General features: G+C 37.4%; 5 protein-coding genes across 13 annotated transcripts; 2 read left to right on the top strand and 3 right to left on the bottom strand.

Annotated features, from left to right (window-relative positions):
• Positions 1-1,410: 1,410 nt before the first annotated feature.
• Positions 1,411-6,132, bottom strand: LOC103440375 (bifunctional dihydrofolate reductase-thymidylate synthase-like). Of its 4 annotated transcripts, none has more exons than XM_070806851.1 (12): positions 5,720-6,132; positions 4,552-5,048; positions 4,069-4,468; positions 3,917-3,961; positions 3,650-3,715; positions 3,112-3,173; positions 2,955-3,029; positions 2,696-2,861; positions 2,494-2,617; positions 2,235-2,341; positions 1,803-2,108; positions 1,411-1,710 (listed from the first exon to the last, which is right to left on the bottom strand). In XM_070806851.1, the coding sequence occupies exons 2-11, from the start codon at positions 4,974-4,976 to the stop codon at positions 1,998-2,000; spliced, it is 1,581 nt and encodes a 526-aa protein (XP_070662952.1). In that variant the 5' UTR covers positions 4,977-5,048; positions 5,720-6,132; the 3' UTR covers positions 1,411-1,710; positions 1,803-1,997. The 4 variants fall into 4 exon arrangements, with proteins under 4 accessions (XP_070662952.1, XP_070662949.1, XP_070662953.1 ...); XM_070806848.1 differs by having other exon boundaries at positions 1,923-2,108; XM_070806852.1 differs by having other exon boundaries at positions 1,411-1,704; positions 1,923-2,108.
• A 19,242-nt stretch (positions 6,133-25,374) lies between these two features.
• Positions 25,375-30,025, bottom strand: LOC103440371 (diaminopimelate decarboxylase 1, chloroplastic-like). Its single transcript, XM_008379043.4, has 8 exons — positions 29,327-30,025; positions 29,047-29,221; positions 28,069-28,218; positions 27,505-27,666; positions 26,764-26,949; positions 26,167-26,289; positions 25,932-26,021; positions 25,375-25,833 (listed from the first exon to the last, which is right to left on the bottom strand). Exons 1-8 carry the CDS (start codon positions 29,992-29,994, stop codon positions 25,753-25,755), a joined length of 1,635 nt encoding a protein of 544 aa, XP_008377265.3. The 5' UTR covers positions 29,995-30,025; the 3' UTR covers positions 25,375-25,752.
• A 247-nt stretch (positions 30,026-30,272) lies between these two features.
• LOC103440372 (phosphatidylinositol/phosphatidylcholine transfer protein SFH1-like) lies at positions 30,273-38,822 on the top strand. 2 transcript variants are annotated; one of them, XM_008379045.4, is made up of 14 exons: positions 30,273-30,411; positions 34,817-35,045; positions 35,150-35,249; positions 35,352-35,618; positions 35,785-35,862; positions 35,985-36,086; positions 36,187-36,236; positions 36,341-36,440; positions 36,773-37,015; positions 37,162-37,239; positions 37,443-37,586; positions 37,709-37,792; positions 37,887-37,952; positions 38,063-38,822. In XM_008379045.4, exons 2-14 carry the CDS (start codon positions 34,852-34,854, stop codon positions 38,078-38,080), a joined length of 1,524 nt encoding a protein of 507 aa, XP_008377267.1. In that variant the 5' UTR covers positions 30,273-30,411; positions 34,817-34,851; the 3' UTR covers positions 38,081-38,822. The 2 variants fall into 2 exon arrangements, with proteins under 2 accessions (XP_008377267.1, XP_008377266.1); XM_008379044.4 differs by lacking the exon at positions 30,273-30,411 and adding an exon at positions 34,039-34,440.
• A 4,493-nt stretch (positions 38,823-43,315) lies between these two features.
• Positions 43,316-47,513, top strand: LOC103440373 (phosphatidylinositol/phosphatidylcholine transfer protein SFH3-like). Of its 2 annotated transcripts, XM_008379048.4 has the most exons (14): positions 43,316-43,554; positions 43,849-44,016; positions 44,097-44,346; positions 44,448-44,547; positions 44,639-44,905; positions 44,998-45,075; positions 45,187-45,288; positions 45,381-45,430; positions 45,695-45,794; positions 45,886-45,978; positions 46,103-46,192; positions 46,333-46,830; positions 46,975-47,055; positions 47,267-47,513. In XM_008379048.4, exons 2-14 carry the CDS (start codon positions 43,971-43,973, stop codon positions 47,282-47,284), a joined length of 1,773 nt encoding a protein of 590 aa, XP_008377270.1. In that variant the 5' UTR covers positions 43,316-43,554; positions 43,849-43,970; the 3' UTR covers positions 47,285-47,513. The 2 variants fall into 2 exon arrangements, with proteins under 2 accessions (XP_008377270.1, XP_008377269.1); XM_008379047.4 differs by lacking the exon at positions 43,316-43,554 and having other exon boundaries at positions 43,682-44,016.
• A 1,156-nt stretch (positions 47,514-48,669) lies between these two features.
• Positions 48,670-54,957, bottom strand: LOC103440374 (phosphatidylinositol/phosphatidylcholine transfer protein SFH8-like). 4 transcript variants are annotated; one of them, XM_070806846.1, is made up of 15 exons: positions 54,498-54,957; positions 54,326-54,399; positions 53,589-53,892; positions 52,537-52,636; positions 52,188-52,454; positions 52,010-52,087; positions 51,796-51,897; positions 51,638-51,687; positions 51,177-51,276; positions 50,966-51,064; positions 50,757-50,873; positions 50,144-50,276; positions 49,403-49,806; positions 49,004-49,078; positions 48,670-48,898 (listed from the first exon to the last, which is right to left on the bottom strand). In XM_070806846.1, exons 2-15 carry the CDS (start codon positions 54,357-54,359, stop codon positions 48,875-48,877), a joined length of 1,887 nt encoding a protein of 628 aa, XP_070662947.1. In that variant the 5' UTR covers positions 54,360-54,399; positions 54,498-54,957; the 3' UTR covers positions 48,670-48,874. The 4 variants fall into 4 exon arrangements, with proteins under 4 accessions (XP_070662947.1, XP_008377272.1, XP_008377273.1 ...); XM_008379050.4 differs by having other exon boundaries at positions 50,757-50,870; positions 54,498-54,905; XM_008379051.4 differs by having other exon boundaries at positions 49,403-49,794; positions 54,498-54,879.
• Between the last annotated feature and the right edge of the window lie 15,479 nt (positions 54,958-70,436).

Here is a 70,436-nt window from a genome sequence, read left to right as displayed (position 1 = left end):
ACGTTCTCAAAATATTCTGGAATGAACAAAAAGTTGATTGTAGGGATGAGGAGCTGAGCTAAGCACTACCCTTAGTGCTAAGGGCCTTCGCGTGAGCGTTATAACTTATCAAATCAACTGTTATTTGCACTTTACCCATGGTGGATAGGGTTTGCCTTTAGGGCTCAGGGTCAAACTCAATCACCCCATACAACCAATCACTTTAATGCTTTGCTTGGTTACAAGTCTACGCTACTAGACTCGTCAATAAAAGAGCCTAGTGCAAGTCCTTATAAGTTTTATGATATATTTCAGTAAGTTTCCGATGTGCGACTCTAGGTATGAGAGACGGAGATAACTTGTATGTATCTTAGAAGTAAAGAAAGGGATTGAATGTGAGTTGCAGGCATCAAACGCTTTGTTTCTACAGTACCAGTTCATAAATGGATTTTCTCTGGAGGTTCAGACAACGTTAAAGGAAGTAACCATGGTCGTCATTGCCTTTGGTCAATATAGTCCAAGACATGACATAAACTTTCTTTCATCAATTCCGAAACCCGCACAGCTCAACTTCCCCTTGCAATGCCCTGCTTAGTTACAAGCCTCTGCTGCGAAGATCGCTGAACCAAACATGGGCTCCATTATTTATGATACTAGTTGAGTCTTCTCAGCTCAGGTGACATTAGAGAGTTGCTTATCATGCTGATTCCGCAGACGAGAGCATACAGTTCACCATTCAACATGCACAGGCAAGTCGAGAAAAACGCATGTTCTGTAATTCCAAAGTAAGTTGAGGCCAACATTTTGAACCCGCACGGGGTTCGTAACATGTACGAGGAGCCTGAAACTGCACTGAAAGAACTCCAATTGGGTTTTCATTCTTAAGAAAAATAAGACAGCAAAGTAGCAAACGAGGGAGCCGAAAGTAACAAGGCTGAGAAGATGGGGCACCAAAAAATGAAGACCTCCAGTAACTTTTTAACTTTGAGGAAATCTGTAATCCACTACTTTCTTACCCTAATTTTTCTCTTTCGTCTGAGTAGCAGCCGGGGGTTTTATAGCAAACTTCAAATGTGTAGCAAAGTTCTTTCTCATATGTACCATACCAGGCCCTCCTAGTTAACCCAAGCAGTGAAAGGCGGGCCGAAAAATTGGTTTAGGATTAAGTTAGTTCAAGAGTTCGTTTTTGTGGTTCTACATTCCTGGAAAGTTGGAAACAGAATAAGAGACTGCTGACTTGCAAACAAATCACGTCCAAGTACATAGAGAACCCGGACACTGGCGGCCGATAAGTCAATAAAACTGTTTCTTGGCTATCAAACATTAGTACTGAACTAGTGCATTTAAACTAAAACGAGCCATCGACCAAACACAAAAAATTCTGAAACGAGCCAAACTTGAACACAATCCACCACGTATACCACGCCAAGATAAATCATGTGATCCCCAATTCCATTTTCTTATGAAAGTACAACAGTGTTCATAGAAATTAAGAAAGCAAAGTGATGGGCCTCTATCCATGTGACAAAGTGACAAAGCGCCAAAGCATGCTCAAAAATCAGAGAAGAAAAGAAGTACGAAAGTATCCTAAATCACCTTAGAACCACCCGAGTGTATGTGAAACTAAAGGATTCCCGATTACTACAAATGCAAAGCTTCAAGTATAGTCCTAATACCAGTTATTCATCTGTATTGAAACTCTACATCAACATGAACCTTCAAATCCTGCACCTGAAACACGACGTAAAGCTTCAGTCTCGCATAATGTCTAATTCGAGGAACAAGATAATCAAATTGTACAACTTAAGTTGGTTCAAACTTACATACAATTCCAACCGCATGCTATGTAAACCCATTTGAATTAGCAAGGTAATATCGAGGTATAGTCAGGCTTAGAGAATAAAAGACTCATCAGCATAAACAAAAAACAAAATGTAACTTGCCTTCAAATCTAACAGCAGCATCACCTACATATAAAAACTAGCGTCTGAGCTCTCTACTGAAAATTTGAGAGAGCCCTATACGGCCATTTTCATTTCTATCTTCTGATGAGGATCATAACCTATCAGTTTGAAATCAGCCGCCACAAACGAATCTATATTCTTTTTCTCAGGATTGATCTTCAAAATCTGCATTGAAATAGAGGTAAGCAGTTGCAAATAAACAATATATATAACAGGTAGAAATGCTTGAGGGGGTAATAAAGTCTGCTTCTGAAACCAAAACAATCATTTATGAAACATTGTCAAACTTACTGGAAAAGGCTTGGGCAGCTTTTCAAGCTGCTCCTTCAAAGGCCTGATGTGAGTGCGGTAAACATGAGCATCCCCTAAGGCATGAATGAAATCACCTGGAACAAGACCTGCACGAGATAAAAGCATATTATGGACAGACTCTAAAGACACAATATCAGATGCAAGGTTCTTAAATCCATCAGATAGCCAACGAAGGCAAAGGTGCCAGCTAAAAGAGTGCAAAGGTGCCAGCTAAAAGAGTATTCTTTAGAATGCATACCACAAACATGAGCAATCATGCATGTCAGAAGAGCATATGATGCAATGTTAAATGGAACACCAAGGCCGAGGTCAGCAGAACGCTGATACATTTGACATGATAACTCTCCGTTGGCTACATAGAACTGCAAGGAGAAAGAAGGATGTAATAAAACAAAAGAGATGTGATAATAAAATAAAAGCTAAACCACCTCAAGACAAACCTGAGCAAACATGTGACAAGGTGGGAGTGCCATCAATTTGAGATCAGAAGGATTCCATGCTGACAGTATAATCCGCCGATCATCTGGCTTATTTTTAATCTTGTCAATAACATCTAGCAACTGATCAAATCCTTGACCGGTATAGTCAGCATGCATGTCAGTATACCTGGATAATGGAACAGAAATAGGTAAACTTGAAGCTAGACTTCATTATGTAAACCAAAAATATAGAACTTAACCTAAACTGAAGTTCACAAACCTGGCACCAAAGTGTCGCCACTGGAACCCATATACTGGTCCCAAGTCGCCCTCTTCCTTGTCAGTTAAACCAACACTGAAGTGGCAGATACAAAAATCACTTAAAACTGCATGATACTTAGAACTCCTCACACACATTTGGGCAGTCTAATACTTGCCTGTCAAGGTAGTCTCTAGATGCATTTCCATCCCAAATGTGAATACCTTTCTCCTGAAGGACCTGCCAAGTAGTCAAATATCCGTATTAGATATACAAGGACGAGCCTGCTTCTTTAAACTTCTCTGTGGGGATGAGCAAATCAATGGGAATTATGTCGCCAAACTTGCTTTTGACAAACTAGAAAGGCAAGCATTATCCGTACTCATGGAAAGCTAAAATAAAAAATAGAAATTATGAGAACATATTTTTAATGCAAGAAGCTTCAAATGATCCCTTTCAACTTCTGTAAATTCATATAAATTGTACACATTTTCAAAACCACAGTCCTGAAAACATCAAAATCAGTCATCAGTTTTACCAATTTATTGTGGAGAAAAACACAATTTTCAGTATTCTCGACTTTGTACAGAAATCAACTTTCAACATGCTTGAAAATCAACTCACTCAATTGTAAGTCCCCATATTATGTAATGACAATGAAACAAGGAAAACATACATATGATTCAAAAGGTAAACGTTCAACAAAATCATAATACCTTGGCATTTGTTGAACCACTGATGAACCACAGAAGTTCTTCAACAACCCCTCGCCAAAATACTTTCTACGGACCAAATAGTCATAATGAGTGTCAGTTTATCAACTGAAATAGAAAAGAATCAAATATCTAATAATCTAACCACATGCCAAGAGAGTAAAATGGTATCTATTAAAGTTCAAGAAACCCTTATGTGGAAGAACAAATTTAGTAGCACATAGTAGGTTGAGAGAGAAACAGAAATCTTAAAAAGAAGAATATGCATGCCTTGGTTGTCAGAAGTGGAAAAGTTCTGCGCAGGTTAAACCGCATCTGTGGAGAAACAGAGAAAATGAGTAAACATCACTTATCCGTTTTAATCAAGCGACTGTTAAATGAAGCATAACGGGACTTTCTCAAAAATATTAGTTTGACATTACCTGGCAACCGAATTTTGACAAAGTACCAGTCCCTGTCCTGTCATCCTTAGAAGTGCCATCTGAGAGTACTTCTCGTACCAGCCTTAGATACATGTGCTCCTCATGTTTCTCAAAAATCATCTTTGGAAGAAAAGAGAAATTCTTCACCTCACATTTAATGGAGCCTGACTTACTATTAGAGATCAGATCATTGTTTTCACAAAGGGATTCAACTGCAGAACTCCTTACACGAACATAAGTTGTGAAGGAATGACGAATGCTATTTTCAACCTTGGGAAAGGATGAATACCACGGCTGAAACACAGAGGAATCAATTGCAGGGATAAAAGTGTCACATTCAATGTTTGTCTCTATTTCTGTAATGTGAATGGCTTCACAGCCAGGCGCATTGAGAGCTTCCCTGGATACAGAAATGTTAATAAAAAGAAAGGATAGAAAGAAGAAACATGATTTACAATACAGAACCAAACAACAATGTCACACCTTAATATCTGGCCACCTCCAATGAGAAACACTCTCTCAATTGACAGACAGTAAGGAGAAGCAGCTAACAATTCCAAAGCAGATGCCATGCTTCCGCATATCACAACATTCTCTGCAGTAGCAATATCAAAACTCCCAGAACGAGTCAGAACAACATTAAGGCGGCCAGGTAGAGGTTGATGCTCAGATGGAATGCTCTCCCATGTTTTTCTACCCATTATAATCGCATTCTTTTTCGCAGGATCTGATGTGGTCACAGTGACGTCCTTAAAGAACTTGAGATCAGAGGGCAGTCTCCAAGGTAGTTTCCCATCCTTTCCAATACCCATTTCTCGGGTCGCAGCCACAACAACTTGGTAAGTCCTCTGTGGATTGGGCTGGGTGTTACCATTTCCATTCGCACTCACCAACAATTCACCAGCCATAGTTGAACCCTTAGACCAAAACAGCCTAAAAGGAGAGCTGCACAGCCAATTTTTGTGCAAGCGCAGTAAACCCTACAATGTAACATGAATACATTACAAATTAACGAAGAAACAAAATACAAAAGTGCAGACGCGAGCATACAACACCCAAATGAGAAAACAACACAACATATGAGATCGGAACAAGTGCAAAAGAGTATCGGGTACATTGTATACGTTATCTATTTCAAACAATTCGGGCATCTACATGGAAACCCACCAAACCAAACATTTTGTTTAGCTATAAATCAACATATAAACAATTAACAGAGACATGAGTGTTGCAACACAGTTACCACTGCTATCGCCGACTTCGACATCAATCTGTGCAAGTCAGGCGGCGAATTCAGTTAAGATTTTTGTGGATTTAAAGGAGTTTTTATGCTATAACTATAAATTAATTAATTAAAATAAAAATAAAAAACAGAAACCTTTGCAATTTTAACATAAGGTAAAACTTGCATGCAAATGTGAAAAACAATTAGAGAAATCCTGATCAGACCTAAGAAAATAATGAGTCCAAAAAAACACAAATGCCATTAATTTCAAGCAATTCAAACCCTATGATGATAAGAAATATATGAGAAAATAATAGATCACAAAAATAAATAAATAAACAAACACTAAATTAAATTAAATACGAAAACTAATAAGATAAAATGTCTCCATAAAAAAAAAGGAATGGAATGCGACAAGCAACTGACCGATCCTAAAGCGAAGCGCGAAATCTTGCAGTGGTGGAAGCAGCCAAGAGCGGCGGCAATTTAGGGTTTGGGAGTGGAAGAAAGGAGTGAAAGAGCGAATTGGAGAGAAGGAAATAAACGAGGCGACTTTGGGGCTGAAACCACTTTCTTCGCTTTCAATCCTTTTCCTTCTTTTCTCTCTCTTGGAATGTACACAGACTGAGTGACAGGTTATACAGCACAGAAATCCAAAAGCGCAGTTGACGCGGAGTTCCGCCAGAAGACTGGTTGTGAAGAGATTTTCAAACGTGGCGGATACGCGGCGGTACAGCAGGTTATTATATTAAGTAGATGAATGGTTTTTTAAGTGTTTATCCTCTCCTTATATATTGCCTATGTGCCCATGTTTCGGCACTAAAAAATCTCTTTTGGTTGCGGTCGCATTAGTGCACGTAACAAATTAAAATAATAAATCTTTGGTAAGCTTGGGATATGAACAAAAATGAAATAGACTCGAAGATTGAAGTAATTCACTTTTCATAACTTGGCTACATCCATTGTATTGCCCGAATTGTATTCATTTCAAGACTACAAGTAGCGCTCGGTAAATTACATGAGCTCTTCATTTTTCCAGTTGTCCAACCCCCTTGCAACAGATTCCTAGCCCTTTATATAGGCCCTCAATGAACCCCCAGCCTTGGGTTTCCCCAATTCAACATTAGTTGATGAATGACACCTGATGCTCGGAGCAAGCACTTCAAACTAGGTATTTTCTTACAAACCACCGCACTGCCACTTCCCATGTGACCTTCATGTTCGGCATAGGAATCGGGTTGCTCAGCAACTATTGGGGTCTGATGCGGGTGATCCTCCAAGCGTTCGCACAAGCCACTGGGTCGTCACCTTGGTCTTCACTTTTACCGCTATAGCATAACATACCATTGCTGACACCTTGTCACCTCTAACCATTCCCACCCATGCAGTGGTCAGGAATTTCACTACCAGCATCTTCTAGTTGATCGTCACATTCATTTCTATAGGAAACGATCGTCTTAGTATCACGATGTAGGAAGAAAGGCAATCTACAATCATGAACCTTGTCGTCAAACTCATTTCTCTAATTGGGTGTAGCATACTATCCCCGAATGTTATAAAGGTGCCACATTCCCATACAAAAGATCTCTGTTAATTCCTAACTGGTCAAATGCCGAGAGAAAGATTACATTCACCGAGCTACCGTTGTCGATGAAAATCCGAGTGACTTCACATACTACTACAATATTAGCTTTAGGTGTCGGATTATGGTGGCAGTTTAATAAGCCATTATGTCGGATAAAAGATATCTGACACATCATTCAGTTAGTGTCAGATAACAATGAAATTTTGTCGGTTATATCCAACATAAATTCCTAACAGATATTTAGTGTCGGATGCAACCGCCATAAAATTATTATAACCGCCAATATTTTTGTATTCTTTTTTTTAAAATATTTTTAACATATTCCGGCGGTTTTTAAGTTAATGGTGGTGGTTGTAATCGATAGAAATTGATTATTTTATTAATTTAGTTTCTGTCGATTATTATTTTAGTATTCTGGCGGTTATAACAGACAGAAATTGACTGTTTTATTATTTTAAAATGTTATATTGATTAAAAATAAATAAATAAACAAATGGTTTAAATATTTTTTTTTCAGTCATGGCCCTATCGGATATAACCGACACGAACAAAGCAAAATTTTGGGCGGCTGCTAGAATAATCTCTAAATGTTTTTTTTTTTCACTTATGGTCCTATTACCTAATCTCTTAATGTTTTTTTTTTTTGCAATTTTTTACACATGCTATCTCGGAGTATATACAAACATATTTGACGGTTGGATCGTTGAAACTAGTTTCGTAGAATGCATATCCTATCAAATTGATAGATTTAACAAACACTTAAGAGTTAATATTATACTTCCATTAAGTATAAAATAAGGTTTATCCACTAGTGTACATATTTTAAATTGAAGATCGAATTCATTCATTGCATTCTTATAAGGTCAAGGAGTGTAGCTGTAAAAAAATCATCAAAATCGGAGATAAAATAACCGTTAAATTGTGATTTTTCATTTATAACCGTCGAAAACTTTTGTTCCGTTACCTAATATCTGAATGTTTGTTTTCTGCAATTTTTTGCGTATGCAATCTCGGAGTGTGTACAAACAAGTTTGACAGTTAGATAATTGAAAAATGTTTCATAAAATGCGTATCGCATCAAAACGGTAGATTAAACAAACACTTAGAGTTAATGTTATACTTCCTCATCAAGTATAAAATAAGATTTTGTGGTATCCACTAGTGTAAATTTTTTAAATTGAAGATCAAATTTGTTCAATGCATTCTTATAGGGTCGATGAGTGTAACTGTAAAAAATCATCAAAATCAGAGCTAAAATAACCGTTAAATTGTAATTTTTCGTTTATAACCGTCGAAAACTTTTGTTCTGTTACCTAATCTTTGAATGTTTGTTTTTTGTATTTTTATGTATGCGATCTCGGAGTGTGTACAAATAAGTTTGACGGTTAGATCATTGAAAAAAGTTTCGTAGAATGTGTATCGCATCAAAACGGTAGATAAAATAAACACTTAAGAGTTAATGTTATACTTCCACTAAGTATAAAATAAGGTTTGTGGTATCTACTAGTGTAAATATTTTAAATTGAAGATCAAATTTATTCATTACATTCTTATAGGGTCGAGGAGTGTAGCTGTAAAAAATCATTAAAATCGGAGCTAAAATAACCGTTAAATTGTTATTTTTCGTTTATAACCGTCGAAAACTTTTGTTCTGTTACCTAATTTCTGAATGTTTGTGTTTTTTGTGATTATTTACTTATGCAATCTCGGAGTGTATACAAACAAGTTTAAATGTTAGATCATTGAAAAAAGTTTCGTAGAATGTGTATCGCGTCAAAACGGTAGATTAAATAAACACTAAAGAGTTAATGTTATACTTCCATTAAGTATAAAATAAGATTTTGTGGTATCCACTAGTGTAAATATTTTAAATTGAAGATCAAATTTATTCATTACATTCTTATAGGGTCGATGAGTGTAGCTGTAAAAAAATCATTAAAATCGGAGCTAAAATAACCGTTAAATTATGATTTTTTGTTTATAACTGCCAAAAAATTTTCTTCAGTTACGTAATATCTGAATGTTTGTATTTTACAATTTTTTACTTATGCAATATCGGAGTGTGTACAAATAAGTTTGATGGTTGAATCGTTGAAAAAAGTTTCGTAGAATGTATATCACGTCAAAACAGTAGATTAAACAAACACTAAGAGTTAATATTATACTTCCATTAAGTATAAAATAAGATTTTGTGGTATCCACTAATGTAAATATTTTAAATTGAAGATTGAATTCGTTCATTGCATTCTTATAGGGTCGAGGAGTGTAGCTGTAAAAAAATATCAAAACCAGAGCTAAAATAACCGTTAAATTGTGATTTTTCGTTTATAACCGTCGAAAACTTTTGTTCCGTTACCTAATCTCTGAATGTTTTTTTTTTTTTTTTTGCGATTTTTTTACATATGTGATCTTGTAGTATCTACAAACAAGTTTGATAGTTAAATCATGGAAACTAGTTTCGTAGAATGAATATCTCTTTTAAATTTGCCTAAATTTGGAGGTGGGAAAAGTAATTTGTGCTAAATTTTTATTTATGTTTTTCAAGTATTGATTAGACAATATTTAGTTTGTGTGATGACATTTTCACTGTACAATTATCTTTTTGTTTTTTTATCGCATATTTTACATGGGTTATTATCCAAACAATTATTTATTTATTTTTTAAAAACGTATTCTATTTAAATACATAATATTTATTTATTTATTAAACCAAATTATTATTATTTTATTTTTTAAAATCTTAACAAAAAGTTTTTTTTTGGGGGGGGGGGGAATTTAAAGTTATGGGAGGGAATTTTGGGGGGATTCTTGCCGCCATTTTTTCTGTCGGTTGTAACCTACAGTAATGAAAATTTAATGTCGGTTTTTATTTTAAAAAATGTTTCTGTCGGTTTTAACCAACAATAATGAAAATTTTCCAAAATAAAACCCATCCATATCTTCCTTGTGCCGGTGCCTTCTCCCTTCCCCCTTCCTTCCCCCTTTTCTCCTCTCCTCATTTCCTTCTCCATCTCTTCTCCCCTTCTCCTTCTTGCTTCAATCACCATGGATGAACAAGGCAGAAGCTATGCAAGCCCTTGAGCACATAGACAAGCAAAGCGCTATAAGTCCATCCACATGCTTCCACCAATGATTTAATTTATATTTTTGTTGGATATGAATCATTCATATTTTGGAAAATATCAATAAAGGCTCCATCTTATTGGGATTTCATAGATATTTAGTGACACACCCCGACCAAAAATCAAGGTGTGCTGGCCGTCACATGAGGGTGACGTAGCCATGTGCACAGTGCGGAAGCGATAAGGATAAGAAATATACGAATAAATAAAAACCGAAAGCTACTAATGTGCACTTATAAGCAGAAAGTATTAGGAATGAGATACAAGTGTAAATACTTCTAATCAATGCATAGAAAGTCTAGGTGCAGTCTAGTAGGACAAGTATTAGTTATTGATGTGAAAAATAAGTTAACACACAAAATTAAACCCTCTTTTTATCAATTGTAGTAAAGTATGTAAGTAGAGATCGTTCTAGGCCGGGGATTAGGAGGGATTGCTAAATCACTTGGAAACTGACTTGAAAACGTAAAAACAAAGTTTAAAACACTAACTAGACTCAAAGAATGCAAAACTATACTTTAAAACACTAAAACAAACCAAAAGACTCAAAACAGCCCCTAAACACTCAAAACTACCTTAAACACACAATCTGGGCAGTTTTGGGACTCTAACACAAACTTGGACGAATTTTGGTTTTCTAATGAACTAAAACACTTAAAAACATAATCTAAGACAAGTTCTAATTAATATGACTCAAAGAAATAAGATGGGGTTGATTTTGGACGAAAATAATTAAATTAAGACAAGAACAAAGTAAACAAATTCTTAGACAAATTTAAGTGAATCAAAACAGATTGTAAAATGAATTTGAATGAAACTTATGGATGGAAGGCTAGCTAGGAGGTTCTTCTCCACACATGTCACACTTGCAACAAAACCATTTCCAGTTGCTTTTCGATAAGCTATGAATACTCAACGCCCCAAATTAACCGTGAATTGCACTAATTAACCCTCAGTTTTTCCACAAGTTATTAGGTTGGATGATTGCATACGACAACCCAAAACATTCCCTATAAGTTCCCTACATGAATTGCATAATAGAGATACAAGCAAGAATCATTAAGTTCTATGAAAAACATAAGCATTGACGAGACACTCGTTACTATGATTTGCATGAAACTTATGCCAAGAATTTACTTAACGTGATTGTGACTAGCAACCTTCACTACTTGTGAATATAAGTTCATAACGATTAGGTGAAACTCCCTTATATTCTAGCGTTAAATTCATGCATGAAAATTAAGTGTGCACTCTCAACCAACGTACACAAATCATTTCTTATACGATCGGATAAGTAAATTGAATTCACAACTTATGAATCACAACTGGATGTAATCAAATCATATTGCAAGTATGAACATGGTTTCGAATCACCCCCTAACTAAGAGGGATTTAGTTCCTCATACTCACAAAGCAAAGATACATAAAATTAGACATTAAAATTAAAGGAAAGAAAACACCTAAAATGCTCCAACTTGGGTAGCAAGTGCATCCAAGAATTCTCCTTTTGCTTGCTTGCGGCAGATTGCTTTGTGGACGGATTTTTGGGTAGTTTTATGATGTAGAATGGATGGGGAATGGTATGAAAAGGTTTAGGGTAAGTGTGGAGGAGTGTTTGAGGGTTGGAGGGTGGTGGAGAACTAGGCAAAGAGGGTGGAAGAAGGTGGAGTGGCTGTTATGTTTTCTAGGCACTAGAATGGTGTTTTTGGGGTGTTTTGCTACCTAGAGGTTGTATGGAGAATTTTCTGTGATGAATGATGAATATGAGAGTGTGAACCCTTTGCCAAGGGGTGTAAACATGTATATATAGGCCCCAAAAACCTTAGAGAATCAGGTTAGGCTAGGGAGAATGCACGGCAAAGAGTGTATGTGGTGTGCAATGGTCCAAGGGTGAAAATGAAGTGATGATGCAAGGTGTGAAGGGTAAAATGGAGTGGTCTTGTAGCTAGGGGGCATGAATGATTGTGTACATTGCATAGAGATGGAAAGGGAGGTGAAAATGTGTCAATAAATGGGTCAAAGGTGCAGCAACATGTGGTACACAAGGCATGGGATTCCAAATGTGAATGATGGAGCATCAATTGGTGCATGTTATGGTTGTGAAAGTTGTATAAAATTTTGTGGGTGAAGGGAACAAGAGGTATCAAGCAATTAAGTGTAATAATTAAATGAATTGAAGCATGAAATCAGAAATTATGTAGGGGACAAGAGTGATCAAGCATGGCATGGGAATCCAAAGGGAATTCTATGTTGTTTTGCATGGCAATGAAGGCAAGTTGGGGTGACAAATTTTTGGGCTGAGTTCTTCATCTTTTGGACCATAATTCTTCACATTCTTGGCCTCTTTAGTTCTCAAATTCGTCCATCCACTTTGGCCCAAATATGTGACATGCATTCCAAGCTCCATTTTGCTCCAAAATGCTCCAAAATGCATCTTCTTGCCTACTTTGTCCATAAAATCTGAAAACACACGAAAATAACTTTAAACATTAAAATAACTAAGGAAACACGACATAAATGCACAAGAACAAGCCAACTAAGTCGCATAAATATGCTCCTATCAGTTATACAGTACCAGAAGAGGTCCTACGAATATTATATTTTGTCAGAACCGTCGAATCCTCAAATGCCACCAACAGCAAGTCTACCTAAAATCTGGAAGGGGGTGCAAAACAGAAAACTTGAGTGGGCAAAAACAAAGGTTTTGAGAACACATTTAACTTTCAAATGCTCTAACCCCTCGCCGTAAAACATGTATAATTTTTCCCATAAATAGAATATAAACATATACATATATATATATATATATATATATATATATATATATATATATCAATTCAAATCATGCTATACATATTCATAATCATAAGTATGTCATGCCAAAATATAAATAGGATAAGTAACTCAGGTGAAAATATATTCATGGAAAATAACACATTAGTCGGAACCCCTGCAGAAGTCTGTACGGCTGAATTCATAGCTCATTAGTCAATCTAGCCGGAGTCACTACAAATGACCTATACGGCACTACATTGCACACAAGTCGGAACCACTGAAAATGTCTGTACAACAAGACTGGGTGTAATATAGTTATGCTCAATGTTACGCACTCATGATAGCTATGCGATAAATCGTTAGTCACCTACGAGTCAGAACCACCTATAATGGTCTGTACGACAAAACTGTGCACCTAAATTAGATCCAATGTGAGCATAGACTGCGGGAGGTGGCATTATAAACAAGCATGTACCATATCTCTAGCTAAATCACAATCACCCGGGGTGTAGGTTTATGAGCTCTATGCTTATCAATTAATCACAACCGTTATTCACATTCACAATTCATAAACTCACCTGGGCTTACGTGAGCGTCCATAACACCACAATTATATATTATGCATCAAATACTAATTCATATACTGAATATAAATTTATATGCATGGCATTTCAAAGTATACTTTCATTTAAACGCATTTTCTGGGAAAATATCAAGTATATAAGTATATACTGAAAACCAAAAGCCCACTCACTGGTATGTCGAAGGGTCGTAGCCCCTAAGTCTCCCTTGACTGCGCTCATCCTCGGGATAAGTCTCCCCTATATGCGAAACAACTATAAACATGTTAATCTAAAGCACATAACCAATACTAGCTAATAACTTCTCATACATTGCTTAAATGGGGTGTTTAAATATACCAACATGATCTACACAACCTTACGAACAACCCCCATATTTTTAGAAAAAAATTTCCGATGCCCCACGCCCGGGCAAGTGCCGTGCACAGTGACGGTAACCCTAACGGCGTTAGGGAATATTCCGTTAAAAAGTAGCATATACCGTTAAAACTAACTTGACGCCGTTGGAATATTTTGTCAAACTTGACGGAATATTCCGTTGTCTCCTTCCTTGGTTCGCCGGACTATCGCCGTTGCCGGAAAACTAGAAAAACTTTAAACCTTTATATCTTAGTCGTTTTTCATCCAAATTTCATGAAATCAGTACCAAATTGAAGCTCTTAACTTGTAGAACATTCCCTTACCTATTTAAAGCCACAAAAATGACGGAATCTTGCTAGAAAAATCGCAATATTCTTGTCACCTCTAACTCACTATTCCCGAGCTTCCTGACGTCCAAATCACCTCGTTTTTCTTCTCCAAGCTTCTTGGAGATGATCTACAGCTCCTTAGAAGCTCAAAATCTCCTAAAAACCCCGCAATAATTAGTGCATGAATAGTACCTCAAACTGAGATTTCGGGTTCTCGGGTTTTCGAGGGTTTCAAGTTCTGAAAATAGTATGGATCAACTCCTGGACTCACAAGAATGATGATGATGGCTTCCAAAACCTCGATCTGTGACTAGATGGTTCGGTTTGGTGTTGTCTGTACGGTTTGTACGGACATTGCAAAAAATCGAAAAAGGGAGGAGAGAGAGAAAGCACAGGTGTGTGTGTGTGTGTATGTGTTTTTGTGTGGTCCAAAGTTGTCCACTCCCACCAACCAAAACAACAAAACAACGTAATTTCCAATTAAGTCCACATACTTAGGAAAATAACTTGGACCTAAAACTAAGTCATGTACACACACCATTACCCACGTTTAAAGGTAAAACCGTCCTTTCACACCATCGATAAAATTATCCCAGGATGGGCTGTGACAATCTACCCATCTTATAAAATTTCGTCCTTGAAATTTATACAATCATACAATCCACTAATAATCATAAAATAGGCGTGGATACATCTCTCTCATATGATCCTCTGTCTCCTAAGTAACTTCTTCCACTAAATGATTTCTCCACAAAATCTTCACCAAACGCATTGTTTTATTTCTCAGAACCTTGTCTTTCCAATCCAAAATAGTCACTGGTTCCTCATCATAAGTCACATCCGAATTAATTTCCAAAGGTTAAAGAGGTATCACATGTGAAGGATCTGAGACATAATGTCAAAGCATAGAAACATGAAACACATCGTGTACCTTAGACAACCCTGAAGGCAACTCAAGTCTATAAGCAACTTCACCAACTTTTTCAATGATTAAATATGGCCCGATGTACCTAGGACTTAACTTGCCTTTCTTTCCAAACCGCACAACACCTCTCCATGGTGATAGCTTCAAAAACACCCAATCACCCACTTTATACACCTGGTTAGTGGCATGCTTGTCTGCCAAGCTCTTTTATGGATCACGGGCCGCTTTCAGGTTAGACTTAATTACCTGAATATTCTGAGTGGTCTCCTCAACTATCTCAGGACCCATTAAAACTCTTTCACCAACCTCTGACCAACATAAGGGTGCACGACAAGATTTACCATAAAATGCCTCAAAAGGTGTCATACCAATACTCGAATGGTAACTGTTGTTGTAGGAAAATTCCATCAAATCCAACCAATCATGCCAACCATCGCCAAACTACAGCATTGAAGATCTCAGCATATCTTCTAATGTCTGAATAGTCCTCTCAGATTGTTCATCTGTCTGAGGATGATATGCCGTACTATAAAGTAATCTTGTAACAAAAGCTTCCTAGAATGTTATCCAGAACTTAGAAGTACATCGAGGAACACCATGGTACTTCACAATCTTTGATATGAATAACTTAGCTGATCGGCTTAATGGGTATTTTGAGGAATAAAGTGTGCTGACTTAGTAAGCCAATCAACTATCACCAAAATGCCGTCATAACCATTCTGTGTACGAGGAAGCTTGTACACAAAATCCATGGTAATATTTTCCCATTTCCATTGTGGAACGGGAAGTAGCTGCATCAACCCAAACAGTTTCTTCCTTTCAGCTTTAACCTATTGGAAAATGGCACACCTACTCACATACTCGGTAATTTCTCTTTTCATACCTGGCCAATAATAAAATAGTCGAATGGCATGATACATCTTGGTACCTTCTGGATGCATTGCATATGCCGAAATATGTGCTTCATCAAGGATTTCTTTCTTTAACTCTGCATTATTCGGCACATACATTCTGCTCTCTTGCATAAACATGCCATCAGTTTCTCGAATTTTGAAATCTTTCTTCTTCCCCTGATTCCTTGCTTGAATTATTTCCTGGGTCTCTTCATCATTCGTCTGGGCTTCAAGCACTCGATCAATTAAAATTGGCCTAACTTGAAAATTAGCAAGTAAGGCTTCCTCTCGATCTTCCACTCATAACTCCACTCCAGTGGACCTCAAATCCGCAAGAAAAGGAACATGACAAGCATAAATGGCATTAAGTCTAACTAGAGTCTTCCTACTACGTGCATTCGCCACTGCATTTGTACGACCAGGGTGATATTCAATTGTGCAATCGTAATCACTAAGTAGCTCAATCCACCTCTGCTGGTGCAGATTAAGATCTCTCTGAGTAAAATGGTACTGAAGACTCTTATGATCCGTGAAGATCTTACATTTCTCACCATAAAGATTATGCCTCCAAATCTTTAAAGCAAAGATGATAGCTGCTAACTCCAGATCATGAGTAGGGTAATTCCTCTCATAAGGTTTCAACTGTCTCGAAGCATAAGCAATCACCCTACCATGTTGCATCAATACACAACCCAGACCATTCAAAGAAGCATCACTGTAGACCTCGAAATTACCATTATCATCCGCGAGTGCTAAAACAGGTGCATGAGTGAGATAATACTTCAACTGCTGAAAACTTTCCTCACAATTATCATCCCACTCAAACTTAACATCCTTCCTGGTCAACCTCGTCAATGGTAAAGCAATCACTGAAAAATCCTTAACAAACCGTCTATAATAGCCTGCAAGGCCAAAAAAACTCCGTACCTTAGTGACGGTTCAAGGTTGCTCCCAATTCTCCATAGCTGCCACTTTTTGAGAATCCACTCGAATGCCTTGAGCTGATATAACATGTCCCAAAAATGCCACTTGATCTAACCAGAATTGGCATTTGCTAAACTTAGCATATAACTGGTGTTCCCTTAAACTTTTCAACACCAATTTAAGATGTCTAGCATGTTCAACTCTAGACTTAGAGTATATCAGAATATCATCAATGAAGACAATGACAAACCTGTCCAAATATGGCTGGAATACTTGATTCATTAAATCCATGAAAGTTGCTGGTGCATTAGTTAACCCAAATGGCATCACAAGAAACTCATAATGACCATATTGAGTCCTAAAAGCTGTTTTAGGGACATCTTCACTTCTAATCTTCAACTGGTAGTAACCAGACCTCAAGTCAATCTTAGAGAACACACAGGCACCTCGGAGTTGATCAAACAAATCATCTATACGAGGTAACGAATAACGGTTCTTAATTGTTACCCGATTCAATTGCCTGTAATCAATGCATAGCCTCAAATTTCTGTCTTTCTTCCTCACAAATAAAACTGGAGCTCCCCAAGGTAAAGTACTAGGTTGAAGAAAACCTTTATCCACTAATTCTTGCAATTGAAATTTCAATTCCCTTAATTCAGCAGGAGTCATTCTATAAAGAGTCAAAGATATAGGATCCGCACCTGGAAGCAGATCAATAACGAACTCCACATCTCTGTCTGGTGGCAATCCAGGTAAATCATCAGGGAACACATCAGGAAAATGCATGACCATATGCACATCCTCCACACTACTAGGAGTATTATCATTCAACACCACATGAGCCACTGCAACCTTTTGACAACAATCTTTTGGCTTTCATGGCAGAAATAACATTATGCCTTACCCCGCTCGGCTATCCTACAAATGTAACTTCAGGTAATCCAGGACGATGAAATGTGACTGTCTTTCTATAACAATCTATTTTGGCATGATTGTAGTGCAACCAATCAGTGCCCAAAATCACATCAAAATCAACAATGTCTAACGGAATAAGGTTAGCTGGCATAACAACATCCTCCACCATCACTGGACATCCTGGATAGACTCGATCCACATAACATCTCTCCCCTCTAGGCATAGAAAACTCTAAATTGTATCCTAGAGGTGTAGGATGAGGTTGCGTCATTTGAGCAAATGTATGAGAAACAACAGAATGTGTAGCACCACAATCATTCAATATTTTAGCAAAATGACCAAGAATATTTAACGTACCCATGATTAAATCAGGATTGTTCTGAGCATCTTGCAATGTCATGTTATGGATACATCCATGATTCTGCTGTTATCCACCACAACCTCTGCTAGCATGAATACCTCGCCCTTGTCTTGGCTAACCAGACTGCCTCGAAGATCTTGCACTGCTAGCAGCAATCTCTACCTGTTGGGGTTGTCCCCTCTAGTACCATTGGGATCCACTTGCTGAATATGGCTAATATGGCATAGAACCTCCCTAATACTGAGGGTAATGTTGGAAGTATGCCCACAAAGCCACTCATTTGATGTAATAGCTTTTGTAATACTTAATGTATTAAACTATTATATATGTTTAATGAAGGGCAAAGCTTATTGTTAATCACTATTTATTGTATCATGTGTTTAAGCAATAAGGGAATCCAAGGAATGTATTTGATCTAAGAGAGAAGTGATTTAAGTAAGTTAAATTAACGAGACCTTTCTCTTATGTTCATTCCTAAAACGTTCCTAGCCATAGGATTGCCAATTGGGCATTGATAATCCGTTAAGGTTAGTATGTGTTATGTTAACTCAAGCGTGAGTATGACTAGTCTCAAGTCATTTAGTGTTGGACACTAAGACAAACACATATGTGCTTGAAAGAGTAATCAAGTACACTGAGCAACGATCAAAAGAGAGTTCGAACATACATGTCATGTAAGAACTCGTAAGTTGCAATATGCAAAGTAGTCATTTGACCTGAGGCATCATAGATGTCTAACGGTTAGGTCCTTGATCTTTAATCATGTCAAAGGCATTCCATCGAGAGTGTCCACGACATTGTTGGGGTCAAGCTATCTAGTCATGTAGGCATATGAATGCACAACAAGGGATCTCTAACCTTCCATGGTGGAAGGAGAATACTTTAAGATATGATTCGGGAGTCTTTGGCCAAAGCATACAAATATGACTTAGGAAGTATGTTCCAAATCATATTCAATTGAATCATATAGAGAAGTATTACATTGGATAGTAGACATGAAACAAACTATCACTCAAACAATGTGATTAAGAGTATTGTATTAGAGAATGACCGTATTGCATTGTGATTGTAACTGGATAGGTTCTCCAACCAATTCTACTTAGCTTGGGTAGCCATGACATACTGCTAGGTGTCACTCATGGTTTGTGGAAGCCCTGAAGATTAGCAAACACTAATCTTCAACAAAGGGAGAATTGAAATGTTGTTTCAATTCACAATCGATCGTTAAGAGTAACAATCGCTCACTGCCTCACTAATTGGAACCTAATGGATCGTACACCGAGTAAGGATGAAAGTGAAGAAATATAAATGAGATGGATAAGCAATTAAATGGTTTAATTGAGAATGGTCAAGATTAATTAATTAGTTAATTAATTTTACGAAAGGTTCGTATTGGGCTTTTAAGTTAGTTTTGGGCTTCGGGGTCCAAAAGGGTATGGTCCACTAGGCCCATTATGTTTAAGTTGTATGACAACTAAAAAAAATATGGGCAAATAGCCCAATCACTTAAGATGGCCGGCCATAGCAAGGGTAGTGGGAAGTTTTGCTTAATTGCAAGTTTGCCACTCACCTAAGAAAAGAGATATAAAAGCATCTTTATAGCTTTTACCTCATTAGGGTTTCCTTGAGGCAAAGAGGTGAAACATTTTCTCTCTTTTTCTCTACAAGGAGGCCGGCCACATAGGGAAGAAATAGCTAGCAATATTTTCTTCTCTAAGTCATCCATTTCATCTTCACACCTCATCCTTGGTGTGGAAACTTAGAGACACCAAACCTTTGGTGTTTTTGGAGATCCTTTCCTCACATCCTTAAGGAGCAAAGGAGCATCAAAAGGAAAGAAATCGCAAGGAAGATCCAAGGAGCTAGGAGGTGACTTGAAGGCCCTCCACTTGGGTGAATCCCTTGTGTAAACAAGGATGAGCTTCAAGGGTAATGAATCTCTAAAACCTTCATTCTCTTTAATGTTGTTAAAGAGTCTCTTGGTTCACCATTCACTAGGCTTTGAAAGTCATGGGTTTTAGAATTGTTTTAAATGCATGCCTACTTTAATGTGTTAATAGTTTGCATATGTGTTCAAATATTCTCACATGTTATTAGCTAGGACAAAAAGTTTCCTTCAGGTAACCACCCTGATAATGAGGATCCTGTGAGTACTGATACTGCCATGTAGTATAAGGAGCGACGTCGCTCTGATAATGATAAGCACCTCCACTACCAGTTTGAGCATAACCACTAGGTCTTGAAGCTTGTTAGGTTGTCGCAAGTGGTGGTAAGGAAGGCTGTTGGGGCCTCTGTTGATTCTAAGGGTAATGTGTAGCCCTATACCCCATCTGTTCACAAGTATAGCATGTACTGCTGCCTCTCATACACTCTCCAAAATGCTTATTATTACACCTGCGGCATAAAGGAGCACCTGAACCACCAAAGTCCATCTGCCTCTGAAATCTTGGGCCTCTAGCAAATCTACCACCTCTCTTCTACACATTAGAGCTCAAACCTCCACTAGAAGAGTTGGAGCTAACACCACTTCTCTTAAAACTCTGGGTCTTACGAGATCCCTGAGATGATTGACATTTACATTTATCATCTTGCCTCTGGTTCCCGTTCTTTTCTTCTTCATCTTCACTTTCACTGGGCATGTTCTCTAAGTCCTCAATCCGCAATAAAACCTCATAAAACTCCTGGTAAGTGGCACAGGGAGTCGATGTCACTATAGAACACCATTTCTTCTTAGTACCAAACCTGAAACGACGGAGCATCTCGACCAGATTAGCAGCAACCTCCGGATCATATCGAGACAAATCAGTGAACCTCCTGTAATACTCATTCGTTGACATCTTTCCTTGTTTTAGATGCGTAAACTCTTGTTTCTTACGATCAATGTACTCAGTGGGAATAAAACTTTTCCAAAACAACTGTTAAACACTTCCCAATCGGCTACAACCTCTAGTGGCATCTGATACGACTCATCTCTCCACCAGGATGCAGGCTCCGAACCCAAAAACCAGGTAGTCGTCTTGACCCACCTATCAGGAGGAAGATTCCCCTGACTCTGCATCACAAGGAAAGTCTTCTCAACATGATTAAGCCACTTCTCTGCTCCCTCATGTCCTTCATTTCCTATGAAATGATTCAGCTTAAGCTTATACACGGCCTCAAGATGTGTCATTCGAGGAGGACTGAGCAAAGATTGGATGGCATTAGCTATAGCTTCCCCTAATTGAGCAATATCAGGGAAACTAGGCTCAGCTAAGTGACGTGGCTCTCTACGAGGCGACATAGTTCTGACATAAGACATCACAATGATTAAATCATTCACAAGATATACAAGACTGCTAAACCTAGGCTCTGATACCAAACTGACACACGCCGACCAAAAATCAAGGCGTGCTGGCCGTCACGTAAGGGTGACGTAGCCATGTGCACAATGCAGAAGCGATAAGGATAAGAAATATACGAATAAATAAAAACCAAAAGCTACTTACTAATGTGCACTTATAAGAAGAAAGTATTAAGAATGAGATACAAGTGTAAATACTCATAATCAAAGCATAGAAAGTTTAGGTGCAGTCCAGTATAACAAGTACTAGTTATACAGTACCAGAAGAGGTCATACGAATATTATATTTTGTCAAAACTGTCGAATCCTCAAATACCACCAACAGCAAGTCTACCTAAACCCTGGAGGGATGCAAAATAGAAAACATGAGTGGGCAAAAACAAAGGTTTTGAGAACAGATTTAACTTTCAAATGCTCTAACCCCTTGCCGTAAAACATGTATACTTTTTCCCATAAATAGAATATAAACATATACATATATCTATATATATCGATTCAAATCATGCTATACATATTCATAATCATAAGTATGACATGCCAAGATATAAATAGGATAAGTAACTCAGGTGAAAATAAATTCATTGAAAATAACACATTAGCCGGAACCCTTGCAAAAGTCTATACAGCTGAATTCATAGCTCATTAGTCAGTCTAGCCGGAGTCACTACAAATGACCTATATGGCACTACACTGCACACAAGTCGGAACTACTGAAAAGGTCTATACGACAAGACTGGGTGTAATATAGTTATGCTCAATGCTACGCACTCATGATAGCTATGTGATAAATCGCTAGTCACCTATGAGTCAGAACCACCTATAATGGTCTGTACGATAAGACTGTGCACCTAAATTGGATCCAATGTGAGCATAGAGTGCGGGAGGTGACATTATAAACAAGCATGTACCATATCTCTGGCTAAATCACAATCACCCGGGGTGCAGGTTTATGAGCTCTATGTTTATCAATTAATCACAACCGTTATTCACATTCACAATTCATAAACTCACATGGGCTTACCTGAGCGTCCACAGCACCACAATTATATATTATGCATCAAATACTAATTCATATACTGAATATAAATTTATATGCATGGCATTTCAAAGCATACTTTCATTTAAACGCATTTTCTGGGAAAATATCAAGTATATAAGTATATACTGAAAATCAAAAACCCACTCACTGGTATGTCGAAGGGTCGTAGCCCCCGAGTTGCCCTTGACTGCGCTTGTCCTCAGGATAAGTCTCCCCTATATGCGAAACAACTATAAAAACGTTAATCTAAAGACCATAACCAATGCTAACTAATAACTTCTCATACATTGCTCAAATGGGGTGTTTAAATATACCAATGTGATCTACACAACCTCACGAACACCCCCATATTTTTTTTTAAAAATTCCGATGCCCCACGCTGTGCACAGTGACGGTAACCCTAACGGCATTAGGGAATATTCCGTTAAAAAGTAGCATATACCGTTAAAACTAACTTGTCGCCGTTGGAATATTTTGTCAAACTTGACGGAATATTCCGTTGTCTCCTTCCTTGGTTCGCCGGACCATCGCCGTCGCCGGAAAACTAGAAAAACTTTAAACCTTTATATCTTAGTCGTTTTTCATCCAAATTTCATGAAATCAGTACCAAATTGAAGCTCTTAACTTGTAGAACATTCCCTTACTTGTTTAAAGCCCAAAAAATGACAGAATCTTGCCGGAAAAATTGCGATATTCCGGTCACCTCTGCAACTCATTGTTCCTGAGCTTCCTGACGTCCAATTCAGCTCGTTTTTCTTCTCCGAGCTTCGTGGAAATGATCTAAAGCTCCATATAAGCTCAAAATCTTCTAAAAACCCCGCAATAATTAGTGCATGAATAGTACCTCAAACTGGGATTTCGGGTTCTCGGTTTTCGAGGGTTTCAAGTTCTAAAAATAGTATGGATCAACTCCTGGACTCACAAGAATGATGATGATGGCTTCCAAAACCTCGATCTGTGACTAAATGGTTCGGTTTGGTGTTGTCCGTACGGTTTGTACGGACATTACAAAAAATCGAAAGAGGGAGGAGAGAGAGAAGGCACGGGTGTGTGTGTATGTGTTTTTGTGTGGTCCAAAGTTGTCCACTCCCACCAACCAAAACAACTTAATTTCCAATTAATTCCACATACTTAGGAAAATAACTTGGACCTAAAACTAAGTCATGTACACACACCACTACCCACGTTTAAGGGTAAAATCGTCCTTTCACACTATCGATAAAATTATCCCAAGACGGGCAGTGACATTTAGGGATTTATTTGTTCATTATAGTCCTTTTTCGAAAGATATTTAGGGATTTTATAGTTAAATTGCTTATATATAATGTTATAAATACCCAGAAAATTTGTATTTGCTTGAAAAAAAAAATGTATTGAAGAAACATATGGATTTCAAATGATCCATATATCAAATTCGTAACTTTATCATTTGACATTAAATTATTCTATTTTTTTTTCAAATGTCACTTACTACAATGGTTTAATTGTATGATTCTCCATTTGCAAGTGGGATATCTTAGATTTGAATCTTGTAAGTAGTAAGTTCATAACCGACGAGTTTTGTGGAAACTAATTATGACTAGCTCATTGTGTGGCTATGCCCAAATCTCATCACCTTTGTGTTTTATTTCAAATAAATTTTATTAGTAGTTAATCAGGTTCAAATTAATAATAAAATAAATAAATTTTGGAGTAGAATAGATTTATTGAATTGGTTATTATTCTTGATCGTAACCAACGAGTTTTATTCTTGAAAGTTGTTTATATATTTTTTTTATTATTAATATATTTTCTGTCGGTTTTATCCAACAGAGAATACTCTTATTTATTCATTATTAATAAATTCTCTGTCGGTTATATCCGACACAAGTTCTGTCGGTTCTGTCGGTTTTATCTGACAGAGAATGCTCTTATTTATTCATTTTTAATATATTCTCTGTCGGTTATATCCGACACAAGTTCTGTCGGTTTTAGAGTATTTTCTGTCAGAAAATTCATTTCCTGACGCTGGCAATTCTGTCGCTTATTATTTTGGCTAGTGCATCCATTTTCTGTTAGATTTTGCTTAATATCCGACAGTAATATACATTTCTTGTCGATTATCATAGCGACACTAATAAATGGTTTCGTAGTAGTGACAGTTGGCTATCTCCGCCGAGATGACCAAGAGGTCATCATGATGAACCCCATCACAATCTCCTTGAATCAATCCCAAGCCGCTTCTCTGAGGATGGTTGGAAATAGCCTACACTTGTGGCGCCGTTAGTTACTCGGCCCTCGATAGCGTAATTAAACCCGTCCAAGTGGTCATACGGATCAGTAAGCCCTTTGTAACTTTGCATTTTGAGTTCTTGAGTATCTCTACTCGTCAGCTCGTCGAGCAGTTCATTGGAAAATGGCGAGGGAACTTCTTCCTCAGAGTAGTCGGGGTTTTTGGGCTTGTACACTCGGTCTCTGTCTCCTCTCTTCACCCATGACTTATTATACTAACTCTGTAAGGGAAATGATTTATGATACTCTTTTTCTCATCTGGTATACCATGTTTATTTTTGTTCCTTTATTTTTTATTTTTCTTTATTTGATCTAAATACCAGAAATAAAACATGAATATAATAGTAATATTGTGAAATGAAAACTTTCCAAATGACAATTATAATATATAACGAGACAAAAAAGGTTCAAAATGGAACTCTAATTTTTTTTTTGGGTAATAAAAACTCAGTCATGTGGTGTTTTATTACATTTAAATTATAACACATTTATTTAATTGTGACACATCATTATATATCGTCGGCTTATATTATAATTCATAGACTAATAACATCAAGTGAGGCTTAACCTAATAAACACAAAAATATTTAAGATCTCATAAGAAATGTCAGAATCAGAGTCGATGAATTTGGTAGGCCGTCACACCACTATGACACAAAAATTGACATAGAAGCTTCTTTAAGTGGAGGAACACGTGTCACAAATTTAGAAAGGAGACACAAAGGAGACACAATGTCCTACAGTATGGTGCACAAGCTCACGCTGCAACTGGAACTACATTAGTATGGAGGCATAAACTTGATTATGCAGTTGAGAAAGGTTGGTAATGGTTACATAAATTCTTCGCTGCTTATCAATCTTTTATTCTGTTTCCTCTCAAGACAGCTACAGTCGTAAACAACAAAATAAGGTGCGACACATCACGTTAAGGAGCTAACTTCGTATCCGAACACATAAGTTCCAGTGTTACAACAAACAACCAGGAATTAAGGGGAAATTCAGGCCTGTTCAGCTAGCGCTGACTACCAACCTCTTGCAATCAAAGACCCTCAAAGAATCGCATGTGGTCTTCAAATGTCTCTGCATGACGGATCTTGGCTACGGATCCATCTTCTTGGACCTGAATGCATTGTAAAATCTCTTAGAAATAAGTTACTGGTAAAGAGCATAGATAGTGGTGTGGACGTGTAGAGGCTGTTTGCAGTAACAATTACATACCCAATACTCTGGAGGGCGCATTTTAAGATTGTAAGTTGAAGCCATGCTCATGCAATAAGCGCCTGCATCGTGAACCACCAGACCAGCTCCCTGAAATGGGCAACTCTGGTTAGCAATCAAGCACCAAAACCTCCAGAACAGAATAACTCAGAAGAACATCGTTGTTTGATCTCCTAGTTATACAAGACAACAAATGATTATAGCTCTGACCCTCCAATAAACAGTTTACAATTACCTTAGGTGGAGTCGGAAGTTCTCTGTCCTTCCCTAAGAAATCTGCAGACTCGCAGACAGGGCCCACCACATCAAAAGTCGAAATCTCAGCATCAGGTGCTGTAGGAGCAACTAGTTCTATATGCTGCAAGAAAGTTCCCACAAGTCAATTGAGATCTAAGCCAAAAACAAAATGGTAAGTCTTAAAGGGCATTATGAATTCAATGATAAATTATTATGAGGCTGCCAATGATATTTCGAGTCTAACATTATAGCTAATCAGAAACAACAAAAATGTCAGATAAGGCCACTGAAATATACGATATTTGATTAAAGGTAAATGGTCTAACAGAAGCATGATAAGATACTTCAGTCATTTTTCAATGAAAAGGAGCTGATAGAAGTTTCCATAACAAAGTGACATGGGAACACAGCAAGCCACTAGAAATCACTCGCATGCATACAGTGCACACAAAAGATCCAACAGTCTACGCCATAGACTATTTTGAATTTTCTCTCACACATGGGATAGATTTCAAAATTGTCCATCATCTCCAGTTAACATTAATGAATTGACATCAAAAGAAACACTAGCAGTCGACTACACTTGAAAACTTACTTGGTAAGCATCGTAGAGACTGGGACGGATAAGTTCAGCCATGCTTCCATCGATCACAATAAAGTTTTTGGTGCCATTTGTTTTGACACCTGTTACTCGGTTGACCAAGCAGCAAGAATTTGCAATAAGTGATCTACCAGGTTCAATGATAAGATTCAAACCTTGTGATAGGACCACATCACGAACCTACACCCTCAGCATCAATGTTGAGAAAATATTAGTGACATTACATCAATAGACAGAAAAAACTGTTAATTTTCTTGATACAATACCCATAAGGAAGCAAGCCCTAAAAAAACCCTGAAGAAAGTCTAAGCGTTTTGAAAAAAAAAAAAATAGTAAATACGAGACCTGGCATATTGGTATGACAATTGATCATTTGCGAACAAAAAGCTAACAGGTCGATATGGGCTACTTAATCCCTTGTAGCACTTACATGATCTTCGTGAGCCAACTCCTTAAGAGGCTATACATTCTTGTAATAATTGTGGATGCAACTATCATACATGGACTCAAAATTCTAAAGACCCATCATAAAAACATCTGTAAGGTCCCAAGGATAGGACAAAGTCGGTAGTCTACAGTTGAGGTTTCAAAGAGCACCCTAACATGCATGTACGTACTGCAGTGTTAATAACTCCTTATTTGTAATACTACATTAAGGTGTTATCCACATTACTCATGCACACATGAATTGCATACTTAAGTTCGAAAACAAGATTCAAAAGATATCGTACTCACAGTGTTGATGAGATCTCTGGGTTTCGGAAGTACGGCACCAGAATGATAGTAATCTATCCCAAGTCCACCACCAATGTTCAAGTAATCAACTTGAAAACCTTGAGAACGGATTTCGTCAATGTACTTAACCATAAGAACAGCAGCATCCCGAAATATATCCACCTGGCAAAAGAAAGGGAGAGAGAGAGAGACTTAGATTTTGTAATAAGAGAATTGGGTGCACCTGTCATAGAATATTGACAAACAATCAACACATACAGACAGCATAGCAGAAAACAAAAAAACAAAGAATCATAAGTCAATCAACAGAAAAAAGAAAGAAAATGAGCTGATCAGCTTTAAAAAACATGTTCTTTTTTTAAAGCTGTAGCTCTATAATTATGAAGTATAAACCAGTTATCACCAGAAAGAAAAAAAAAAAAAAAAAGAGAGTATAAACGAGTTGATTATGGTTTTTCTTAATGTGTTCCAGAATGACCACAAACAAACATGGTTGATAAATTTATCCTAGTTGGCAAAATTATATTGATAATATAAAAGGATATGAACAAGTAATCAGCATACCTTGGTAATGGTTGATCCGAGATGACAATGGGCTCCAACAAGTTTTAGCTCATCAGGATGCGCCTTCACAGCATCCAAAAACCATTGCAGCTTCTCATTTCTAATACCAAATTTCGAATTCTTGTTTCCAGTGGCAACATAAGCATGAACCTATGAAAATAACACATATGTTAAAACAGTACATCAATGATTTAAAATCAATGGAAAGTTCAAATGCACAGTACAACTTTACAATAATATCCAAATATAGCAGAAACTTGATATTAAAGATGGAGGAACTGGTGTGTTAGGGGTGATTTGAGGAGGGATATCTGCATCATGGTAGTGTTCCATGCCAAACATCTGCCCACATGTTTTTCTAAAATATAAAAATGGGCATCAAGTTCACAAAAGAAACTATCTGAAGCAAAAGCATTGGGTGAAAGTAATATTTCACTGTATAGTAAGAAAGTAGAAGTATATATGTGGTGGTCGTGGCCTAGTTATTTAAACAATTTGTCCGTGTAACATCATAAACAGTTTCCCATGCCCAAGCTAACATAGCATGGATAATGTTTTCAGAAAAGGCGATGCCCGCGTAGTTGGAAAAAAACACTGCTGGATAGCTAGGTAATTGACAGCTTAAGATGCTGATGATATTAATCTTACTCTATAATGTTGACATGGAAAAACTATTATGCATTGGTATATTCTTATTCTTATCAAATTCCTCTGCCACGAACCATAAGCACATTCTTTAACTTGAATATTCTGGCAACTGTGTTTCTAGAGCTAGAGGTATGCATCAAGAACCTTCAAATCATAGAGGTTTAACTCAAGTATCACAATGATCAAACAATGGCTTTCAGTTAAAGATTTACTTCCTAATTTTTCTAAAAAGCATACCGAACATCTCATATGTCTAACTAGTAATATCCTCGCTGACATGATTCATGTGGTTCATGAATATCATCACATTGCAGTTTATGTATGCCATACCTGAGGATCTACATCCGGGTTGATCCGAAGTAGAACATTGACCTTCTTGCCAGCAATTCTCGCTGCGGCAACAATGTTTTCCAAGTCGAATTCACTATCAATATTGATAAAAACACCTTCTTGGGCAGCCAAAACCAAGTCCTCCAACAATTTTCCATTCCCATTAAAAATGCACCTGCACTTACACAATTGTACAACCATGAATTCAAATACTCACACAAACAATTATATATATATATACACACACATACATATAAACTGGGTTATGCAGAATTTTTACTTGGTGGGGTCGAACCCAGCTTGAAGAGCCAACCGGAGCTCATTCCCACTGACAAGAACAGCACCGCAACCCAATTGCCTCAAATGTTCCAAAATCTTGAGATTGTTGTTGGCTTTAATGGCGTATCCGATGACAGAGCTCAACCCCTCCAACGCCTCCTTGTAGGCCTCGACGTTTCGGGTGATCTGTGGCTTGCTGTAGAGGTAGAAAGGGCGCCGCTCGACCGAATCTAAGACGTCCTGGACCTTGAGGCCCTCGCAGTAGAGAAACCCATCGGAGGATTTGGAGAAGCAATGCTCGAACGGGGTCGTTTGGGACAGGGATTTGGAGGGGTTTTGGGAGACGACGGCGGCTCGGAGGACAAGGGGTTTTAGGGAGGTGGAGAGTCGGAGGGGCAGAATGGAGTTTTGGGAAAATGGGTTTCGGGTTATAGGGTTCTTCAGGGGTTTAAGGGAGAGGGATGATGAGGTCTGGAAAGGGAGCTGTGCAGCAGCCGCCATTGAAACCTGAAGGGGAAGAAGAACAGAGGAAGTGACTGCTACGAGAGAGCTGGTTTTACTGACTGCGTTTAGTTCGTAGTGCTGCACTTTCGGTGTTTTATTTCTGACCGTTAGATGTTCATTATCTGATCTAACGGCCCATCCGAACTTTGGGAACAAAATTTCCATGGTAGTTTAGCGTGGAAATAGGGGGATGCCGTTTGTAGAAAAGTTTGTTAAATTAGAAATAATTTATTTAGAATCATCTCCGTAATTATCGCATTTATTCACATACTCTCCTTCTTTGCCAACAGAAACCCAAAAGTGGGAACATAGAAGAGACCATGTCAATGGAAAATGAAACAAAATCCTCATTGCTCCTCTCTAGCCATTCAATTTCAGAGATTAATACGGGTCATATGTATGCCTACCACTTCTATCTCTTACCCTCTACATCCTTGTTTTTTTTTTTTGGATACGAAGAAGGTCTAAGGCGGAAGAAGGGCGGAGGAGGGCGATAGTCGAACTCTGTCCATGGATGTGGGGGTGTAGTGCTCAATCACTGAAGTTATTAGCCCCACTTAACCCCTACATTCTTGTCAAAAGGTATTAATTCTCTTGTATTCTTGAATTCCTGCATTCGATCAATCCAAAATCTTCAACCTCCATGGTTAGGTTACCCATTTTTTCCGTCATGATCATGTTAGTTTCATTTTAAATGATTTGAAAGCATGCTAATAACAAAATTGTTTGGATTTTTGTATTTTTTTATTTATGTGTTTGTTTTGGTGTACAATTAGGTTATCGGTAGGTATATCCCCCGACGGTCTCTAGTTTGAGTTTGAGCACCTTGTGATATAGATATATCCAATTCCAAGACCTTACGTAAATCGATGGTTATATATATATCTGTGTGTGATCTTCTGAATGTTGAATTACACACAATACTTTTGGAGTTCTTAGAATTAGGGTTTCATCTTGTATATATTAGAGATTTAAATATAAATAAATGCACATTACATATTTAGGTTTAGGGTTTATCTTGGTGTTCTGGTCAAAGATTTAGTTGCCCGGAGCAGAAACGCAAAACTAGTAAACAGTACTAGAATGGCAAGAAGATTGCAGAGAAGAAACTGTAATTTGTAATTTCCCATCCTTCACCTACCTAGTCTCTTTCTTATGGTTAAATTAAGAGATAATTTGCATGTCATTGATTTCTACCATTTTATTTTTAACATCACCTTCCTGAGCTTCCTCTCAGTAACTTTACCCAATATACCTCGCTTACTTAAATGTGCTTAATTATATAGGTTGTGTCGATAATAATGTTACTGGCTGTGAGTCCCAAAAGATCTTGTAGTGTCTTGCATTTAACATATTCATAGATGACGAGTTTGATACTAATTATTCTCTTACCTGGTAATGTAAATATATTATTGTATCAAAATAAAATTGTTCTCAGTAAACATGCTAAAGTAGAGACTGATATCATATTGATGACATATTTTTGGTTAAATAAAGCATAATTATTAGGGTTGGGAATATAACTATTCCTCACAGGGCATATACCCTATACGAATCCTAGTCCAATCATCAACGCTTGCCTGAAATTCACATCTATTATAAATGTGACAGTTGTTAATATTCTCTAAGGATGCGTTTGTTGCATCAGATTATCTCAGACTGGATTAGCTTCAGGGACTAAGCTGGACTAGCTTAGACTAGACTAAGCTAGACTAGCTTAGTGAATCGTTTGGTGCAGTGTCGGACTAAGAAACTGGACTAACAATAAATTATTATTATTATTATATTTTAATTTATTTTCTATTAAAAATAAAAGAAAATTATGAAAACCTCCAATTGAATTCGTAAAATTCCAAGCTAACAATCAATGCTTATTTCACAAACCCAGATCACACTATTATTCAAGACAACCCGGATTCTCAAATTAATTAAGACTTCAAAAACCCATCTCAAACCTTCATCGCTAACCTCTTGATCCCTAAAAACCCCCAACCTTCATCGCTAACCTCTATTGATCCGCTTCTCGATGTACCGTTCGACGACAATAGGTCGCCATCGACACACCGATTTTGGCCGTATTGTCTACTGACAATAGTGATTTGCACATAAGAAGAAGGCGGAGTATTGCGCCTTTTTCTTTCCTCAATTTTTGTTCTTCTTTCACAAATATTCGATAAAATTCCATGGAAATTGTTTGCTTGCCTTCTGGATGGTTGAATGCTATTGACGGGTTTCTTTGAAGGTTGGGTTGGGTACTTGGGTGGTGCAGCAACCCACAACTTGGCCATGGTGACGGCACCGCAGAAGAATAAACAGAGCACGAAGGGATTAGAGTGAAAGTTGGGAATTGGGGATGTTGGCCTCGTTTCCTTTCTAGTCTGCCTTAACACCATGGGAAAGCTTGGGATTAGATAGCGAGGGTTAGCGAAGCGTGGAAGGATTCTTAGTCGGGGCAAGTCCCATTTATTTTAGTCCAAGAACCTACCAAACGCAGGATTATAGTCTTATTTAAGCTAGTCCAAGCCAGTCCCTCCTAAGGAGGTGTAACAAACGCCCCTACGATTAGCTTTCTATCAAGTCTCATCTTAGATATGTGAAGACAACTATATGAATTCTTGTTCAATCATTAACGCTTGCCTAAAACTTGCATAGGACTATTATAGAGGTGACATAGAGTTGTCAACATTCTCTAAGATTAGCTTTCTATCGAGTCTCATCCAGTGTTCAAAATATCAGTATCGATGGAAATATTGATATGTTGCAGAAATATCGATAGATATATCCGATATCAAATATCGATATTGGTTGCCTTCCATAGAATTGATGAAAATTTGATTTTAAAAAAAACATGAAAACATGAAATTATTGTTTAGGGAATGTCATATGAAGCCATAACACATGTATGAATTAATAATTAATAATTAGATACTATGTAAAAAATAAGTATGTGATATGTTAGAAGGAAAACTTCCTTCTAATGACAAGTATTAAAATAAAACATTTCACTAGAACAAATAAATTATACATAACTTAATTGAAACTTTCATCATGAAAACAACACAAGTTTTATTGAATTAAACTAATACCATATAGAATGCATAAGTTCATGTAGTTAAAATGATAATCAATCTTCATCTTTCATTTTGATTAGGCCTTCTTGCGTAGTACTTTCCAATTGCACTCTCCAAATATATGATAGATTGAAAACTGAATTCACATAATAAAAAAAGAAACGAAGAAGAAAACTTGACCACTAGTCTATAAATTTCTTTACGAAATTTCTGCAAGGATGCATAAAATATCGAGGAAATTGACTGATTTCCGAAAGTATCAGGGATATGCGGTGAAACGTACACTTTACTCCCTCCATATTGTTCCCTGATTTTTTTAATATTTCTATGGAAATATCGAGCATATCTAGGATATTTCAAACACTGATCTCATCTTAAAGTATATGTTAAGACAAAACATTTCATGTTAAGCAAATGCTTATGGATTTGCCTCATTGAAGGTCTTGTACTCACTATTTTAGCACTTAGAACTTAAAATTTCCATCTTATTAGGGCTCATTAGGTAATGCTTTTATCGAAAACACTTCTTTACATAAAAAAAAAAGTTTTGTTAGAAGTGTTTTATATTAGAAAGATGTTGAGTCTGTATATAAAAAAATCATAGTGCTTTTTGAAAAAGCACTTCAAGTATCACTTAACATTTGCTTGTTCAGAAAACGCTTATATGACAAAAAATAGTTAAGTTTTACTATCAAATAAAACCACTAACACATTTAGCTACCTAAAAGCGGTTATAGGTATTCTAAAAGGAGTAGGATTCTTTCTTATCTTATTCCCCTCCAATGCCCTCCTATTTCCCTCCTCCCACACTTTTCATTTTATCTCTCTCTCAATAAAAAAATTAATATAAAATGTTAACGTGACATAATAATGATTGTTCAAATAAGAGGAAGAAAAAAGAAGAGAAAAAAAAAAGGAGAGAAAATCGTACTCCATTCTAAAAACAGTCTCAAATTATCACATCCAAACAATGTATGACGTGTATTAAAAATACAATAATTTGAAGAATATAACATTACAACTAGATCATAGCAAAAAACAAAAGAACTCAAAAAAATAAAATTAAAAAAAAAGTAAAAAAAAAAAAAAAAAACAAAACAAACAAACAAACGTTTGCAACTAGATAGATATATCATTTCCACAAGGGGGACCTGAAAGAGATATCCGCCCGCTGCACTGGTTTCCAAAATAAGAAACACAAAAAGATTCCTATTTGGCGCGTGTGAGATTGCGTTACCGCCGCTGTGACATCGTTTCCATGCGCCGGGAGCGGCCTGTGAAATCCACGCGCCACCTTTGTGGCCTCCAGACCACCTCTAGTGCAGGAAAATGTGCCTCCCTCCATCTCTTAGTCTCCTTCTTGTGGCTGAGGAGGGGAGGCATGTTCTTCTCCACCAAATAGTCAGGGCCCTTTGCCTTTGGGATCCGTGAACCACCATGTTTGGCGGTCATGTATTCAGAATTTTGGTTTCAGCCCCATACATTTTTTACAGAAGAATATCAAGATTTGATTTCCTTAATCAAAACTTAACACAGCTGGGTGAGTTGAAACTTGAAAGCCATTATTTTCTCTTCTTTATATATTTATAGAGAAAAATGTTCAAGAATATACCCATTACTTTACAAGTTGATAGTTAGTAATTTCGAATTGAAATTGTTTTGGTTACATTTATAATTTCATAGTTTGAGTTTTGATTGATTTGGTTTGTCATACAACATAATTGATTGGGTTTCTCCCAATTCATATGAATTTTGTGTTTGCTATGTGAATTGTTTTTGCATTTTGTTCGGACATCCGATAAAATTGGAGCGATGCAGAGAAGATAAATGTATAGGAGAAAATGGAAAAGAACAAGAGAGACATCTGTGTTTGTGGGTCAATTTTTTATTTTTTATTTTTTATTACTCGTGTGTAGATGAGAACTCTGAGGATGAGAGGAAAACAAAGCTTATGTCTTTCAAGAAGGCAGCAAACATGATTACAAACTCCTTCAGTAAGGGTCGAAGGAACAGTAAAGTAATGTCTTTCCCTATAGACGATGGCATTGATGCCGAGGAGCTCAAGGCAGCTCAGGAATTCCGGCAAATACTTGTATCCGAAGAACTACTGCCCTCGAAACATGACGATTCTCATATGTTGCTAAGGTTACTTAATCTCTGTTTTGATTGGCAATAACAGTTTTTGATGCCTGAGTTGCTACATGCGGTTATGAATAGGTTGTTTGTTATACTGTTGTATGATGGTGCAGATTTTTAAGGGCCCGGAAATTTGATGTTGAGAAAACAAAGCAAATGTGGTCTGACATGCTCCAGTGGAGGCAGGAATTTGGTGCTGACACTATTATGGAGGTAGTTTTTAATGCTTATGTTGAAGTTGGAATATAGTGGAGATGGTTTAGTTGGAGTAGCTATTGTTTGTCTGAAGTTTCTCCTTTTGTTTTTTTTGCTAAGGACTTCGAATTTAAGGAAGTCGATGAAGTCTTAAAATACTATCCACAAGGGCATCATGGAGTTGATAAGGATGGGCGGCCTGTCTACATTGAGAGACTGGGTCAAGTTGATTCTAATAAGCTGCTGCAAGTGACAACAATGGAACGGTATATAAAGTACCACATACGGGAGTTTGAGAGGACCTTTATCTGTAAATTCCCCGCCTGTTCCGTTGCAGCAAAGAAGCACATTGATCAGAGTACCACTATTCTGGATGTCCAAGGAGTGGTACGTGAAAACTATCTTAATTCAGGACAATTGGAGATACCCAATTATTCTGTAGACAAACTGATACTTTAATTCATGTATTAATTGGTGGAGATCTTCTGGTTAGATCTAACTAGCGTGGTGTCAAACATGACATGTGGTATTTATGTGTGTACTTGATCCACAGGGGCTTACAAGTTTAAATAAATCTGCAAGGGAACTCATTCAGCGCCTTCAGAAGGTCGATGGTGACAATTATCCTGAGGTATCCTGTAAAAAGCTGTATGATTTCAAGTTTACATGAATCAAGCTTCTTGGATTGCTTTCCTATCATGAAAGGTAGTTTTTGTATTCTGTGGCGCTGATTGAACTTTTTGTTTAACATAGACCCTGAACCGTATGTTCATCATCAATGCTGGTTCTGGATTTAGGCTCTTATGGAACACCGTCAAATCTTTCCTTGATCCCAAGACCACTGCAAAAATCAATGTAAGCTTTTGTCCTTTGTTCACTCTAAACTAGTCAATTGGTTTAAAATTTGATCTTGTACTGTTGCTAAATGAGTTGATGACTGATGATTATGAATTAGGTTCTGGGAAATCAATATCAGAGCAAGTTGCTTGAAATAATTGAAGCTACGTAAGTGTTGTTCTAGGAACATTTTAGTATATATCTAGTTCAATCTAAGCTAATTAAACTTCCTATTGTAACTTATAATACTCTTTTTTCTATTAAACCTGCAGTGAGCTACCAGAGTTTTTGGGTGGTAGTTGCACTTGTGCCGATAAGGGTAGCTGCATGATCTCTGATAAGGGCCCGTGGAACGATCCAGAAATAATGAAGGTGATTTTGACAGTTAGAATATGAAATAATTCTTGACGCATAATGTAACAACTTAAGCTTTTGGAAATATGGTAAACCAACAGCCTTAGTCGGACACCTGCATTTACCTCTCTATTTTAGTGCTGGAGAGAGTCTATACGTGAGGGAGAGTAGTGGAATATTAAATAAATGTTTGCCAACAATTTAACAGCTTTTCCTTTGGGGATAGTGGTAAACTACCTGACGTTATCAGCAAGTAATTGAAATTTATTTGTTGTGATACCTTTTATCTATCCTAATTCATATTCTAATGTGAACAAAAGATCTCTAAATCTGTTGCTTTGTTGAGGCAGATGGTTCAGAGTATTCGTGAGGCCAAATGCACGAGCAACACTTCAGGCGATCTGGAGAAGAAAGAGGAGAAACAGGAGAATCAGGAGAAACAGGAGAAACAGGAAGAGAAAATCTCTGAGGAGAAGAAAATCTCTGAAGAGGAGAAGAAAATCTCTGAAGAGGAGAAGAAAATCTCTGCAGAGGAGAAGAAAGTCTCTGAAGAGGAGAAGTTAATCTCCGAAAATGAGAAGGCTTGCACAAACGTACTCAGACCTTGGCTCAAGTTTGCCTTTTCATTTTTGTGTGTTTATGGCCTTTTTTCAAACCGTCTTGCCTCAGTTTTCATAAATGTTCAGTTTCCTGACTTTCCTTATGTTTCTATTTTCTCTTGGCGTGCTACTACATGAAGAGAATGGATTCTTTCTGCTCAGATACGTTTTTAGAGGCTGAAATGCATGGGGACTATCTCTCTTCTGTGCCTGAAGAAGTAAGCATGGCCCTTTTATCTTTTTCGCATACTTATCAGTTAGTTAACACAAACTCTCTCTCTCTCTCTCTCTCTCTCTCTCTCTCTCTCTCAACATTTTAGTCTTATTATAGTTCAACTTTGCCTCCGTAGATATAAAATTCTGGACCTGGCACTTGCTGGGCTTTATTGTTTGATATACTAATTTGCTTCATCTTGTTCAGCTTTCAATTCCGAGAATGTATCCAATGGGATATGACGATGTTGATCCAATGGTTAGCAAGGGAACTGAACGAGAGGCAGAAAGGCTGAATGCTGCTCTGAATCGACTCGGTGCCTTGGAACAAGAGCTATCTTCAACCAAGCAAGTAGTCATCTTGACATTTTTGAATTCTGTTATTGAAGTTTATACCAGAAAAAGAAAGATCGAAATCAAGACAATAATAAACATAACGATATACATTTTCTTTTTGTGCGAATGGTTTTCAAGGTTGAGACGCAGAAAGAAGAAAAGCTAAAGGCTGCTCTTGACCGCGTCAATGCTTTGGAACAAGAGCTGACAGAAGCCAAGAAGGTAATGTCTTGATATTTTTCAATTCTATTATTGCAGTTAAAATTGAAGCTAGGAAAAGAAAACTTACACGTTTTCTTTTGTTTCATTTTTCCAGGCACTTGAGGAAGCCCGCCATAAACAAGAGGAGCTTTTAGCCTCCGTTGACAAGGAAAAGAAATCTGTATGTAACTAATTACGTAATAATTGCTTAGCCAGTTCAAGTTTATTTGTATATCAGATCTATTGCAAGTTTATGTTTTCACCTTCTTGTGTTTTGGACTGTAATTGCAGGGCTTATTCTGTTGGTGACATGATCAATGTAAAAACATTTATCTAGTGTGGTGGACTTAGTGGCTCCGGCTTGTGTGGTTCTCTGGAGAGATGAAATAGCATTTGTTATCTGTGTTTCGCTATTTGGAATGACTGGAATTCTACCTTGCCAATGGTTTTATAACAGCAGGCATTGTCATTAGTTGAGGTGCTCCAAATTAGCAACGGAAAACCACCCTCCAGAATATGCAGAGTACTCATTCAAAAAAGTAAGAGCCTCCTCCTGAGTTGTTTTATAAGATCAAATGTATATGGATGCAGCTATCAAGGAAAGGGAAAACATGCACCTAGGGTTTGGAACAACTATTAGAGATTCATGGGGCGCGACATTGGCAGCTAACGAAAAACCATGAAAGGGGTAATTTTCAGCAAACAAAAAAACACAGAAGATATTGCAGGATTTGCAGAGGATATTGCAGGATTTGGCCTGGTCGTGCAAAACACAGAAGATGAATCTATGGCTGCGAACGGGATTTAGTTTAATTTGGTTTGCACTTGTATGTGATTATGGAGAGAACATATGGATGGAGGAGGGTCCTTTGTGGATCTTTCCGTACATTGCAAGTAACTCTTCTGCAATTGTAATGTCTTCATATAAACAGAATTTCAGTTTTGAGATAAAAGAAAATAGTAATTAGGGTCTAGTCCACAGTTTCAACTCTTGTAAAAAAGCAAAAACTTGTACCAAATATTTGATTAGATGCGGTTTTTAGTTTCTCTACGCTCACGTTTTTGTTCTTGCTTGCTTGGTTTGACACGCTCTGTACGTACCCTCTTGATTCCTCTCTTCCCTAAACGCTTCTCTCTTCCTTGGTTGCCAAGAAAGTGAACCGGAATTGGGTGTCAAGTCCAGAGCCTCACTGCACCAGGTGCTAATCCTTTGCTGTTTCCGTGAATGATTCTGCACAAGTCTTTCTCCAGTTGAGTCATGAATAGTGAACTTTTGGAGCAATCTACGTGAATTCGAGAAAAATGGTTATAAATGTTCTTCGGATGAATTTTGCATCCAATTAGCTCAAGTAGTAACCCAAAACACACATACTTGAGTAACTAGGGTTGCTTGCTGCCTCTTGCATCCTCGTCAAAATCTTCGCGACCAAATTTAATACTGCATTAAGTTCTGATCGAGTTCTTGGCAAATGTTTCAGCAACCAGCAGGTAGCAGCGGGAAAGCAATTGTAGCAGTGCCTCGTTCAACAACATTTAATTGAAGAGAAAAACCATCTAAAAGGCAATGCTGATCGAAGAAAGTATATGGTTGAGACCATTTCAAAGCAGAAGCTTTTATTTTCCCATACGATATAGCCTCGTCGGGCTGAGCTCCAAAATCACTGCCATCAAATTCGTGCGAAATAAATTGGAGTTGCAAATGTGATGTTCCGAGGATGATTATTCCCGTCTGAAGATGATAATCAGCCGCTGCAATGACAAGCTAGCAAGGAATTAAGGCCCCGTTTGTTTCACCTTCTAACATATATATCTTCCACTATGTCAATGGTTAGAGGTGGCTGGGCAGCAGGAAGGTGTCAGTACAGCAACTTTAACAATGCGACGCCACCTGCTAAGCCTGGGGATGGTAAACTGGGTTGTTCTTTATAATGTTTCAGAAACATGAAACAATATATCACTCACACAGCCTGCAACCACAAATACCCAAAATAACAAAAACAAAAAACTTTCCGTGATCCATGCCTGTTCACTTCATTCCTTCAACATGTGGTCAAATATACGTATGAACCAATCCTATAGTTTGGAATTACCATCAGAGGCTGCGAGGCATTTTACGACATCTTCCTCTATACCACGACTCACTAGCAGTCGTGACCAAGACATCCACCATACAGTGCTCCACCAAGTAACAAATTGTACCTCTAGCCCCAGACGATACCAAATCAGAACTGAAACCCACAAGAATTTGAGGACATGTTGAGATTGAATGTACATGTTGTATTTGTTTAACAAAATTAACGAAAATTGTATTTATCGTATATATGTCTGTATTTGTTGTCGAAATAAAGATTGGTGTTATTATTCGAAAAAGTAAATGAAGGTATCTTGACAAATAGTCAAATATAATGTGAAAATAAAACCAAATGTATGCAGATATATGCAGCTATTAAGGAAAGGAAAAACATGCACATCTACGGATTGGAATAACCATTAGAGCCTCGTAGGGCGCAACAGCTATCGGAAAACCATTGCAGGGGTATTTGGAAGGACTGCAATACAATTGCAGAATTTGGCTCAGTCATGCGAAATACAGAAGATGAATCTACGGCTGCGGAACTGGATTTTAGTTTAGTTTAGTTCGGTCTTTCCGTGCATTGCAAGTAATGCTTCTGCAATTATGATAGCTTCATATAATGAATATTCCAGTTTTGAGATGAAGAAAAATAATACGTACTTAAGCTCAAGTTCACAGTTTCAGATCTCGTGTCGCTTCTCTTTCCTTTGCTTATTTGACACTGGTTTTCTCCAACAAAATTCTTTTACCTTCCTCAGTTTTTTTTCTTTCCATCTTTTGATATATAACCCTTCGTATCCAAAATTCATATAATTTTTTCTAGTTCTGAAACAATATCTAGAGAAACTTTTTAATAATGTAGGTGAAATAATTTGCATATTAGAAATTTATTAAGTTTCTTTCATTGATGCTTATGAGTACATAAGTACATCCATATTGAAAAATTGGCAAAAAAAAGATCATTTTCAATCCGCAATTACTTAAGTAATCAGTTTTCCAATAGCGGTCAATATCTAATATTTATGTTGTCAATATTTTTTTTGGTGAACAAAACTCTAAAGAGGGATTAAAACTCAAGTGCAAGAAAGTGAGTCACTATCCTAACCAACAAGTCTTAACTCATAACCTTATATTTTTTGTAACAATAGTGTCACCAAAAATTGCCACAAGTCAACATGAAAGCATCTTATAGCATCACATCACATAGCTCAAATATTTGACTTAAGTCCATGATTGGCACATTAACGCTTTAATTTCCTACCCTAATTAATTCAGCAGCGGGCAAACAATTGCAAACCACCACGATGAATGAAAACTTAGTGGAGAACCACACTTGGCAACTAGAGATATATACGTGACTCTTTTTGGGGCTACAACTTCCAAAATCTTATAAGAAAGAAGAAAAGTGGTTGACTTTCTCCTCTAAACTTCAACAACCAACTGATGACTACAAATAGAATAAACCCTAGAAGCAAATGACACAAATTAAACTACGTCCAAAAGAGCAAACATTTTCGTTTCCATGTATAACATGTAGGTCAATTTAATATGATTAGTCGTTAGAGATGCTTTATAATAATAACAAAATAATAATAAAAAAGACTTCAAAATTTTGAATTTTAACCAAAAATCATATAATAACTTTATTTAATGATAAAGACAAAAGAAAAAAAAAACTCAACCAAAAGCGCATGCAAGACGCACGCCAACCCGTGTTTAGTTCAGAAATAGTACCATTATTCAATTTAAGAAATAGTCAATTTAAGAAATAGTTTAGTACCCAGATTCAGTTTAAGAAATAGTTAGTGTTCATTTTAAGAAGCAGTGAGGGAGAGGAGAGAGAGAGAGTGTGTGTGTGTGTGTGATGGGGCTAGGGGTCCTGTGTGCCAGTTTTTTTTTTTTATTTTGTGTTTTATATATTAAACGTCATTTTCATTAAAGTTTAAGTCATTATCATTAAATTTTAAACTCCTTTTCATTAATTAAAATGATTAAATAATTTTTTATTAATAAAAAGTTTGAAGAAGCCCTTCCTATTGAAATTCCCTTATAATTATTGAGGAAAGTAGTAAAAAATCATGTTTAACAACAATTTTAGGGGGTGATTGAGCAATGAGTGTGTATGCAAGTCTAGGGAAGTAACTCATATATATTCCCACGATTTGTTTCTTTAATCTATATATTCATAATTGTTGTAGTCAATACTATTTAAAAATGTGATTGTCTAATTTAAAAGTAGGATTTCAATACGATTTGAGATCAACCTAATATTTTATGACTTATATTACTTATGATGCAAGTAAACTCAAAGTAACTAGTATAATAAAAGCATAAAACACCAAGGAGCATAAGCAAAAATACAACCGATGAGCTTCCTTCAATAGCAAAAATACAACCGATAAGCAAAAACACCAAGTAACATATTTTTCCGTTTATATTTAAATGAAATTGCCACTTAGTACTACGGTTTAGTAGTATTTCTCCTCACTTGTTAGTAAGAGGTTTTAAGTTTGATTATCACCAAATGCAAAGTTGAACCACATTATTATGGCAAGCCTATTGTAAGGTTTAGCCCACTCCCCCATCCCCTTAGTATAAATACTATGGTTTGTTCAAAAAAAAAAATTCATTAATTAATAAGGTCTTAATTTATCGGTATTTTCATTTCAATGATTCTCTCGAGTTTGAATTATTTCTTCTCCCCAGTAAGAAATGAAAATATTTCATCATCGCCTTTGCTTAATTGTCAATGGATTGCTAACACAGCTTCAATACGAATATCGCAGAGTTTTCCTTCTTTTATATAATACCAAAGTACAAATGCAATATTTCAGTTGCTAGTTTCTTCGTAAGGTTCCACAAAGATCCTCATAATTTCAAGGTGTCAGTTTTGACTCTAGCAATTTCAACGAGTTATGCTCCTTCTACTCTTTACTTAAAAAGGGGACATGTTAGTGACTTGCCATGATAGTCTACTTTTTAAGAGACAGGGAAGACTCACACATGTATTTTAGTGTTCTCTTGAACACCATCGTGTGATCTACCAGTACCAAGAATCGAACTCAAAACGTGCCTAGTAGAATACGAACGTGGAATTCGTTGACAACCATTGGGTCATCCCTTGGTGGTTATTATGCATCTTATACAAAAATTTCACATTAAAAATATAACAGTATAAAATACGATATAAAATCACATTCACTTTCACCAATGTGGCTATGCCCACATCTACAATTTTTCGTTCGATTAAATCAACATATCAAATTAAGTCATTATCCTAAAATCGCAACTCTATAATTTTTATTTTTATTTTTATAAGATATATTATTAACCAAAAAAGTTGGTATATTGATATTCAAACAAAAATAGTAGTAGGTTTTGCGTGGAAAAAGAAGGATGACCGTTGGGAAAAGTTAGTTAACTTGTGCGGGAAAAGGAAAAGATATTGAAAGGAGTGGCTTGCATTTCGCAGCCGCAGGCCACCAAAAACAGCAAAAACTGGTCAAGCAATGCAATGCACAGAGACGACCATGTCAATGGGGAAAAAAATGAAAACAAAATCTCCCTTTTATTGGTGTCAATCTTTCTTTACTAAATAAGTCATGTCATCCTCTCTGTCTGTCTGGCCCTCCACTTCTAGAGATTAATTCGGGTCATATATATGCTTCACCACTTTCTCTCTTACCTCCCTACATTTCTTGCCAAAAAGGTATTCTTCTTCTTCTTCGTTCTCTCAACCTCCCTCTCTTCTCTACACACCTAATCTCTTGTTTTTCCTCTTTTCTAATTTCTCAATCGTTAATTTCAATACTTTCGGTGCTTATGTTGTCAAACTGTGAATCTGAAACACTGATCATGTTGATTCTTTCACGATGCGGTCTAAATTCATAGTTTGGCAATGCAAGTATTTGTATCGAACATAAGTACCCTTTAAATGCATGAGAACAAGATTAATTCAAGGTTTGGTGTTCTAACTTTGTTTTCGTTTTTGGGTGAACTAAAGTTGTTGGTGTAGGGTATATCCTCCGAGGGCTCTAGTTTGAGCAAGTTGTGATATATGAGTGCTTAACCCTCCTATCCTTTGGCTGTCTCAAAGCGGTAGAGCAACCTTGCAAGATATCAACCATGTGTGACCCTATGCCTGCATCCGTCGACCGACACCTTAAACCTGGTAAGTTATAATTAACAATCAAACATTTGTGCCTACATTTTCATTCTATCTCAATCTTTGTCTGCAATTATTCTCTGCAGTTCACGAAGAAACTTCCGAGGATGAGAGGAAAACAAGGCTTGGGACTCTTAAGAAGAAGGCAATCAATGCCTCCACCAAGTTTAAGCATTCCTTTACTAAGAAGGGACGAAGAAGCAGCAGGGTGATGTCCGTCCCAATCGAGGATAACATTGATGCAGAGGAGCTACAAGCAGTGGACGCATTTCGCCAAGCACTAATCTTGGAAGAACTACTGCCTGCAAAACACGATGATCATCATATGATGCTAAGGTAACTTATAGTCCATCTTTTGGCCAGCGTTAACGATTTGAGGTATCCAGTTTCTCTAAACGATTATGACTAAATTGCTATTTTCTTGTATGGTGGAAAAGATTTTTAAGGGCCAGGAAATTTGACATTGAGAAGGCAAAGCAAATGTGGACTGATATGCTTCAGTGGAGAAAGGAATTTGGTGCTGACACCATCATGGAGGTATTTTAACGCTTCTTTTTTTTAACTTACCTTATGCCTTTATTGACTACTGTCCAGATGCCGTAAATTTCTCCTTCGATTATTTTGTTAGGACTTCGATTTCAAGGAAATTGATGAAGTCTTGAAGTACTATCCCCAAGGACATCACGGAGTTGATAAGGATGGACGACCTGTCTACATTGAGAGACTTGGTCAAGTTGATTCTAACAAGCTGATGCAAGTGACAACAATGGAGCGTTACTTGAAGTACCATGTTCGGGAGTTTGAGAGGACCTTTGTCTGTAAATTCCCTGCATGTTCCATTGCAGCAAAGAAGCATATTGATCAAAGCACCACTATTCTTGATGTCCAAGGAGTGGTTAGTAAACATAGCTAGATACTTTGATTTTTCTTTTTCCCTTGTTTTGATTGCAAAAGAAGTAATCGTGAGTTCGTGTAATTGATGTGCAGGGGCTTAAAAATTTCAACAAATCTGCAAGGGACCTCATCCAGACCCTTCAGAATATTGATGGTGGCAACTATCCTGAGGTATCCTGTAAATGTCATTTCAATTCTTGTGCAACAAGCTTTCTTGGTTTACCTAGCAAGAAAACCAGTTTTGTTGTTTTATGACGTGATCGAAAGCTTTCTTCATTGTAGAGCCTCAACCGTATGTTCATCATCAATGCTGGTTCCGGATTTAGACTCTTATGGAACACTGTGAAATCTTTCCTTGATCCAAAGACCACTGCAAAAATCAATGTAAGCATTCATCTTTTGTTTACCGTAACCTACTGCTGATTTACGATTTTGATATGGTAATGGTGTTAAACGAGTTGATGATTACCCATCAGGTTCTCGGAAACAAATACCAGAGCAAGCTGCTTGAAATAATTGATGCCAGGTAAGTTTCCACTAGGGCAAGATATATTTCCTTGGAATTCGGTTCAATTTTTCATACATCTCCAACTCTATATTGTTAGCATTCCTGTTTCACATTGTGCTGTAACATATTTGTTTGGTAACGTAACATCGTATTAACTTCATATTCTGTCATCACGTGTTTCCGTTCCTGATTCACATTGTGCTCTACATATTTGCTTGGTAACGTAATATCGTATTAGCTTCATATTCTGTCATAAAGTGTTTTCGTTAAAATCTGCAACAGTGAGCTGCCAGAGTTTCTAGGTGGCACTTGTACTTGTGCTGATAAGGGTGGTTGTATGCGCTCGGATAAGGGCCCGTGGAATGATCCAGACATAATGAAGGTGATTTACTACTGTTTTGTTTCTGTTTGACTGTAGTATCTTCTATGTTAATATGAACAAAGGATTAAAATCAGTTGTTTCGATGAGCCAGATGGTTCATGATGGTGCGGCCAAATGCCCGAGGAAATCTTTATCCGGCATTGAGGAGAAGATAATTTCTGAAGATGAGAATGCCTCCTCAAAGGTACTCAGATCTTTGAGCTTTGGTGTAATTATGGCCTCTCTTCAAACTGTCTTTTTTGGTTATTTTTTTCAATGATCAATTGCCTAATATCTGTTTGATTTTTGTATGCTACAACCACATGAAGAGATATGATTCCTTCAAATCAAAAACCGTTCCAGATGTTGATGTGCATTTTCAAGTGGAGTATCGAAGACCCTCTCATCTGCTTAAAAAGGTAAGCTTAGCAGACCTTCATTATCATATAGATCTCTATTCAGTTTTTGCTACCCCTTTCAAAAGTAGTGCAGATGGTGCTGTTCCATGGACCATGTCGCATTTATCTGTGGATGTTCTCATTTTCTTTGTATTTTGCAGGTTTCAATCGCAGACAAGGGCAATCAGGCCTATGAGTATGACAACTTTGCACCGATGGTTGACAAGACTGTTGATGCAAATTGGCCTAAGTCAGTTCATTATGATGAATTTCCTACAGAAGGATTCCCTGTGCATGATACTCGCAAGGTTCCTGATGGACTAACCAATCAGTTACTGTCTGGACTCATGGCCTTCATCATGGGAATTGTCGCCATGATTCAATTCACACGAAGCATGCCAAGAAAACTCACTGATGCTGCCCGGTATGGCAGCCCTGTTTACTACAATGGGGTGGTGGTTAAAGGCCAACCGTTGCCTGCGCCTGCCATCTCCAGCACTGACTACATGAACATGATGAAGCGCATGGCCGAACTGGAGGAGAAGCTGTATGCTCTCAGCTCGAAACCAGCAGTCATGCCACCTGACAAAGAGGAGATGTTGAATGCTGCTCTGAACCGCGTCAACACCTTGGAACAAGAGCTGTCATCAACAAAGAAGGTAAATCGTCATGACATTCATGTCTTTTGGCGTTGATGTTGGCATTCCCAAAAGAAAAATGAAACCGAAACAGGAAAATCTATATCAAGAGAAAACTGACTAAAGGTGAACATGTACATTTTGTTTTTGTTTTGCTTTTTGCAGGCGCTTGAGGACACCCTTGTTCGACAGGACGAGCTTATAGCGAACCTTGAGAAAAAGAAGAAGAAGAAGAAGAAGAAGTTTGTAAGTGACCTAATTATTACCCTTCTACTGCTTAACCAGCTCTACTTATGGCCTTTTGCACTCCTCACTTGCGTATAAAATATTCAGTTTGGAGTGCAGATGGTTGAAAAGAAGAGTACCAAAATCGATGCCCATTGCGTAAACATGCCACTACAAATATCAGACGTGGAAAAGTGTTTTGACATGGTTGTTTTTTGAACTGTGACTGCAGAACCCCTTCTCTTGGTAGGGTGGTGATCGCTCCGGCTATTGGATTTGAAGCTCTGGATGAACAGATGAAGTAACGTTGAGGGTTAGCTGTTGGTGGCGGCGGTGGTTCGATTGTCAGCTCCCCTACGGATGCGTTGTGGAATGCATTCGGTTCTATGTTTGCTAGTTTGGTACTGTAACTTATAAAGCTTTTGTACATTACTGTGCAGTGTGCCTTTCTTTCAAAGTTTGTCTATATTTTGCGTAAACATGGCACCGCTTTAGCTTTACAATGTGCAATTTATTTTGGAGAAATAAGTAAATCATGAATTTTATTTGGTTAAACAAATACATAGAATTTTTAGTTCTTAAAAACAAAAATCTAAATACAATGTATAATATTTAAGAAAATAAAGAATACAGTGATAAATTAATAGGTTATTAATTAGTTTTATTAATTTATCGATTATTTAATTTTCCATAATTTAATAGATTTTTCTTCATATTAAGGCTATTAATTTATATAGGTTAACGGTAATATATACCGATTTTTACGGATTGTCAACACCCAATTAGTAATCTAGGTTAATTTGAATGCATTGAATCATGCATTTTGTAACGAGCAGACGAGTTATCATAATTTACAACTAAATTATATAATAGCATGATTTTTTTTTTCACATTGTCTAACAACTCAAAGTAAATCATTTTTCACATTGTCATAATTTCATTTATTTTTTCGAAAGGTCCTTCAGTGCAAAAGACCTCAAACCAAAAATTCTTTCCAAAAGGTCTGACAAAAGCATTTCTCCTCGAATGTGCTACATGTTCTTCCCTATTACCGAGTTTACGTAACTACATATATCTATTGATTTTACATAACTACATATCTCTTTTATCGCGTGACCAACCTAGCAAGTAATGAGAGGGAGAAGATTTAAGAAAATGAAAAACACATCATTTTTAGTCTCTTATACACCCCTATTTATTCCTGACCGTTTATTCTGTTTGACTTATCCAATCCGATGGCTAGAAAAGAAGAAAAACGAAGTGTAAGAAACTACAAAAAGTATGTAAAAAAACTTTCCATTTAAATAAAACTGGTGATAAGCAAGAATTATAGAATTATTTGGTCATACGCCCTATAAATCTCTCCCTCCAATCGGGCGACCTAGCATCTCTTCTGCCTGATGTAAAACTTCTAAGATGGTTTTTTTGGGGTTAATTTTCTCTCTTCTTTTTTTTCCTTCCATTTTTTTTGGGTCAAATGATAGCTTTTATTAGATTAGGTGTTAGATTAATCACTGACGAATTCGAACCCACACTGTCATGTAAGGGCTCAACTCTTTTTCATCAGTGGTAAAGGGCCACTTGCTTAATTTTCTATCTATTGTTGATAAAACGTGCACCACATAAGCCATAATATGATAAAATCTCTGGTTAGTTAACTCACTCCCAACATTTCCAACATTTCCAACATTTCCCGGAAACGTTATCGGATTAAGCAAATAAAAACTGCACAAACTTCTTTCAAGAAAATAAACACAACGGTCAGTTCCGTATGATTCTCAGTAGACAGAATGGGCATCATTTCGATGATATATGTGTCTCTCTTCAACAGCAACCACCTCTACCAGCAAAAAAACTTCTTTTTCTGATGACAAGGAGCAAGAAAATGTCTCAAAACTCTTGAACCCAACCCACGGAAACGAAAAAGAAGAATATGCATTTTCATAGATAGACTTTATGGTTAACGTACCCGGAGCCTGGCGTCTTCTTCCCTGTCAATATAGGCCAGAAGCTCTTCTTGCCTCATTAAAGCCTCGTGCAGAGCCTGCTCCATAAGAAACACCGTCAATATATGCATCATTCTTAATTACCGAAACTAAGTCAAGTGACAACCAAGAAGCACTCATGCCGTCATGGGTGCCTTAACATAAATAGCCGTATATGCACAATGAGATGCAAAATAAATGCAATCAATCCCCTTAAATATGTCATGTGGAGAGATGCAAACACAAAAAATTTAAAGAAAATAACAAATCGAGTAGGGCACTCATGCAATAGTATTGACAAGTTGAAATTTTTCCAAGGCAGTAATATGATTTCACGGGTTGAAGGCACCCACTTTACCACGAATCAAATAAAGCTTCTATACCTTTTTAGTAGCAATTAACTCGGCTTCCAAGGCATCCACCCGACAAACAGCAGCATTCAGCAATTCCTCTTTCTCATAAGGCATCTCGGATGGCTTAGCTTCAAGCATGCCAACCTTCTCCTCAAGCTCCACCAGCTTTTTCAGTACAGTGGGGAGAAGATCTGTCCCTGTAATTGGTGATGTTGGTGAGGGAGGACGACCCTCTTCCTTGTTTGCTTCATCAGAAGTGCTTTCCGGAATATTTTGATTGTGATTGACCAATGCATCAGGAAGCTTCCTAGTTACTTGGGAAGCCACTGAGCGGAAGAGAGTGAGGAAAGTCATGAAGAAGGCCATCAGTGCAACCAAAATCCGACCTTGGATTCCTTCTGGATTCTTCGGGGTGTCAGGTACTGGAAGTGTCCCTGAATGGGAAAGATAATTTCACTTTCTTGTTTTATATAAGGCCAAGTACCAAAACAATTAAAAGAAAAACAAGAAAATAACAGTTCAATCAAATATAGGTAACAAGTGTTACAAGGCAGAAACTACAATAATATTTAAGTAATATATCGTATGTCATCTGAAATTCGGCACAAGATATAACCATCACTATAAAAGTAAATTAATGTAATGAAATTTCAACTATTATGAGGCTGTGAAGTCTTATCATAGTGGACTAGTTTGAGTTGCTACTATAACAATAGGATAAATTAAAAAATGTTATATCTTGGCAGAAAAGACGAAGCTAGACTTGCTGACCTTTGGAAGAATGAGTTCTCTGGAGGGCCACTTGCTTTTTCCAATTAGTATCAACGGCTTTGTCAACCATAGGAACATATTCATCATAACCAGAGAAATGACCTGCGCAGTTTGCCTTGCCAACGGCTTTAACCTGCATATTAATTATAGCACATTAAAGAATACATAAATGACACAAATGAATATAGCCATCAATAGAGAGAGTAAAAAGTTACAGGCTATTCTTGCTGATTAGAGTTTCTCCTTTGAATGCTATTACAAGTATTAAGCTATCATGAGAAAACCCACGCTATAATTTACACTAGCAAGTTAATTTAACCTTCCGAATTATGGCGGAAGATCTAAGAGGGAAGAGATGACAACCAACGTACTGTAGTAAGAGTTCCATATCAAATTAAACTGTATAAAGGCCAATGCTCAAGTTCTATTTCTTCTATCCCATCTAGAAGATTGTTCTATCAAACAAAGCAGACAAGAATGCTCTCCTAACTTCTTCCAACAACTCTTAAAGAGACATATCAATTACCTGTACAAAATAAGCTCCTTTCTAAGACTCCAAAAATGAATCAATTAATCATAGTAGTAACATTACATAATAAAAGGTTAAACCTACCTCTTCACGAACAGGAGTCAATCGAAGATGTGAATAATTCTTCAAAGCTTTTGGGGACGCAATATCTTCTGCTTCAGATCCTGACTCAGCAGTGGATGTATCACTTCCCTTTACCTGCTTCAATAGATAGCCCCTCATAAATTGTAAAAACTAATGCAAAAATAATCTCACTTTTTATTGTGCAGTATTGAAAACTATAGAAGTTTTACCATAGGATATTGTGGCTTAGCATAAGCAAGAACCTTCCCCTCACTGTTTAGAACTTTAACAACTTGCCTTGCACGTCGTGCTTCACCGTTTAGAACCATCTGTAACAAAGAGCACAAGCAAGCTCAATTCAGTAACCAAAATATGGCAATATACCTCGTAAAAGTAAAAAGAATATGCAGCAGAAAGGAAATCCGGAGGGCAAGATATAACCTTCAATATCTCAGGGTTTTTCCATGGCCCCTTATCAGATCGAAGGCAACCTCCCTGATCTGCACAGGTACAGTTACCGCCCAGAAATTCTGGCAACTCACTGCATACTTGGAAAAATCTTTGTAAGTATTGAGAGATGCGCAATTATAAATTTAACATAGGAAAGACAACTGTAACTATAGAATATAATAATAGAAATTAGATGTACATACGTACATATACATGCATATATATATATATATGTATATATGTATGTACATATATATGTCTTTGGGTATCTATATTTACAGAGAGGTTACACTGTTGTATTGCCAGACAAACACATTCAACTATGATTCAACATGAACAACAATCTTGATTCAAATTGCATTTGGAGCAAGTACATTATACTGAACTTCTATGTGTGTTAAGATTGCAAAAATATAGCATTACGGATGACAGATACACTGCAGCCTGCTCACCTGGCATCGATTACCTCAAGCAATTTGTTCTGATATTTGTTTCCAAGAACCTGAAATGTTGTATACAATCAAACAAAGAAATATGGTAAATCCATAACATTCCAGTGAACCCCAAACGTTAAAAGTTCTGATACAAGGAATAAGTAATTTCTCCATACATGAATCTTTGATGTTGTTCTAGGATCGAGAAAAGTCTTCACAGTGTTCCACAGCAGCCTAAATCCAGGACCAGCATTAATGATGAACATTTGACACAGGGTCTGCACCAGTTATGAATAGATAAAAGGTCCAAAGGTGGTGTTAAAATTGGCTTTACAATCCATATAAAAAAGTAGCTATGACATAAAGTTCTAAACAAATACGATTGCATACCTCAGGGTAATTGTTATTATCAATGTTCTGCAACCGCGTAATTAAATCTCGTGCAGACTTTGTAAAATTCTTGAATCCCTAGAAACAATTAAAACAAACAAACATACAATAATTAGATATTATGATTGTACTTCATATGAAAAGTAATTATAGAAATGGTTGATTACAGGTAACATACCACGCCTTGAACATCTAAAATTGTAGTGCTTGAATCTATGTGCCTCTTTGCAGCAATGGTGCAAGCTGGAAATTTTATTGCAAAGTTTTTCTCGAACTCCTGGACATGGTATTTCACATAACGATCCATAGTCGTAACCTGCATTACTTTATTGGGATCTACTTTACCCAATCTTTCAATGTAAATGGGCCTTCCCTCCTTATCCACACCATGATGCCCATGAGGGTAGTGCTGTAGAACTTCATTCAACTCTTTGAATTCAAAATCCTGAAGAAAAAAAACATCATGGTAAATAAAATGAGAAATAAAAAGTATGCATAATCAAACAAATTTTATCAGGCGCAGTTACCTCCATGATAGTGTCGGCACTATAGTCCTTTCTCCATTGAAGCATATCAGCCCACATATGCTTGGCTTTTTCAACATCAAACTTCCTTGCTTTCAAAAACCTGAAAGTAAGTAACATCTAAAGGTTAATGTCTAAAATGGGAAACCATATTAATCAATATTACCAGAACTTCATCAAACTAAACAAAACAAAGATGTGAGAATGCATAAACAATTTTTAAAGTATGGCAGCAACCAATTACACTTGAAGTGCTCATGCAAGCAGCATGGATTTAAGATAAAGATAAGGGAATCACAATCCACGAAGGATGTTTACTTGATAAACCATCCACACTGACTAAGAATTGAGAACCAGCTAGTCACAAGAATAAATTATTTGCTTAATCAGAATACCAGATATTACAGAAGCCCTCTGGTACAATTCATTTACAAGCACATTTTTCTACAATGACGCTATATGATATGAAATCATAACTATAACACATGTTATCCCCTTCTCTCTCCCACACTCCTAATACCATAGAAATATGTCTATCTGATCAGATACAAGCAAAAGTACCTACAATGATCGCTCCCCTATCTTCAGGACATGTTCTCGAGTTTAAATCGGGGAATCCCAATCTCACAGTACTTATTAACCATATTTCAAGAAACTACAAGTTTATTACCTCCAAACGAATTTTAACAAAACCTTATATCTGATGAATGACATTTAAAGAGCACCTATTTCAATTAGGAAAATAACACTCGAGTAAGCTCATGCAAGCTAAAGTTCCAACAAGCAGAATCAGAAAGGAGAATAAGGACCACTGAAGATACTTAATCCTCTACTTTTGTCATGGTACCGTACCATTCCCCAATTATTCCCTAGAAAACAAAAACTAAACCCAATCAATCTAAATCATTGGTCCATTTATCTTAACAAAAAACTAGTATATCACTCGAAGGCACAGTTTGCTGCAGTCAAAATCTAATATACTATCAAATTATGAACTTCCAGAAGTATTCGTATGAATGATTATATATAATGGTGCAAGATGAACAACTGAGCACCTCAACATCATATGATAGTCATCATGCTTTTCTGGGAGCAATTCATCCAAAATTAGTGCTTGTCGAAATGCATCAACAGCCTGCAGCTCTTCAATATCGCGAACGTCTTCAATGGAAACAGAGCTGACTCGGCCATCACTCTTTCTCCTACTGCCCTTTTTTTTGAGAGAATGTTTGAATTTGGTAGATGCATTTAGCGCCTTCTTCTTCAGAGTCCCAATTCTAGTCCTCCGCTCATCCTCGGAATTCTCAAAATCAGACTTCCTCTCTCTCCTCTCATCACTACCATAAAACCCTTCAAAACCTGCACCACAACAACAACAGGATTGACATAAAAAAAAACTCGCCGGAATTGTCCGTATTTGTAAAACCATTTGATAACAAGTATAAGAATAGGGTTTTTGGAAAACATTAACAAATATAATACAACAAATTTGTAAAATTTGATGTCTTGACCTGAGAAATGAGCACCCATTTACTAATACACAACCATGAGAGGAAAAAGAAAGTCAAAATTCAAACTTTCTTCAGATTTCCTTTTCATTTCCACCGAATTTTCTCAGCAACCCAACAGAAACCCTAAATTCAGCAAACAAAACTAAACCCATCCAAAATCACAGTCCCCTCAAGACCACACAAAAAACCCTTACACATTCAACAGCAACAAGAACACAGCCGCACCGACAAAAATCTAGAGAGATAAAGCACTATAGAGAGAGGGATGAGAGATGACTCACAAGGCCTGGCGAACCGATCAAGCGGGCCCGACATTCTCGACTCCGATTACTCACACGCATCCACGCAATGGACACTGCATAAAACCTCCCATTTCCGTCAGAAATTCCAGAAACCGCGAATTTCGGAGCACGAACGAGAAAATTGAGGAGTGAAATGCAAGCGTATTTGTACCTTTTTTGCTTCGTAACGTCGGAAATCAGGAGGAGGAAGATCGATCGGACGGTCAGCAATGCTGGATCAGTCAGAGAAAGCTCCTGTTAGCCGATCTGCAGCTGGAGCGTGTTGTCGGTAACGGATTCACGGAAATTATCTCAAGATTCTTTCTTTCTTTCCTTTTTTTTGCTTCGCTTAAATAAATAAATAAATAAAATCGCAGGTGGGCGACGGCGAAGAGAGAGAGAGGGAGAGGAGTTTAATTTGTACTTATAGTTGGACTTGGTGAGCTACGGAAGGAGGTGGGACCCGGTGGTGGGGTGGCAGAGAGGGACACGTGGCGTGTGAAGTAGCGTTGAAGATGGAATGTGCCGGCGGTGGTTGAGGAGTGAAAGGTGGCGGAGTTGGAGATAATTAAATAATGATTTGGTCATCGGTCGAGGTTCGTATTTATTTATGGTGTTTTCGTCTCTATACTTTTGCACGTGGTTGTGTTGGAAGCTCGGAAGGAACAAAATAATTGAACAACCCTACAGTTTTGACACTGTTTTTTGTCTTTTATTTCATTATTTTTGGTAATTTTTATGAAAAACTAATTAAAATTTTTCAATAAATTTTTAATCAAAGCCACTCAACAACTTTTATTTAAAGAAATTTTGTTCAAGTACCACATGAATTTGCCAACATATGCGTTAATGTTATCTGAACTTTTAATACCTAGACTCTCTTAACTATTGGAATCTACTATCTACATTATTTTGTATCCATGTTTCTATTAAAATATGTCATGCGCCCTTCACATATTTTTGCCAATGCACTTCCTAAGCTTGCTGGAGTCAATTTGTGCAAAGGCAAAAGGCATTTTTTTTAGCGACGTTGGAGTCAGGTCATAAAGAGAAAGGGATAAGTTGATTTTCGGGTTTAATTTAAGGATTGTTGAAGAATTGAAATGAAATTATACAAAAATCTAGTCTTTCATTTACAATGACTTTTTAATATTTTTCATATATTCATTTTTTTAACTCTTATGAAGGGAATTGACCAACTGGGGTTGTACAAACCCCTAATTTTGGAGCAATATTTACTCAGACAATATTATTGAGAAGCATATTGATTCTAATCATCCCCATGAAGTTAATTCATAAAAATATTCATACAGGTGACACGTTTGAATGGTAAAATAGATGAAAAGTAACGTATGGGGTACATTCCAACAGTAAAAAAAATCTAGGTGGGATAAAAAAAAATTGAAAATTGAGTTGGTATTATCCCACATGCTTACAAATTTAGTTAATATTTGCATTAAAAAACCCTTTTATTTTATTATTAAGAAAAAAAACGTAAATCGTCAAAATGGTCCTTGAGATTTGCATAACTCATCATTTTGGTCCCTGAGATTCCAAATCGATAAAAGTGGTCCCTGAGATTGTTCATCATCCATCATTTTGGTCATTCCGTTAAAAACTCCATTAAATGTCCCGAAGCTCTTGGCCGGAAGTTTGGGCAATTTTCATGGCTTCGTAACTCAATCGTTTCTTAACCAAATTCGACCCATAATATATCAAATGAAGATAGGAAAGTGTATAATAAGATTATACCTATTTTGAAGCCCAATAGTTGCTGGAGATGGCCGGAAAATAGCCTCAAAGTTGACTGGTCTGAGCGAAAAATGGAAAACGCGCCGGAAACTAGGTAAACTTTAAACGTTCATAACTTCTTCAATACTCAACAAAATCAAGTGATTCAAAAACTAAAATCATATTTCTCGACGAGACAAAGAGAATGGTACCTTTTTCTACTGTTAGATCACCATGGTTTGCCCGGAAAACGGCTCGAAAGTGGCTAACTCAAGACCAAGATAGCCACTTTGGAGCCGTTTTCCAGCCAAAACACGGCGATTTAGCCATAAAAAAGGAACCATTCTCTTTGTCTCGTCAAGAAGTATGATTTTAGTTTTTGAATCACTTGATTTCGTTGAGTATTGAAGAAGTTATGAACGTTTAAAGTTTACCCAGTTTCCTGCGAGTTTTCAAGTTTTCACTCGGACCAGTTAACTTTGAGGCTATTTTCCAGCCATCACTGGCAACCATTGGCCTTCAAAATATGCATAATCTTATTCTAAACTTTCCTATCTTCATTTTGATATATTATGGGTCGAATTTGGTTAAGAAACGATTGAGTTACGAAGCTTTGAAAATTGCACAAACTTCTGGCCAAGAGCTCTATGACACTTAACAAAGTTTTTAACGGAATGACCAAAACGATGGATGGTAGACAATCTCAGAAAATCACTTTTATCGATTTGGAATCTTAGATACCAAAATGATGAGTTATGTAAATCTCAAGAACCATTTTGACGATTTAGCCAAAAAAAAATAAAGTCAATGTTTTGCAAGAAACCTCACGTGGACACATGAGAATTATGATATGACGCAAACCCCATCTGGCGCGAGTCCCACGAGAATACTCCCATCAGAAGAAAAAAAACATAACAAAAATTTGAACAAATTTGGCTCTAACAACAGAGCTCGACGTTGGAACCTTGTTGTTGAATAGCAACAGCAGCCAATCCCCTTGGGTGATACGCCCAATTATCTTCCTAATACTGTTCTTGCATTTTTTGTTTTTTTGTTTTTTTTTTCTGTTTTTTTCTTGGTTGTAAATAACAGCTTCATGTGTTTTTTTTTCTCAATATATAATACGATATTTATTAATGACATACCAAAATTTACATGCCACTAGGGGTGGGCACGGTTTGGTTCGGTGCGGTTTTGAGTGAAACCAAAACTGAAACCACATATTTTTGCGGTTTGGTTCGGTGCGGTTTTGAAGCCAAAACCGAAATGAAACCAAACCGTTCGGTTCGGTTAGGTTCGGTGCGGTTTTAAACGGTTTCGGTTTGGTTTTTAAGAAAAAATGTACAATTTGCAATTTAACATATTAATAAGCATTTCCCAGTAGCAATATGAAAAAGACATTTGTTATATAAACAATTAGCATGTTGCATGTAGTTGTAATGTTAAAATATGTTTGTGCAACAAAAGGGTGTCCCGTACAAGGTATAACATAAAACAAGTTGAATAACTTTGAATTCATTAAACATGAGCAAAACTTTCATACTAGAATATGTGATATCATGCTTCAAATGAGTGGACTTCATTAGATCATTGTTCGACTCTTGATAACAAGATTAGTCCACCCTTGTACATATATGTGTGTGTGTGTGTGTGATGGTATAAAATAACAAAGGTCCTTCAAGTTAATGAACGAAAGAAAATGATGAATGATGATATTTTAGTGTGGTTGTGTCCATACTAAGTGCATGGATTCTAACAAACAACCAATTAAAACATGAAATTTAATATGGACATTTAATTAAATGTTTATTAATATTTGCGGTGCGGTTCGGTTTCGGTGCGGTTTTCAAAAGCCAAAACCGAAACCAAACCGTTTTCTATGTTGCGGTTCGGTTTCAAAACCAAAACCGTTCCAAAACCGCAAAACCAAACCGTTCGGTGCGGTTTAATTTGGTTCGTGTTTTGGTTTCGGTTTTCGGTTCTAAGTGCCCACCCCTACATGCCACATCCCTCCTTAGGCTCCCATCACATTCCGGGTTCGACTCCACCGTAGCACAATATTTTTCGCTTTGGGTTCCAACCACGCCTCACGGTTTTATTTTTGGGAATTCACACGATAACTTCTCAGTGGGTCATCCATTATGGGATTGTTCTCACGCGAACTCGTTTAACTTCGGAGTTTCTACGGAACCCGAAGCCAGTGAGTTCCCAAAAGGCATCGTGCTAAGTAGAGATGAAAATATATATATATGGCTTACAAGATTCACTCCCCTGGACAATGTGGAATGTTACATACATCTGTGATTGTTTCTTAATAAGTATTTTGAAAATAGCGATCATTTCTTAATAAATATTTTTGAAATAATAAATTGTTTACAAATTATTTCTCTGTAAATATAAATATTTTGGAAAGAGTTATTGGATTTCATAAAATTTATAATTGTTTGTCAGTATTCACTATAGAACGGGCCTCAACAATTTAGGACATGAGTGCCAGGTAGAGAAAAATAAAGAGTTTCTAAGTATTGGCCATAGTACTAAAAATGTTATCTATATATCTTTCTTTTTTTTTAAAAAAAAAAAAATTCTATCATATAAGAATGCGAAAAACATTTTTTTATTGTAATTATTACATACATTTTCAATTAGGGAAGAGGGTTTGACCCCAAAACACTGATCAAATAGAAACGTCTTATCTACCAAGACAATATTCCACCAAAAAGGTAAAAAGCACATTGTTACAAGAATCTAAAGAAAATCCTATATCTTGTCTATATGCTTGGGCTCCACATGTTGTCCGCTTTCTGTATGGAATTAAAAATAATAATAAAAGAAGAAGATTAATACTAGTATTATTTTTTATAAAAAATAAATTTGCTATTATTTGGATAAGGTGGAGACTAGAGAGTTCGAAATTAGTACAATAATTTAGGAGAAAGAGTTTTGAACACAAGACGCATGAGTACAAACCTAGTACCCTATCCGTTAGGATATTAGACTACATGCAAGAAGATTAATATTAGCTTTTTAACCAAAATGATCCATGAGATTTGCATAACTCTTCACTTTGCTCCTTGAGATCTGAAATCAATAGAATTAGTCCCTAAGGTTGTCCAACATCAATTATTTTGGTTATTCTACGAAGAATCTCCATTAAATAAGATTAAAATGACAAAAATATTCTTAATTTTTGTTAAATCATTTGGCTTATTGTTTATTAAATGAGGGTATTTTTGTTAATTTGATCCTTAAATTAATTAGTTGGTGGCCTGGCACTCCACATAAACCTCTCCGTACGAATGACTTGTAAGGTGGACAAAGTAAAATATTTTATTTTATTTTTATTTTATTCTTCTCATTGGGTGATGGATGGTGGGTGTAGTCGGACGGACTATACCACAGTGATGGAAATGTGTTAAGTTCTTGCATGGCGATGTGGATTCGAACCACGTCAGTAACTAATCTAACATTTAATCTAACAAAATCTATCATTTGACAACAAAAAAAAAAAAAATTTAAAAATGGTTTATTTTTAATTTCTTATCATTCGTTCTTTTTGAACAAAAAATTTTGGCATCCTTTGTGAGAATCAAACCACGATCATTTTTAACTTTTAGATGTGCTTAAATCTACAATGAACCTTATGTGAAATAAAGAAAGACATTTATAAGAAAGAAATAATAAATTGTCAAAGTCATAAAATTTCAATTTCCATTAAAATCAAACGATGTCGCAAAATTGAAGGCTTTTAAAGTGGTCATAAACCGTAGAATAAATTTATAGGGTAAATATCAGTTTACTATCCTCATGTTTCGTGATTTTCAATATTTAGTACATCAAGTTTTTTTCGTCCCAGAGTCATACCTAAAGTATTAATTTTTGGACAGTCTCATACATCCGTTAGTCAAATTATTAAGTCTGCCGTTAACTAATGATATGGCGCCTATATGGACAATGACTAGGCGCCACGTGTCATTAAGGGTCCAAGTGGATTTTTTTTTTTTTTTTTTTTGGAGAAGGGGTTCAAAAAAACAAAAACAAAAACTTTGATGTACTAACGGAGATCCCCCAACCCCCCGCATCCTCGTTCGTCCTCTCCTTCGTCTTCTACCTCCCACCAGGATCTTCTCCTTCGTAGAAGCCTTTGTCTTCTACCTCCCCCAAGATCTTCTCCTTTGTTCGTCCTCTCCTTCGTCTTCTACCTCCCTCATCCCCCCGCACCATCTCCCTCCCTTCTCTCTTCTGCTACCCGCACCCCTTCATTCCCTTCTCTCTTCTACAACCTGCACCACTCTCCCTTCTCTCCTGCTTCCTTCACAATTTCTTCCCTTATTCCCCTCTCTCTCTCTCTAAAATCCTTGTCTGAAACCAAAGATAACATTGGTTAGGGTCAAATTTTGAATTCACTCAAATTCAAACAAACAGCAATTTCTAGGGCTTTTGGAAATTCAATTGGCTTCAATCCCAACAATGAAGAAAAAAACGACAAGGGTTTAGGGTTCTGGATCAGTAGCAACCAGTAATTAAAGTACCAAATCAAAGTCGAACACAAGTCTTACATGCTAAAGATTCTAGGGTTTCAAATCCCTAAAAAAATTCAATTCTAAACCAAAATGGTGAATTCAGTGACCAGAAACAAAGAATCGGATCCAAGAAAATGGAGAAAATCTAAGGCGGTAATGAAGTCTCGAATCCGAATGGGAAGTTAGAAGAATTATACCTTGCCGATCTTGGGGCTGGCGGATAACTGCTCGGCGACGACGTTTTCTTTGTTGTCCTAGTCAAGAACGGTGTCGTTAGTGTGGTGCTTGTCTGACAAGGAGATGCAGCCCAAATCCAAGCAGCCGAGGTCCTCCATGGCTAATAATCTCTGAGACGAACAGGGATTAAGAATCGGAGTCGAAACCGACGAGAATTTGAGCAGAAAATTATGAGATCGGAGAGAAGATTGTGAAGGATTGTTTGGGTGTTTTTGTTTGGCGATTAGAAATGGATGTGAAGAATTTGGTTTAGGGATTGTGAAGAGGAGATGGCAGATTGCAGGTTGCAGAGAGGGATTTTAGAGAGGGAAAAGGGAATGGGGGAAGAAATTGTGAAGGAAAGTTGGGGGAGAGGGTGCGGGTTGCAAAAGGAAGAAGGCAAGGAGGGGTTGTGGCGGGGGGATGAAGGAGGTAGAAGACATGTTTTTTTTTTTTTGAACCCCTTCTCCAAAAAAAAAAATCCAACTGGACCCCTTAATGACACGTGGTGCCCAATCATTGTCCACATAAGCGCCACATCATCAGTTAACATCAGACTTAACAGTTTGACTAACGGATGTATGAGACTGTCCTAAAATTAACTCTTTAAGTATGACTCTGAGATGAAAAAAACTTGATGTACTAAATGTTGAAAACCACGAAATATGAGGGTAGTAAACTGATATTTACCCAAATTTATAATTGTCATATGGAAATCAGTGAACTTGGGTAAGAGAATATAATATAAATAATAATTTTCCAAATAATAATAATAATAATTTTCCAAGCTACCATTGAAACAAAAAAGACGGTTCAATGATAGACCCATAAATCCACTGCCTTTTGGATAACAATAACGTTAACATGATAGAATAGAGAATAATCGGAAAACGTAACCAAATTTTGAGTTTATCTATATAAAAAAACTTCAAACGTAACTCAAAATAATACATCAAATGTGGTAGGGGTATTTTCTTCATTTTAACAGTAATATTTAATAATTAATTATTTTGTACAGTTTTTTAATAATGTGATTAAATTAGTTGTCAAATGATTTTTTTTAACAAACAATATTATTATCACACCCCGAACCCGGGTAGGTAATAAAAATTCAAACCCGAATCCGAAACGTGAGTTAAAACTAAATAATTAAAAGGAAATTGAAACGGATTAGAAAATAAATTCCTTCTTATAAAAATAATTCATGATTCTTACACTATCAAGAATTCTTTACAACCTACAGTAAATAAATGAATAAACTTTCTCTACTCTAATCTAATTTGATCTCATCATGTCTACCCTTTTGAATGTCTAGTTCGTAAACCTGCATAAAAATAGAGGGATGAGCTTCAACAACTCAGAAGGGACATAACCTTACCACGGTAAATTGACAATATTGAATTAGGTGCCATGAAATCATATAGCAAAATATCAAATCATTATTGATAACAACGCATGAATGCAATGCAACCTCTTCGGCTACCCCCGTTAATTTATATAATAAAACACGCGGACCTGCATGTCCTATGCCATGCATTTTATCACTGCAATGGTGGTTCGAATGTTCTATTATAGAAACTAACCTCCATACAATATTCCAAGTTCATAAACCCCTTTTGCTAGTATAAGAATTGACAGAAGACGAAAAATGAAAAGTAGACATCGCAAAATAATTAGTTTGCCGTTGGATTCAAATTTCAAATCAAGGCATTACCGCAAAATACAGTAAACATTTGTTATAATTTTACATGGGTCCTGAACTTTTTTCCATATTTAGCTTTCGTCCCTCAACTCTCACATTAGTTTTTCCCTTCTTCCAATTTAAGTCTGAGTTGCATGAGTGATCCTTCCATTAATTATGTTTTCTTTTCCGTCGATTTTAAGGGTATAGTGATATTTACATATAGAAAAAAAAACAATCTAATTTATTTAAAAAAGAGAAGAGCTTGGCTCCTTAAGGTTAGGGAGAAGTTCATTCTCAAAATACTTTAAGGTCTATTTACAGAATTTCGTACTTATGATCGGAACGTTCATATTATAAATCACTATGTAAATGTCATCTCTGTGGAGCCAAAAATAATCAAGAAAATTATGGAAGCGACATGTGGACTTTTGGGGTTAAAAAGACAAAATTACCCTTGAGGCACACCGGGATTCCCACTCGCATGCAACAGACAATAACGGCTCAATCAAGGTCAAATGTGATCAAAATGGTATTTATTCGAAACCCTCTCATCACTCCTCATCAAATCCTCACCCATAAGATAACTTCCAATTATTCTTTTAAATTGGGATTAATTACCAAATTAATTGCAAGATATTATTTGACATAATATCTTGCAATTAGAGCAAGAATTCCACCATAAGTGGCCAGTCCCCATTTTTCCAAATAGGGCCGGCCACACCCCTATATATAGCCCCATATTTCTTCAAAAACCTAAGTTCATTTTTTCCCTAAAATTCTCTAAACACTTTCTCTTTCAAATTCTAACTTTGGCATCAGTGATTTTTTGGCCAAAGCCTCCCCCATTCATTGTGAGCGCGTGAGGCTATTGACTTTGATCTTAGGTGTATTGTTTTGCAGGTGTATTTTCGTCAAAGAAGAAGAAGGCGGAAATTTTCATCCACAAATTTGTGCTTTCATTGAGAGTTTGATTCCAATGCTCGAAAAAGACTCTCGCATTCAACATTTCTAATTTTTCATTTATTTGTAGATTTTCCCACACGTTCCTATTCTTAGAATTTTTATTTATTTATAAATTCTTTGAAATAGCCCTTGGAAGAAATATGGTCGCGAATAATTTTGGAACCATGACGAATGGTACTCTCTACTGATTTTCACCCACGGAGGACCAATGAATGGAGGAATGGCAGCCACCATCGCTGCTAACAACGGTCCACATCGAGGCAGTTTGTAGCAACAGGCCTCCTAAGCCATTTCTATCCATGCAGCCCTTGCTGCCCAATCAGAAGCCCAGGACCATGAGGCCCACGGAGATCCATGATGCAGTTCAAGTCACGAGACGCGGCTAAGCCAAAGCCGGCCTTCGGCGCAGCAAAGCCCCAGTGCACATTTAGAAGCCCAAATTGCGCCAGTCCAAGATGCAACAGGCGATGGCAAAGGGTCCAAACCCCAGCGTGCAACCTCAGCCGCGCAAGCCCAGTGCAAGTCCTCAAAAAACCTAATTCAACGCAAGCCCAACATGCTGTCCCAACTTGCAGCCACGTGGATCAGGTTACAGAGCCCAATCCAGCAGCACCTAATTAGAGAGCCAAGTAGGCCGGCCTTAGCGCAGTCAACGCAGGTCAAGTTGACCTGGATCCGAGTCCGCACGCCCATGACCCAGATTCGTGATTCCTAGTGCCCATACAAGCTTATATTTTGCTATTTCGAACCATTTTTCGATGTTTCAGACTGTTTTTCGATGTTTCTGACCCCTTTTTTTGGTGTTTTTACGCAGATTTAGATCATTGAAGCTCAAAATCTCGTGCCCAAAGTCCATTACACTTCCACTACTCAAGGAGAGGCATACCGTTCAAGCTCTTCTAACCCGAATGGAGAACAACACTTGTCTCGACAAGTCGTAGAGTTGACAAGGGCCCTCGCACAACAGACGACCTTGGTGAATTAGCTCTTGCAGCGTACCAAGATGAAACATACCGGAGATGAGTTGTCCCAAAGTAGGACAAAGGCAGACGAAGAACCTCTCCAGCAGCGTCTAGGCCCCGAGATAGTGTATACTCTCGTCTTAGCGTGTAGAGCAACGTTCACTCTCGGTTAGGCCTACGAACGAGCATACACTCGTGGTTGGGACCATTCTTCGATAATCAACATGAGCAATCATCCAGGCGAAGTGTTCATTGGTGGCTAGACCCGCAAAGAGCATCATCTACCTCATATCGGAGTAAGCAGCACGAGGAATGGAGAGAAGCAGTCACTTAATCCGGCTTAAGTTCAACCGGCAGCCTGTGAAAAATTCGCTCGCCTACTGGGAACGTACCACATGCATCGTAGCTGTGGCATAGACGAGCTGAACACATAAAAGAGCAACCTAAACCAACAGATCATGACCGGGGGCAGCCGAAAGTTCCGCTACCCCTAACAAAGGAAAATTCAGGAAAAAGTAGAGAGACTCTTGACAAAACGATTGCTCGATTTTCAACGCAACTAGGTCACCGATGTGTGTTACAATAGGACATGACCAACATGAGTAAGTCACCCTTCATGGACGAGATCGAGCAAACAGAGCCTCCACGCAAGTTCAACATGCCACATTCTTGAAGATCCGAAGAGACATTTGAAGCATTACCCAAGCACAATGGTCTTTTATTGGAACAACTTTAAGTGCTCGATCCTGATCCACAAAAGAAGGCCTGACGCCCAAGAACTACTCTATGTTCTCGATCCCGATCCACCAGATCCTTTGTGACATCAAGAGAAAACCATGGTTCAAGCTGCTGAAACAATCAAATGGAGATACTTATAAGTTAGACCACACCAAGTATTGCGCATTCCATCGAGGTCCCGGTTACACAACTGATGACTATTACACTTGGAAGAACTACCTAGAGAAGCTCGTGAAAGAAGACAAGGTCGACAGATACTTGGACAAGCCAACTGTACATCCTAGAAGAAACGCAGATGCCGACGAAGAGCCGCTAACTAAGACGATTCAGATTAATGGTATCTTCGTCGAATCCAAGCACTTGGAGGCCACCAACAGTTCTAAGAAGAGGAAGATCTAGCAGGCTCTACTAGTCTTACAAGTCTAGGTAGTCAACACCCAACTTGGACCCATCGTTGACTTCATCAAGCATGGCGCTGATGGCATCAATTTGCCACACAACGATGCATTAGTAGTATCTGTCCAACTGGCCCATGCCATAGTCGACACGATGATGGTTGACAATGGAAGTGCTGTCAACCTACTTCAGCTCTCAATAATTTAGAAGATTCTGGAAAACACAATCAAAACCCGAACAGAGGTACTCACCGAATTCAATGAACACACCTCGACTGCCATCGACAACACCACATTTGACGTGATAACACTACCAATTGTCTCAAAGAAGACGTTCACAATAGTAAGTAACCCATCTCTCTATAATGGGATTCTAGGGCGACCTTGGCTGATAAAGATGGACACAGTAACCTCTGTCAAGTATCAAAAAATTTGATTTCACATCCTAGAATGAGGAGTCGGAGAAATCAAGTTTGACCAGGTCGCATCCCGATGATGCGCTGTGCAAGTACTAAAGAACTTAAGAAAGAAGACCTTTACCCCTATAAAGGCTACCGAGGTCTAAATAGACGACGAAGCTACCAAATAGCAAGCACAGCAGACGGATAAAAAAGAAGGTGTCCAAATCAACTGTCAGCAGACGAAACGAGATAGAAACCTAAAGAGGATGCCGAACACATCATTCTTGATTCCCAGCAGCCGGAGACGACTGGTAGAATCGACTCATGTTTGAGCCCGAAGGAAAATAAGGAACTCACGATTTTTCATAGGAAAAATCGTGACGTCTTCGCATGGTCACCTTCTGACATGCCCAGCATCAACCTCAAGATAACTTGCCACAAGTTGCACATCGATTCCGTTTCCAAACGGTAATCCAAAAAAGAAGACATTTTGCACCCGAACGAGTGGTGATCATTGAAGCGAAAATAGACAAGCTATTGAAGGTTAGATTCATAGAAAATGTAGCACACTCAACATGGCTTGCCAACGTCATGCTAGTAATGAAAGAAGACAAAGGTATATGAAGGGTTTGCATAGACTACACCGATTATAACAAGGCATACCCAAAAGATCATTATCTAGTTCCCCAAATCGATCTACTAGTAGATTCAACTTTTGGGGAACCAACTGCTCAGTTTCTTGGATGCATACTCCGACTACAACTAAATAGCCATGCATAAACCCAACGAGGAATCGAAGCACATTCTAAGCAGATCCAAGCAATCCTAGAGATGAAATCTCCAACTTCCTTGAAGGAGATACAAAGCTTAACTGGATGAGCAGCCACGCTCAACCGCTTTTTCTCACAGTTTACCGATCAGTGCAAGCCTTTTTTCAAGGTTATGAAGAAGGCATAACGAGACAAATGGGATGATGAGAGTGAAAGAGCTTTCCAAGACCTAAAGAAGTATCACACATCACCTCACTTATTATTCAAGTTCGAAGCAGTCGAGGACTTATACATTTACTTGGTAGTCTCGAAAGTAGCAATGAGCCCTGCCCTCATAAGAGAAGAACTAGGGGCCCAACTGTTGATATTCTACATTTCTAAAGCTCTTCTCGATGCGAAAACTAGATATTCGAAGATTGAGAAATTAATTTTGATGCTAATTGTTGCAGTTCGGAAGCTCATACCATTTTTTCAAGCTCATACAGTCATTGTCATGACTCAGTAGCCTCTACAATTAATCTTACATGGTTCGGACGCTTCTCAACGAGTAATGAAATGGGCGTTAGAACTTGGCCAATATAGCTTGGTTTTTCGACCCCGTACGGCGATAAAGGCCTAAGCTTTGGTGGACTTCATTGCAGAATTCACTCCTAGCCTAGGCGACATAATAGAGCGGCCCAACGACGACCCGGAGGCAACCGAGCATGCCCTAGCCGTGCCTGCTCCACCTGATAGAGACTTCTGGCATTTGCATGTCGACGGCGTATCCAACTACAAGAGTTCGGGAACAAGCGTTGACACACCCTAACTGGAATCGAGGCATGTTGGCCATCACGTGAGGGTGATGTAGCCATGAGCACAGAGCGAAAATGATAGTGATATGAAAATGTGAGTAAATAAAATCCAACTAGCTAACTTACACTAGATAAATATATGTAAGTACGAGTGGAGGTACTTAAAGTGTAGATACACATATTCAGAGCATAGGTAACCTAGATGCAGTCCATCAGGCTAAGTATTAATTATACAAGACATGAAAGAAATTCCTACATTAATTGAAGTCTGTTAAAACCGTCGTAGAGTCCTCGTAAGCCACCAACACGAACGTCTAACTAGAACCTAGAGGGGCACAAAACAAAAAAACGTGACTGGGCAAAAACAAAGCTTTTTCAAACCATTTCTCTTTCCAAAAATAATAACCTCTCGTCGTAAAACCCGTATAATTTCCCAAAAAATAGTAATACATATGTATGTAGAAATCATGCTCGAAAGTAGTGTAAACCAAGTATATGCCATGTCAAGTATCTCAGCAATGAAATGAGTAAGCCAGGTGAAATAAATCAATGTAAACTGATATGTCAGCCGGAATCACCTAACGTGACCTGTACAGCTGAGCCTATAGCTCATCTACCAATTCCTGCACACGAGTCGGAACCACCTAATATGGTATGTACAACAGGTTGGGTGTAAATAAATACACTAAAGTGGTACGATCACGTGAAGGCTGTACGAAATATCACAAGTCACCTACGAGTCGGAACCATCTAATATGGTCTATACGACAGGCTGGCACCTGCCTTGGATCCAAGGTGAACGTGTGGTGCGGGAGGTGAACGGTCACGTGAAGGCTAGGCCTTGGCCTCGGGTGGAACACTAACACTAGGGTGCAGGATAATGAGCACTAAATGCAGCTAAACATTAACCATACACACTGTAATCATTATCATCAATATGCACTCACTAGAAGCTTAAATGGGCATCCGCAGCATCATGCAATAATATGCATATCTATACTAATGCATATACTAAAATGTAATGCAATTGACATGGCATTTAAAAACGTAAATCCATTTAAAATAATTTCTAGGAAAATGGAAAACATATATACAAATATATAGAAAACCGAAAGCCCACTCACTGGTATGTAGCAGGGTCATAACCACTGAGTCTCGCCTAGCTACTCTCGTCATCTGGAAACATCTCACCTATATGCGAAACAACTAATTTAACGTTAATTTTAAGCACATAACTAAAACCATGTAATAACTTCTCAGACGCTGCTCAATTGGGGTGTTTGAATATACCATCATGACCTACTCAACACCACGAGCATCCCCATATTTTTAGAAAAAAAATATGATATCTCACGCGCTGGCCACACGCAGGCACATGCCTGGCACACTAACGGAATCCCTAACGGCGTTAGGGAATATTTCGTTAAATATTAGAATATTCCATTTAAAAACTAACGGAGTTACCTGACATCGTCAGTATATTCCGTCAAAGTTGACGGAATACTCTCGTCTTCTCCGATGGTTTCGCCAAAGCCGTCGCTGGCCACCGTCTGCAATGCCAGATTATGGAAAATCTTAAAACCTTAGTTTCTACTTCGTTTTTCAACCAACTTTCACAAATCTTATATAGATTTGAAGCTCTCAACAAGGAGAACATAATCTTACCTATTTGGGGACCTAAAACCTTCCGGAACTAGTTGGAAAATAGCTCAACACAACCAGCCAAACTTAGAACTCGACAAACCCGAGTATACCAACGATCGAACCACTCCAAAACTAGCCTAGGATCCTTATAGAGTTGATTAGGACCATTTTTTAGCTTTAAAATCTCGTGAAATGTCCACGATCACATCAGAGTAACATAGTACCTCACCGGACCTTATGGTTCTTCACGATTCCGACGTCCTTTCTTTGAACAAAGGGTATGGTTAGTGATAGGAGCATATTTATGCGACTTAGTTAGCTTGTTTCTTGGCATTTATGCTGTTAGTTCGTAGTTATTTTAGTATTTTAAGCTATTTTCGTGTGTTAGTAGATCCAAAGTGTTAATGTGGCAAAGAAGTGCATTTTGAAGCATTTTGGAGCTTTTTTGGGCATGGAATGGATTACATATGCTTGGAGCAAAAGGAATGGACGAAATTTGAAGTTTGTGCATCATCATCTCCCTATAAATAACCATTTTAGCACACTCATTTCACCCAACACATTCACCTACCACTACATCCACTCATTTCACCCAACACATCCATTCACCTACCACTACATCCACTCATTTCACCCAACACATCCACTCATTTCAACCATCCAACACATTCACCTACCACTACATCCACTCATTACCACCACCCACTACATCCTCTCCCTAGCCTATAAATATATCCATCCAAAGACACATTCAGGGGGACAATTTAGGGAGAAGGGAGGAAGACACATTCTGCTGCAAGGCAGAGTCTTTTCTTCTTAACCATTCTACACATTCCTATAACAAAAACACAATTCCATGCACCTTCATTTCCCTTTCCTTGCCGTGACTTCCATCCAACCTAAACACATTCAGCCATTCCTCCATACAAACAAACCTTCAAACACTCACTAACACATTGTGCCATAGCAAAGGAAGGGAAGGAAAGTGTTTGGACGTGCTTGCTATCCAACTTGGATCGTTGGAGCGTTTATGTGTTTTCTTTCTTTTGTTTCCAATGTTTAAATTCATTTTCTTTTGTTTTGCTGTGAATATGAGTGGCTAAACCCTTCTTGGCTAGGGGTGATTTCAAAGCCATGATTATGTGTGTAATATGATTTGATAAATTCCAGTTATGAACTCTTGAATCGTAAATGCAATTGGCTTAACTATTTGATTGATAACTTATTTGTATTTGTTGATTAAGGGTCGACACTTAATTGGCATGTATAAATCCGATGCTAGAATATAAG

Source organism: Malus domestica, chromosome 10 (genome assembly GCF_042453785.1).
Source record: "Malus domestica chromosome 10, GDT2T_hap1".
In the NCBI taxonomy this organism is placed as follows: Eukaryota; Viridiplantae; Streptophyta; class Magnoliopsida; order Rosales; family Rosaceae; genus Malus; species Malus domestica.
Note: the sequence above shows the minus strand (reverse complement) of the source record. Positions and strands in the feature narration are given on the sequence as shown.

What these genes read in the sequence shown, in the direction of transcription:
- LOC103440375 (XM_070806851.1), bottom strand. Translation starts at nt 4,976, where the DNA reads ATGGCTGGTGAATTGTTGGTGAGTGCGAATGGAAATGGTAACACCCAG. An exon ending in TGGCGACACTTTGGTGCCAG is followed by an intron (nt 2,862 to 2,954) that starts GTTTGTGAACTT and finishes TCCATTATCCAG; the next exon opens with GTATACTGACATGCATGCTG. An exon ending in CATGATTGCTCATGTTTGTG is followed by an intron (nt 2,342 to 2,493) that starts GTATGCATTCTA and finishes TATCTCGTGCAG; the next exon opens with GTCTTGTTCCAGGTGATTTC.
- LOC103440371 (XM_008379043.4), bottom strand. Translation starts at nt 29,994, where the DNA reads ATGGAAATTTTGTTCCCAAAGTTCGGATGGGCCGTTAGATCAGATAAT. An exon ending in GCTGGGTTCGACCCCACCAA is followed by an intron (nt 29,222 to 29,326) that starts GTAAAAATTCTG and finishes GTGTAAGTGCAG; the next exon opens with GTGCATTTTTAATGGGAATG. An exon ending in ACCCGGATGTAGATCCTCAG is followed by an intron (nt 28,219 to 29,046) that starts GTATGGCATACA and finishes TTATTTTCATAG; the next exon opens with GTTCATGCTTATGTTGCCAC.
- LOC103440372 (XM_008379044.4), top strand. Translation starts at nt 34,338, where the DNA reads ATGTTTGGCGGTCATGTATTCAGAATTTTGGTTTCAGCCCCATACATT. An exon ending in GATTCTCATATGTTGCTAAG is followed by an intron (nt 35,046 to 35,149) that starts GTTACTTAATCT and finishes ATGATGGTGCAG; the next exon opens with ATTTTTAAGGGCCCGGAAAT. An exon ending in TCTCTTCTGTGCCTGAAGAA is followed by an intron (nt 37,240 to 37,442) that starts GTAAGCATGGCC and finishes CATCTTGTTCAG; the next exon opens with CTTTCAATTCCGAGAATGTA.
- LOC103440373 (XM_008379048.4), top strand. Translation starts at nt 43,971, where the DNA reads ATGTGTGACCCTATGCCTGCATCCGTCGACCGACACCTTAAACCTG. An exon ending in CTTGAAATAATTGATGCCAG is followed by an intron (nt 45,431 to 45,694) that starts GTAAGTTTCCAC and finishes AATCTGCAACAG; the next exon opens with TGAGCTGCCAGAGTTTCTAG. An exon ending in AGCTGTCATCAACAAAGAAG is followed by an intron (nt 46,831 to 46,974) that starts GTAAATCGTCAT and finishes TGCTTTTTGCAG; the next exon opens with GCGCTTGAGGACACCCTTGT.
- LOC103440374 (XM_070806846.1), bottom strand. Translation starts at nt 54,359, where the DNA reads ATGTCGGGCCCGCTTGATCGGTTCGCCAGGCCTT. An exon ending in AAAACCCTGAGATATTGAAG is followed by an intron (nt 51,065 to 51,176) that starts GTTATATCTTGC and finishes TCTTTGTTACAG; the next exon opens with ATGGTTCTAAACGGTGAAGC. An exon ending in AGTTAATTGCTACTAAAAAG is followed by an intron (nt 49,079 to 49,402) that starts GTATAGAAGCTT and finishes CTTATGGAGCAG; the next exon opens with GCTCTGCACGAGGCTTTAAT.